General features: G+C 38.4%; 1 protein-coding gene across 1 annotated transcript; it reads right to left on the bottom strand.

Moving 5' to 3' along the window:
• Window positions 1-37532: 37532 nt before the first annotated feature.
• Window positions 37533-49844, bottom strand: NECAP1 (NECAP endocytosis associated 1). The gene is made up of 8 exons (XM_044227053.1): window positions 49726-49844; window positions 44152-44252; window positions 43892-43996; window positions 43150-43231; window positions 42230-42338; window positions 41969-42149; window positions 39566-39668; window positions 37533-39249 (listed from the first exon to the last, which is right to left on the bottom strand). The coding sequence occupies exons 1-8, from the start codon at window positions 49818-49820 to the stop codon at window positions 39201-39203; spliced, it is 825 nt and encodes a 274-aa protein (XP_044082988.1). The 5' UTR covers window positions 49821-49844; the 3' UTR covers window positions 37533-39200.
• Between the last annotated feature and the right edge of the window lie 22245 nt (window positions 49845-72089).

Raw genomic sequence — 72089 nt, 5'->3', positions numbered from 1 at the left:
AAAAGCCTATAATAGGTACACAAGTGATGAAGATGAAAAATCAAAGTATACCGTTATAAAAATTATTCCACTTACAAAGAAAAATAGCAAGAGAGGAAGAAACAAAAGAACTACAAAATAATCAGTAAACAATTAACAAAATGGTAATAGTAAGTCCTTACTTATCAATAATTATTCTAAATGTAAGGGGTTATGGGTACCTGGGTGGCTCAGTTGGTTAAGTGTCTGCCTTTGGCTCAGGTCATGATCCTAGGGTCCTGGGATCAAGCCTCACATCAGGCTCCAGAAAGCCTGCTTCTCCCTCTATCTCTGCTTCCCAGCTCCTGCTCTCTCTGTATCTTAAATAAATAAATAAATAAAATCTTTTTAAAAATAAAATAAATGTAAGTAGTTTAAGGACACCTACAGCTTGAAAGTAAAGGGATGGAAAAAAAATCATTCCATGCAAATGGTAACCCCAAGAGAACAAAGTAGCTATATTTTTATATAAGACAAAATATGTGTTAAGTAAAAAATGTAACAAGAGACAAAGAAAGCTGTTATAGATGATTAAGGGATCGATTCATTAAAAGGACACCATTATGAATTATATGAACCCAATATTGGACTGCTTAAGTAGATTACACAATTATAAATGTATCTGAAGTCAAAAATAGACAGCAATATGATAATTGTAGGAATTTTAATACTCAACTTCCAAAATTGAATAAATCATCCAGACAAAAACTCAATAAGGAAATAAGTAATTTGAACTACTAAGATTCTGACTGATTACACTTCTGTTCACCAATTTCAATTCTGCACGAAATTCTAAAATAGGGAGGTAAGTCCCACACCAAAAAGCAATTCTCCAACACCAGCAGAGAGTCCTAAAATCAATTCTAATATGATCTAACTGGAGACAGTGTCAGATCTCACTGCCCTTCTCCCCAACCCAAACTTCAAATGCAAGTTTAAAGTCCAAGTTATCGGACGCCTGGGTGGCGCAGTTGGTTAAATGACTGCCTCCGGCTCAGGGCGTGATCCTGGAGTCCCGGGATCGAGTCCCACATCAGGCTCCCAGCTCCATGGGGAGTCTGCTTCTCCCTCTGACCTTCTCCTCGCTCATGCTCTCTCTCACTGTCTCTCTCTCTCAAATAAATAAAATTAAAATCTTAAAAAAAAAAAATTAAAGTCCAAGTTATCACCTGTGATTCCGACTGACTGGCTATAGATCTGAAGTTCCCATGATCCCCTCTTTGGAATTGATTAATTTGCTAGAGATACTCACAGAACTCAGAGAAACATTTTGCTTATTACATTACCAATTTATTATGGAAGTACAGCTCAAGAACAGCCAGATAGAAGAGATGCATGAATAGGGCAAGATATGAGGAAAGGACACAGAGCTTCCATGTTCTTCTCCAAGCACACCACTCTCCCAAACCTCCATGTTTTCATCAAGCCAAAAGCTCTCTGAGGCCAGTCCTTTTAGGTTTTTATTGAGATGTCATTGATTAAAGTGATTAAATCACTGGCTATTGGTGATTAATTCAAACTCTAGGTCATCTCCACTCCTTCAAGGTCAGGGGATGGTGGGCACCAAAAGTTTCAACCTTCCAATCACATGGCTGGTTTTCCTTGTATCCAATCTCCATCCTTAGGTGCTTTCCAAAAATCACCTCTTAAATATACCAAAAGACACCTATCTCATTTTCATCACTTAGGAAATTTCAAGAATTTTAGGAGAAAGAGACCAATATGTATTTCTTATTGTAAATCACATCACCATTACACTGTAGATGAAACGGACCTAAAGACATATACAGAACATTTCATTCAAAATCATCAGAAAACACATTTTTTTCAAGTGCACATGGAATAATCTCCATGTTAGAACAAAAAACAAGTTTTAACAAATTTGAGAAAACTGAAATCATATCAAGTATCTTTTCCAACCACAATGGTATGAAACTAGAAATAAATAACAGGAAGAAAGCAAGAATATTTATAAATATGTGGAAATTAAACAACATACTCTGGAACAATTGATGGGTCAAAGAAGAGATCAAAAGGGAAATAAAAAACTATCTGTGGACAAAGAAAAATGAAAACACAATAAACCAAAACTTATAGAATGCAGCAAAAGCAGTTTCAAGAGGAAAGTTTATCATGAAAAATGCTTACATTAAGAAAAAAAGAAAGATCTTGGGATGCTTGGATGGCTCATTCCGTTAAGTGTCTGCCTTCAGCTCAGGTGATGATCACAGGGTCCTGGGATCGAGTGCCACATCAGGCTCCCTGCTCAGTGGGGGACCTGCTTCTCCCTCTGCCTTCCACTCCCCCTGCTTATGCTCTCTCACTCATGAATAAACAAAAAATATTTTTTTAAAAAAACTCAAATAAACAACCTAACCTTATACCTAAGGAACTAGAAAGAAACTAAGCCAAAGTTAGCAGAAGTAAGAAAGATTATAGCAGAAATAAACTAAATAGAGACTAGAAAGACAACAGGAAAAATAAATAAAACTAAGAGCTGTTTTTTGAGAAGATAAATAAAATTGACATTACCCACAAAAAAAGACAGATGGCTAAAATTATGATCAAAAGAAGATACATTACAACTGATACCACAGAAATACAAAGGATCATATGAAACTATTCAGAATAATTATACACCAGAAGTTAGATAACTTAGAAGAAATTTATAAATTCCTAAAACACACAACTCATAAGACTGAATCATGAAGTGAGAGAAAATTTTAACAGACCAATTTTTTTTAAGCTCTCAAAGTGCTATCTTCCTGTGGAGTTAGCACATAAATCTTTATTCAGTGTATTAAGGGGCAGGGAGCTGGCATGTACATTAAGGAACTCACCCATGTTCTGTCACTTAGGGACTTTGGCTCATTATACAAGTTAACAGACCAATATTAAGCAAGGAGATTTTATCTTTAATTTAAAATCTCCCAACAAAGAAAAGGCTAGAACCAGATGGCTTCATAGGTGAAATCTACCAAATATTTGAAAAGCTAATACTAATCCTTTTCAACTCTTCCAAAAAATTAAAGCCAAAGGAACACTTCCAAACTCATGTTATAAGGGCAGCATTACCCTAATACCAAAGCTAGACAAGGACACTGAAAAAAAAAAAAACCAACCAAAATTATAGGCTAATATCCTTGTTAAACATAGATGTAAATATCATCAAAATACTATCAAACTATACTATCAAAAAATTCAAAAGCACATTAAAAGGAATTAATTTGGAATGGATCAAAGACTTACCTGTAAGCCTGAACCCACATAACACCTAAAACAGGGGAAAAGATCCTTGACATTGGTCTTGGCAATGATTTTTTTGGATAAGACAGCAAAACAGAGGCAACAAAAGTCCAATAAAGAAGTGGGACTACATCAAACTAAAGAGATTTGAACAGCAAAGGCAACCTACAGAATGAGAGAAAATATTTGCAAAACATCTATCTGAAAAGGGGATAATATCCAAAATACATAAAGAATGGATACAACTCTGAATCGAAAAAGCAAATTTTAAATGGGCAAAGGATCTGAATAGACACTTTTTCAAAGAACACATACATATGGCCAATAGGTAGGGAAAGGTGTTCAACATTATTAGTTATCAGGGAAATGCAAATCAAAACTACAGTGAGATATCACCTGATACCTGTGAGGACGGCTATTCTTGAAAAGACAAGGGATAACAAGAATTGGCAAGGGTGTGGAGGAAAGGGGATCCTTGTACACTCTTGGTGGGGATGTTAAGTTGGTATAATGTTTATGGAAAACAGTATGGCAAAATATTAGATATTGAACTACTCTATGATCCACTAATCCTACTCCTAAATATATATTTGTAAGAACTAAAATTAGTGTCTCAAGGAGATATCTGCACACCCACATTTATTGAAGCATTACTCATAAATGCCAAGATATGAAAACAACCTAAATGTCCTTTATTGTATAAAAGGATAAAGAAAACGTGGTATATATACAATGAAATATTATTCAACCATGAAAAAGTAACACCTGTCCATTGCAACACATAAATAAATCTGGAGGACATTAGTGAACTAAGTGAAAGAGATCAGACAGAGAAAGATAGATACTGTATGGCATTACTATTATCACTTATATGTGGAATTCTTTTTAAAAGCAATTTTATAGAAACAGAGAATAGGGCACATGGGTGGCTCAGTCAGTTAAACATCTGCCTTCATCTCAGGTCATAATCTCAGGGTCCTAGGATCGAACCCCATGTTGGGCTCCCTGCTTGGTGTGGAGGCTGCTCCTCCCTCTCCCTCTGCCATCCCCCCTGTTTGTGTGGTCTCTCTCTTCCCCTCTCTCTGTCAAATAAATAATAAAATATTTTTAAAAAGAATAAAAAAGAAACAAAATAGATCGGTGAATGCAGAGGCTGGAGGGAAGGCAAATTGGGTGATATAGTTCAAGGATACAAATTCTCAGTTATAAGTTAATGTACAGTTGGTGACTATAGTTAATAATTCAGTATTTCTTACTAGAAGGTTGCTAAGAGTAGCTCTTAAACATTCTTACCATGCACCCTTTAAAGGGTTTACTATGTGTGGTGATGGATGTATTAATTATCTTATCCTTAGTAATCATTCCACAATGTATATGCATATCAAAATATCACACTGTAGTCTTTAAATATACAATTATGTTTGTCAGTTTTTCCTCAATAATTTATTTAATTTCTTTTCAGTGTAACAGATTTCATTGTTTATGCACCACACCCAGTGCTCCATGCAATACGTACCCTCCATAATACCCACCACCAGGCTCACCCAACCTCCCACCCCCCTCCCCGTCAAAACCCTCAGATTGTTTTTCAGAGTCCATAGTCTCTCATGGTTCACCTCCCCCTCCAATTTCCCTCAACCCCCTTTTCCTCTCCATCTCCCCATGTCTTCCATGTGATTCCTTATGCTCCACAAATAAGTGAAACCATAGGATAATTGACTCTCTCTGCTTGACTTATTTCACTCAGCATAATCTCTCCCAGTCCTATCCATGTTGATACAAAAGTTAGGTATCCATCCTTTCTGATGGAGGCATAATACTCCATAGTGTATATGGACCACATCTTCCTTATCCATTCGCCCGATGAGGGGCATCTTGGTTCTTTCCACAGTTTGACGACAGTGGGCATTGCTGCTATGAATATTGGGTTACAGATGGCCCTTCTTTTCACTACATCGGTATCTTTGGGGTAAATACACAGTAGTGCAATTGCAGGGTCATAGGGAAGCTCTATTTTTAATTTCTTAAGGAATCTCCACACTGTTTTCCAAATTGGCTGTACCAACTTGCATTCCCACCAACAGTGTAAGAGGGTCCCCCTTTCTCCACATCCTCTCCAACACACGTTGTTTTCCTGTCTTGCTAATTTTGGCCATTCTAACTGGTGTAAGGTGGTATCTCAATGTGGTTTTGATTTAAATCTCTTTGATGGCTAGTGATGATGAACATTTTTTCATGTGTCCTCAATAAGTTTTTTAAGAAAAGAATCCAAATTGGGAAAATAGAACAAGGCAAAGTTACTAAAAATGGTAGCCAATTAATTTTTAAAAGGCTTGTTTTAGCATTTTAAGAGCCATCATAAGGTCAAGAAAGAAAATAAAACATGTAATCTATATTTTGAATTCTATTTGGTCAAAGAGGACAAAATTACAGTAGAAAATAGAAAAGCTATTTTGAAGGACGTTTGTTTAAAAAGCTGCATCGGAAGCATTGCAGAGATTTCTCCATTTCTTTTTTTTATAGATTTTTTTGAAAGATTTTATTTCTTTATTTGACAGAAAAAGACACAGTGAGAGAGGGAACACAAGCAGGGGGAATGGGAGAGGGAGACACAGGCTTGCTGCTGAGCAGGGAGCCCGATGTAGGGCTTGATCCCAGAACCCTGGGATCATGACCTAAGCTGAAGGCCAATGCTTAACAACTGAGGCACCCAGGAGCCCCACAGATTTTTTTTAAAGATTTTATTTATTTGAGAGAGAGAGAGGAAAAGAGAAAACATGAATGGGGGAAGGGGAGAAAGGAGTAGCAGAGGGAGAGGGAGAAGTAGACTCCCTACTGAGCAGGGAGCCCAACCTGGGACTCAATCCCACGATCCCAAGATCACGAACTGAGCCAAAGACAGATGCTTAACCAACTGAACTACCCAAGCACCCAAGATGTCTCCATTTCAAGCAAGAATTTACACAATAAACTACAATGAAACAGCCTGTGAAGGGTGGGATGGAAATGAGAAACACTCAGGCTTCTCCTAGGACTATCAGCTCTTCCTTCTATCAGGTCTGCAAAATAAAAACAGTCACAATCCCCTCCATCTAACCATTCAGGAAACCAGTTTCCTATGAGTCTGGAGCATGGAAAGTTTGCAAACTTTGGCAGTACTGAGAAGTCCATACTGCCTATTTTCCCATTCTTTTTCTTCTTGAATGGCATTCTTCCTTTACTGCCATATCTTCCCCCAAACTTTACTACTTTTTTCAATTTTTCTTCTCCCAGAATTGTTTTTTTAATCTTCCTAATTTCTCATAAGCTCAGTTATTTCTCTAACTTCATCTTTTTCTAACCAATTATCATGCTCTGATATCTACTACAGTAGTCATATTATCTAATTATATAATTCTTTCCCTTATTTGCTTACTTTATAGAACATCACTCTTGGAATCAACCTCATTTCCTAATCCTCCATTCTTGGTTTCACTTCTACCCTCTTACTGAAGTGAAAAAGAAAGTTCTCACTTCCACTCTGAGGTTATTCTTTAAGAAACATTGTGTTGGTGAGGCAAACCAGGAACCTCTTATATCTGTTTCTCTGATGTTTTTATCCAGGAAACCTGGATTTATTCAGAAAGGCTAGGTCTTAGTCATCATACTCTTAAATGCTGGAGAACTTCAGATATAAAATTCACCTCATAAGAAGTAAGAGGGGTGCCTGGGTGGCTCTCTCATTAAGCGTCTGCCTCTAGCTCAGGTCATGATCCCAGGGTCCTGGGATCAAGACCAGCATCAGGCTCCCTGCTCAGTGGGAAGCCTGCTTCTCCCTCTCCCACTCCCCCTGCTTGTATTCCCTCTCTCACTGTGTCTCTCTCTGCCAAATAAACAAATATTTTTTTTTAAAAAGAAGAGCTAAAGTACCCCCAAATTTAAAAGCTTTTCATTTACAATTAGAAAAATGTAAACAAAAGAACATTCAAAAATAATAAAAATGTTAAGGACTTCTCCAAATATGTTAAAATCATTTACTGGGTGTTTCCCATTAAGTTTCTGTATTTAATTACCATGTTAGATCTTTCAAAAGACAAGCATGTATATGACATGAAGGTAATTCATTCATATGTCTTCAATGTATGAACAAACATTCACATCTATTGCTATTCTTATAACTTTCTTCATGGTAAATTTTCAGTGAGGTTGTACCCATGAAGTAAATGTCTTAGAAGGAAACACAAGTCATTTTAATATAGAAAGATAAGCAACAGCTCAATTTTATAGGTATGAATTTAAAAGGAAAGAATAGCATGGGACCCATGGATATTTTATATATTTTTTTCCATGGATATTTTATAGTGTGGGATATGTTTATAAGACTAGAATTCTTGAAGTTTCAAGAACCTGAGAAGATTGTTAATCAGTATTCATGAGTCACAGTTAAGATTTCACAGTTAAGGGCGCCTGGGTGGCTCAGTGGGTTAAGCCGCTGCCTTCGGCTCAGGTCATGATCTCAGGGTCCTGGGATTGAGTCCCGCATCGGGCTCTCTGCTCAGCGGGGAGCCTGCTTCCTCCTCTCTCTCTCTGCCTGCCTCTCTGCCTACTTGTGATCTCTCTCTGTCAAATAAATAAATAAAATCCTTTAAAAAAAAAAAAGATTTCACAGTTAAGATTTCACAGTTAAGGCGCACACATTGGAAAAACATACCACAATTTTCTTGGCTAAATAACAGTAGAATTTCCAAAACAAGAAAGGGTGACACAAGAGTTTGGAATGTGAGAAGCAGGTTCCCTGTCTTCAATATTAGTAACTCAGTGAGGCTCTCTAAATCATCCTTATCCCAAATCACTGATCAAAGCATATTCTTTTTTTATAATTCTTTTATTTAAATTCAATTAACATATAATGTATTATTGGTTTCAGAGGTACAGGTCTGTGATTCATTAGTCTTATATAACACCAGTGCTCATTACAACACATGCCCTCCTAAATGTCCATCACTCAGTTACCCTATCCCTCTACCCTCCTCCCCTCCAGCAACCCTCAACTTGTTTCCTATGATTAAGAGTCTCTTATGGTTTGTTTACCTCTCTGATTCCATCTTGTTTCATTTTTTTCCCTCTCTTCTCCTAGGATCCTGTTTTTTTTCTTAAATTCCATGTATCAGTGAGATCATATGATAATTGTCTTTCTCTGACTCATTTCACTTAGCATAATACCCTCTAGTTCCATCCATGTCACTGCAAATGGCAAGATTTCAGGTATTTATAGCTGCATAATATCTCATTGTATATATATACACCACATCTTGATACATCCATCTGTCAATGGACATCTGGGCTCTTTTCATAGTTTGGCTATTGTGGACATTGTTCCTATAAAGACCGGGGTGCAGGTGCCCCTTAAGATCACTACCTTTGATTCTTTGGGGTAAATATCCTGTAGTGCAATTGCTGAGTCATAGTGTAGCTCTATTTTCAACTTTTTGAGGAACCTCTATGCTGTTTTCCATAGTGGCTGCGCCAGTTTGCATTCCCATCAAAGCACATTCTCAAGGAAGTAATATTAAATAGAGACTTGAATAATGTGAGATTTTGTTTTCTTGATGGAACTTTTAAAATGGAAGAAGAGTTCATGATAAAATGAAAACTCAGGAACAAGATAGAAATAGTACAAATTCCTTCAAGTTTCAGTGAGAGCAATAGTTTATTCACGAAAGAGGAAGAGCAGATTCTGCAATGTCACTTTCAGTTTTCAGGTCCTCTTGGTAATGGAAGATACAATAAACCAAGGCTTGAGAATAATTTAAGGTCTGAACAAAAGAACAAAGACATCTACTACATCAAGTCATGTAAGTAACAGACCAACTAATAGTCCCAATTTACAACTTGCTCACCTATTCTTCATGCTCTTTTATTTTCTATTTTCTATTTTCAAGTGCAGTTGACACAAAATGTTACATTACTTTCAGGTATAGATTTGCCCTCTGGGTGCTGAGGGGAGGGGAAAAACTAAAAACAGGGGGGATGCTAAAAGAAAAATAAATTAAAATAAATAACAACATAAAAACATGGGCAAGGTGCCAAATTAATATAAAGCAAGAGCAGACCTGGATGTTGCCTCAAGTCACAAATGGAGACATCAGAGAATCTTTTGACTCTGACCAGGTACAAGTACAAAAACAAAAAATCACAAGAGAAAATCCTAGATAGACTGGCAGATATGGAGGGAAAATGTATACATTGTTCAAACATTGAATTGTGTTCCTTGTTACTTGACCCCCTTTGGGTAATTTCTTTCCTGGTGTATAACCCTGTTGCTCCTAAAGTTTAATCTATGAATCAATAAATTAAATTACCCAGAGTTTCTGTCCTCAGAAAACCTCTCTGGATTCCTCAATAAAGATGTGTACCTGCTAATTAGAGGAAAGATCAAATTTTCTTGCTCAACAGTTTGAATTGACAATAGCAAGTGGAGTCTAAAACCGCACCTAGAAAATCTTCTTGTAACATAAATTAGACATGTAAGAAATACACAGAAAGTATGAATTTCTGTTCACTCAGTTGTACAATAAACATTAAATCTTCTTTTTCCTGAATCAATTTATTTTTAGTGTTTAACCACATGCCATTGGATGAGATTTGAAGAAATGTGGCCTTGGTTATGTCAAGATTCTTCTCTGCCACAAAAGACAAATCAAGTCTCCTCTAGTGGGTCAGTGCCAAGATACTGAGAGTTCAAACAAGTCTCCCCACATGTAAACTATTTTGAGCTTAAAGCAATCAAGACCCATCAGATTCAAGAAAAAATTTTACCTCTCCCTTAACTGCCCAGATTTTAGAAAGAGGGCCTGTCCAGAAAGAGAAATATCACCAGTGATAGCTACAAAGAATATGGGTTAGGTATGATAAACTGGGGTTGTGGGGGGGCTTGCTGAGGCCTGGAGATCAAATTCCTCTGTGTCCCATTGTCTCTGCATGGCACGGCAAACATTTCTTTACCACATATTTGCTCTTCCCATTCTGTGAGTTGTCTTCTTCCCTTTTGAGGTACCAGACCCTTACCACCTTCCCCTTAGCTCAGAATAACATATAAGCCTCAACTGCCTGACTGCTGGTGGGTTTTCTATTTTTGTGGGGTTGCCATATATACATAATTAAATGTTTTCCTCCTGTTAAACTGCCCTATATTAATTTTATTATTAGACCAAAGAACTAAGAAGGGTCAAAAAAATTTTTTTCTCCCCAACAATATTCAGAGGCAAAAAGCTAAGGGGAGCCAGGCGCATGCTCTTCGTCCATTTCTCTACTAGTTATCATTGGGAGAGTCTACCCACATGACCCTCTGAAGCCCATTGGTTCTCAACTCCTTTTGTTATGTGATTTACATCTTTAGTTATGTCCTTTTAACGCACTCCCTCTTTTCTCAGAAAGTCTATTTTAATTTCTACTTTCCAAAATCCCTATAATTTTCTTAAAGGTTATGATTTGGAAAACCAATGCTAGGAAGTCTAGTAAGCTACTGCTTCTTCAGCTCTGGCACTTACTTCCCTTGCTGCAATGCATTATAAAATTAGCTTGCTGCCAGAATGAGAACGAAGCAAAAATTCCTACAAATAGGAATGCATATTTTGACCTCTGGTCAGGTATTTTTTGCTATTCTCCCACTATGAACATTCTTTTAATCAGCAATATTTGTCCATAATTAAGAGCTCACTATAACTCAAGATAACCACCATAATTTGGGTTCCTGGGTGGCGCAGCTGGTTGAGTGTGTGACTCTTGATTTCAGCTCAGGACATGGTGTCAGGTCATGGGATCGAGCCCCATGTAAAGCTCTGTGCTGGGCATGGAGCCTCCTTGAGATTCTCCCTCTGCCCCTCCTCCTGCTTTTGCACAACTGGACTCCCTCTTTCTCTCTTAAAAAAATAAAAGGGGTAACCACCAGGAGTCTGGTCCCCGGCCAAAAATAATCTATGTGTAAGCTGGCAGCTTAGCTCTTTTGTCAGCTCTGCTGAGCCCTTGATAACACTCAACTAAAATTCAAAGGAAGTATATTAGTTCCCTAATGCTACTATAAAGAATTAACACAAACTCTGCGACTTAAAACAACATAAGTTTATTATCTTATAGCACTAAAGATCAGAAGTTTAGAATGAGTTGGCAGGGCTGTATTCCTTTTGTAGCTCTAGAGGTAAATCCATTTCCTTGCCTCTTCCAGCTTCTAGAAACCATGTACATTCTTTGATTCATGGTCCCTACTTCCATCTTCAAAGCAAGTTGTATAGTATTTTCAAATCTCTCTAACTCTGACCACTATTTTTGTCATCATATCTCCTTCCCTGACTCTGATCCCTCTACTTTTCTCTTGTAAGTTTTCTTTAGTCCATTAAGCCCACCCAGATAGTCTAGGATAATCTATCTCAAAATCCTTAATTTATTAGTATCTGTAAAACCTCTTATCCTATTGAATGTAACATATTCACAGGTTTCTGGGCTTAGAGTGCGAACGTCTTTGGGGGCCCGTTATTCAGTCCACTATATGAAGGTTCAAAATATCTTCTTGTTCCAGTAAAATATTAGATGTCTAAACTTCCATATCCAGTCATTTGCAGGCTTAATAAATTAGACCAGCCCTTTTGAGGAAGACAACTACAAAAACCTAAATGAAATGTATTTTTTAATATCTTTAAAACATCAATGGCTTCATCACAGATTAATTGCCCATATAGTTGTGGGTTTATTTATATGTTTTCTATGGCTGTCCCATTGATCTATGTGTCTATTTTTGTGCCAGCACCATACTGTCTTGATCACTACAGCTTTGTAACATAACTTGAAATCCAGAATTGTGATGCCTCCAGCTTTGCTCTTCTTTTTTCAAGGCTTCTTTGACTAGTCAGCATCCTCTGTGATTTCATACAAATTTTAGGGTTGTTTGTTTTAGCTCTGTGAAAAATGCTGTTGGTATTTTAATAGGGATTGTATAAATCTATAGATTGCTTTGGGTAGTTTGGGCATTTTAATAATATTTATTCTCCCAATTCATGAGCTTGGAATACCTTTGCATTTCTTTGTGTCATCCTCAATTTCTTTCATCAATGTGGGTTTGTTTGTTTGTTTACAATTTATTTATTTTAGAGAGAAAGCATATACAAGCAGGGGGGAGGGGCAAAGGGTAAGAGAGATAGAGAATCTCAAGCAGATTCCCAACAGAGCCCAACATGGAGTTTGATCCCACAACCCTGAGATTATGACCTGAGCCAAAATTAAGTGTCAGATGCTTGACTGACTGAACCACCCAGGTGCCCCTTATCAATGTTTTCTAGTTTTCAGAGTATAGATCTTTCACTCTTTAGTTAGATTTATTCCTAAATATCTTTTTGTTTTTGGTGCAATTGTAAATAGGATTGGTCCCTTAATTTCTCTTTCTGCTGCCTCATTTTTAGTGTTTAGAAATGCAATAGATTTCTGTATGTTGATTTTGTACCCTGAGATTTTACTGAATTTGTGCATCAGTTCTAGCAATTTTCTGATGGAGTCTTTCAGGTTTTCCATATAGTGTCATGGCATCTGCAAATAGTGAAAGTTTTATTTCTTCCTTGCCAATTTGCATGTCTTTTATTTCTTCTTTTTGTCCAATTGCTGTGACTAGGTCTCCCAGTGCTCTGTTAAATAACAGTGGTGAAAGTGGATGTCCTTGTCTTTTCCTGATCTTAGGGAAAAAGCTTAGTTTTTCCCCATTGAGTATGATATTTGCTGTGGGCTTTTCATATATGGCCTGTATTAAGTTGAGGTATGTTCTCTCTAAACCTACTTTGTTGAGGGCTTTTATCATGAATGATGCTGTACTTTGTCAAATGCTTTTTCTGTATCCTTTGAAAGGATCATATGATTCTTCTCCTTTCTTTCATTAATGTGGCATATCATATTGATTGATTTGTGAATATTGAGCCACCCTTGCAATCCAGGAATAAGTCCTACTTAATCATGGTGACTTATTTTTTTTATTATATTGTTGAATTCAATTTGTTAGTGGTTTTTTTTTTTGAGAATTTTTGCATCTGTATTCATCAGAGACATTGGCCTATAGTTCTCTTTTTTAGTGGAGTCTTTAGCTAGTTTTGGTATTGGGGTAATGCTGGCCTCTTAGGATAAGTTTGGAACTTTTCATTCCTTTTCTATTTTTTGGAATAGTTTGAGAGGAATAGGTATTAACTATTCTTTAAATGTTTGGTCGAATTCACCTGTGAAGCCATCTGGTCCTGGACTTTTGTTTTTTGAGAGCTTTGTGATTAGTGATTCAATTTCTTGGCAGACTATTGGACTGCTCAAATTTTCTATTTCTTCCTGTTTCAACTTTGGTAGTTTCTGTTTCTAGAAATTTATCTATTTCTTCCAGGTTGTCCAATTTGCTGGCATATGGTTTTTCATATTTTCTTATAATTGTTTGTATTTCTGTGGTGTTGGTTGTTATTTCTCCTCTCTCATTTGTGATTTTATTTATTTGGGTCCTTTCTCTTTTCTTTTTAATATAATAGAGGAAAGACTGTGCAATGAGAAATAGCCTCTTCAACAAATGGTGTGGGGGAAACTGAACAGTAACATGCAAAAGAATTAAAATGGACCACTTTCTTATACCGTACACAGAAATAAATTCAAAGTGGATTAAAGACCTAAACATGAGACAGGAAACCACAAAAATCCTAGAGAGTAGAGTAACCCCCTTGATATCAGCCACAGCAATTTCTTTCTAGATATGTCTCCTGAGACAAGGGAAACAAAAGCAAAAATAAGCTATTGGGACTTCAAGGTTAAAAGCTTCTGCACAATAAAGGAAACAATCAACAAAACTAAAAGGCAACTTACAAAATGGGAGAAGATATTTGCAAATGACATACCTGATATTCAAAATGCATAAAGAACTTATAAAACTCAACACCCAAAAAATGAATAATCCAATTTCAAAATTGGTAGAATATATGAATAGACACTTTTCCAAAGAAGACATACAGAGGCCAACAGACACATGAAACGATACTCAATATCACTCATCATCAGGGAAATACAAATCAAAACTACAGTAAGATACTACCTTACACCTGTCAGGGAATGGCTAAAATAAAAAACACAAGAAGCAACAGGGGTTGGTAAGGATGTGGAGAAAGGGGAACCCACTTAAACTATTGGTGGGAATGCAAACTGGTGCAGCCACTCTGGAAAACAGTATGGAGCTTCCTCAGAAAGCTAAAAACAGTACTACCCTATTCTCCAGCAACTGCACTACTAGGTATTACCTAAAGAACACAAAAATACTAATTCAAAGGGAAACCTCTACCCCAATAATTATAGTAGTATTATCTATAATAGCCAAATCATGGAAACAGCCCAAATGTCCATCAACTGGTGAGTAAAGATACACACACATGAATATTAGCCATAAAAAAATGAAATCTTGCCATTTGCAACAACATTAAGGAGCTAATATAATGCTAAGTAAAATAAGTCAGAAAAATCATACCATATGATTTCACTCACATGTGGAATTTAAGAAACAAAACAAATGAACAAAAGGAAAAAAGAGAGAGAAAGGCAAACCCAGAAACAGATTCTGAACTATAGAGAACAAAATGATGGTTACCAGAGGGGAGGTGGATGGGGGATGGGTTAAACAGGTGATGGGGAGTAAAGAGTACACTTGTTATTATACGCAACAGGTATTGCACAAAAGTGTTGAATCACTATATTGTACATCTGAAACTAATATTACACTGTATGTTAACTAACTAGAATTTAAAGAGAAACTAAAAAAAAAATCAGTGGCTAACAAGCACATGAACAGATGCAATCATTAGGAAAATGGAAATAGAAAATAAAAAAAGAAAGGAAGAAGGGAAGGAAGATGAAGGAAGAAAGGAAGAATGAAGGAAGGAAAGAAAAATAAAAGACACCCAAATTAAAAAGGAAGAAGTAAAATTGTCCATTTGCTGATGTTATAATCTTATATATAGAAAATCTTAAAGATTCCACCAAGACATTGTTAGAATTAATGAATTCAGTAAGTTGCAGAATACAAAAATAAATTGTGTTTTTAATAATAAACTACTTGGAAAATAAATTTTTAAAAAATTCCATTACAATGTCATAATAAATACTATATATAATAGCAATAATAAAACATTTAGGAATAAATTTATCCAAGGAGATGAAAAATCTGTACATTGAAAACTATATATATTGATGAAAGAAATTGGGAAAGACACCAATAAATGGAAACATATCCCATGTTCATAGATTGGAAGACTTAATAATGTTAATACGTCCATACTACCCAAAGCCATCTGCAGAGTCAATGTAATCTCTATCTATTAAATACCTATAGCATTTTTCACAGAAATAGAAAAAACAATCCTAAAATTTGTATGGAACTATAAAATACTCCAAATAGCTAAAGCAATCCTGAGAAAGAACAAAGCTGAATCATCACACATCTTGATTTCAAACTGTATTACAAATCTATAGTAATCAAAACAATATATTGGCATAAAAACAGAAATAATACAGTAAGTATTTGGCAAGGGAGCCAAGAATATTAAACGGGTAGTCTCTTTAATAAGTGGTAAAACTGGATAACCACATGCAAAAGAATAAAATGGACCACTATGCTATTCCACCTACAAAAAATTAACTCAAAATGGATTAAAAACTTTTATGTAAGTCTGCAACAAACTTCTAGAAAAAAACATAGAGGAAAATCTCCTTGACATTGGTCATGGCAATAATTTTTTTTGGATATGACACCAAAGACATAGGCAACAAAAGCAAACATTTAAGTGAGACTACATCAAATTTATAAGTTCTGCACAGTATAAAAACAATGAACAAAATGAAAAGGCAACCTATGGAATGGGAAAAAATATTGACAAAAAACCAGCTACATATAAGGAGTTAATATCCAAACTACATAAGGAACTTATATAAATCAATAACAAAATTAAATAATTTAAATGCAATTAAAAATAGGCAAAGGACCCGAACAGACATTTTTCCAAAGACATAAAAATGGCCAGTAGGGGGCGCCTGGGTGGCTCAGTGGGTTAAGCCGCTGCCTTTGGCTCAGGTCATGATCTCAGGGTCCTAGGATCGAGTCCCGCATCGGGCTCTTTGCTTAGCAGGGAGCCTGCTTCCCTCTACCTCTCTCTCTCTGCCTGCCTCTCTGTCTACTTGTGATCTCTCTCTGTCAAATTAAAAAAAAAAAAAAAATGGCCAGTAGGTATGGGAAGATGCTCAATATTACTGATCATTAAGAAAATGCAAATCAAAGCCACAATGAGATACCTCTTTACTTCTGTTAGGATTACTACTCTCAAAAGACACCAAAAGAAAATAAATGCTAATATCAAAAGATAATAAATGCTGTCAAGAATGTGGAGAGAAAGGGCTATTGACAAGAATATAAATTTGTACAGCCACTATGGAAAACAATATGGAGATTCCTCAAAAGATTGAAAATAAAATCACACATGATCCAGCAATCCCCCTTTTGAGCATATATCTGAAGGAAATGAACACTATTTTGAAGAGATATCTGCAACCCCATGTTTATTGCAGCATTATTTACAATAACCAGGACAAGACAATAACCTGTCTATAAATGGATGAATGAATAAAGTATGGGATATAAACAATGTAATATTCAGCCAAAAAAAATGAAGGAAATGATCAATTTGTGAAAACATGAATGGACATTAAGGACATTAAGCTAACTGAAATAAGTTAGAGAAAAACAATTACTATATGATCTCACAGAGAGAATCTAAAAAAGCCAAACTTATAGAATGAATAAGTCACAGGAAAAAAGACCCAGCATAAGGAATATAGTCAATAGTATTACAACAGTACTGTATGGTGATAGATGGTAGCTAAACTTGTGCTGAGAATCACATAATATATAAACCTGTCAAATTGCTATGTTGCATACCTGAAACTAATGTAATATTACAGGTCAACTGTACTCAAAAATTAAAAATTAATTAAATTATACTTATTTAATTTAAATTAAAAAGCCACCATATAATAGACTATAATAGTGGTTCAGGTGCTGGGGTAGGGGGGAAATGGGAAAATGTTAATCAAAAAGTATCAACTTCTAGTTATAAGATGAATCTAAATCCTGGGATGTAATGTACAGCATAGTGACTATAGTTAAAAACACTGTACTGTTTATTTCAAGTTGGTAAGGAGTAGAACTTAAATATTCTGGCCACAAGAAAAACAAAAAGGGAACTATGAGAGTTTATGGATGTGTTAACTAACCTTTTGAGGTAATCATTTTGCAATACATACATATATTAGGTTATCACATTGCACACCTAAAGCTCATACAATATTATATGGAAATTATAAATCTTTAAAACTGGAAAAATACTGTTGGAACTAATACACAGAGTCAGGAAAGTAGGACATAAAATCGACCTCAATAGTCATAGTCAGTTACATGTCTATACGCTAACAATAAACAGTATAAAAAGAAAATTAAGAAAACAATTTGATTTACAGCAGCATCAAAAGAATAAAATACTTAAGAATAAACTTAACCAGGGGAAGAGCAAGATCGCAGAGGAGTAGGAGACATAATTTCATCGGGTCCCAGGAGTTCAGCCAGATATCATCAAACCATTCTGAACACCTACAAACTCAACAGGAGATGGAAGAGGAGAGCAGCAATTCTAGGAACAGAAAAGCAACGACATTCTGGAAAGTAGGATGTAGGGAGAAGTGAGTCCAAGGTGATATATGGGAAGAGAGACCGTGGGGGAAGGGGCCAGCTGCCAGTAAACTACAGAGCAGTGGAGCACAAAATTGGAACTTTTAGAAGTCTCCACTGAGGGACATCGCTCCAGAGGCTAAGGGGGAATGAACCCCTGCTGGGACAGTGTGGTCTCAGGATCCACGCAGTCACAAAAAGACCAAGGGTATCTGAGTGTGGCAGAGCTCCCAGGTATCAGAGCAGGGAAGCCGAATGCAGAGATGGAGCCTAGGAGGGGGCTCTCAGCTTGGGATTACCTGAAACCATGATCCGAGGCACAGTAGGGGCCACTGCTCTTTGAAAAGGGACCCCACAGGTGGCAGATCTGGGGAACCCCCCCTCCTTCCTCCTCCAGGAGGAGCAGCATGGGAACATGCTACAAGAATCCGCTGGGTTTGGAGACTCCAAACAGGGCCGTGCACCCGAGATAGAAACGCTCAGCCACAGGCTGCAATGAGCTCCATGTTCGGCTAGAGACCAGGGAGATGGGAGTGACTGACTGCTTTTCTCTCATGGTGCACTGAGGAGTGGGGCCTGAGCTCTTGGCTCCTATGGGCCAGAGACTGTCAGGCTGCCGTATTCAGTCCCATCCTCCAAAGCTGTTTGGAAAGTGTTCAAGGAACAAAAGCTACCAAAAGCAAAACCGAGCAGATTACTTAGCCTGGCCCCTGGCAAGTGTAGTGCAATTCCGCCTTGGGCAAAGACATTTGAAAATCACTGCACGAGGCCCCTCCCACAGAAGATCACCAAGAACATCCAGCCAAGACCAAGTTCACCAGTGAGAACTACAAAACTCCAGAGCTAGGGAAATGGAACACATAGAATTCATGGCTTTTCTCCCATGATTTTTAGTCTTTCAAAGTTAATGTTTTTTTATTTTATCTTTTTCTTATTCTATTTTTAAAATTTTTCCCCTTTCTTATTTTAACCTTTTAAACTATTTTATCTTATAAACACCTTTCTAAAAATCTTTTTTAAAGATTTTAATTTATTTGACAGAGAGAGAGAGCACAAGCAGGGGGAGGGGCAGGCCAAACAACAACAAGAAGCAACTCCCCACAGAGCAAGAGCCCGAAATGGGACTTGATCCTGGGACCCTGGGATCATGACCCCAAACCAAAGGCACTCACTCAACCGAGACACCCAGTCACCCTCTAAAAATCTTTTTTAGTTTTCATTGTTATAATCATATTCTATCCCTGTAAGTTTTTCTTTCCTTAAAATTTTGGGGTACAGTTTCTTCTAACAGATCAAAATATACCCTAAATCTAGCCTAGGGCTTTGTTCTAGTCTCCACTCTAATCACATTCTCTCCTTCTGTTGTTTTTTTTTTTTTTCTTTTTCCCACCAAGTTTTTTTTTTTTAAGATTTTTATTTATTTATTTGACAGAGAGAGATCACAAGTAGGCAGAGAGGCAGGCAGAGAGAGAGAGAGAGGAGGAAGCAGGCTCCCCGTTGAGCAGAGAGCCTGATGTGGGGCTTGATCCTAGGACCCTGGGATCAGGACCTGAGCCAAAGACAGAGGCTTTAACCCACTGAACCATCCAGGGGCCCCTCAACCAAATTCTTATCAATTCCTTTTTTAAATTTTCATCTTTACAGTCATATTCCATCCCTTGTGTTCATCCTTATTTGTCTGTATGTGTGTGTGTTTATCTGTGTGTATATATGCTTTTCTTTCTTTAAAATTTTCGGAGATAGTTTCTTCTAACAGACCAAAATACACCCAAAATCAAGTGTGTGGCTCTGTTCTATTCTAAATTTATGCAAACAAACATATTTCCCCCACCTTTTTTCTCTCTCTCCCAGTTTCTGATCTTTTCTTATTTGGTTAGTGCATATTTTTTCTGCGGTCATTGCTACCTTTAGTATTTTGTTCTCTCATTCATCTATTCTTCTCTGAATAAAATGACAAGGCAGAAAAAACTCACCTAAAAAAGAAAAAAAAAAAGAAGAAGACACAATACCAGTGGCTAGGGACCTAATCAATACAGACATTAGTAAAAAATCAGAACTAAAATTTAGAATGATGATAATAAATATGCTAGCTGGGTTTGCAAAAAAGCATAGAAAATACTAGAGAATCACTTTCTGGAGAAATAACCCCTTTCTGGAGAACTAAAAGAACTAAAATCTAACCAAGTTGAAATTAGAAAAGCTATTAATGAGGTGCAATAAAAAATGGAGACTGTTGGGGCACCTGGGTGGTTCAGTGGGTTAAGCCTCAGCCTTCAGCTCAGGTCACGATCACAGGGTCCTGGGATCAAGCCCCATATTGGGCTCTCTGCTCAGCAGGGAGCCTGCTTCCCCTCTCTCTGCTTGCCTCTCTGCCTACTTGTGATATCTCTCTCTGTGTCAAATAAATAAATAAAATCTTTTTTAAAAAATGGAAGCTCTTAGGGGCACCTGGGTGGCTCAGTTGGTTAGGCGACTGCCTTCAGCTCAGGTCATGATCCCAGAGTCCTGGGATTGAGTCCCACATCGGGCTCTCTGCTCCATGGGGAGTCTGCTTCTCCCTCTGACCTTCTCCTCTCTCATGCTCTTTCTCACTGTCTGTCAAATAAATAAATAAAATCTTTTAAAAAAGAAAAATGGAAGCTCTTACTCCTAGGATAAATGAGGCAGAAGAGAGAATTAGTGATATAGAGGACCAAACAATGGAGAATAAAGAAGCTGAGCAAAAGAGAGACAAACAACTACTGGACCATAACGGGAGAATTCAAGAGATAAGTGATACCGTAAGATGAAACAATATTAGAATAATTGGGATCCAAGAAGAAGAAGAAGGGGGGTAGGGGGGCAGAAGGTATATTGGAGCAAATTATAGCAGAGAATTTCCCTAATCTGGGGAAGGGAACAAACATCAAAATTCAGAAGGCACAGAGAATCCCCCTCAAAATCAATAAAAATGGGTCAATACCCCATCATCTAATAGTAAAACCTACAAGTCTCAGTGACAAAGAGAAAATCCTGAAAGCAGCTTGACATAAGAGGTCTGTAACATACAATGGTAGAAATATTAGATTGGCAGCATACCTATCCACAGAGACCTAACAGGCCAGAAAGAACTGGCATGATATATTTAGAGCACTAAATGAGAAAAATATGCAGCCCAGAATACTATATCCAGCTAGGATGTCATTGAAAATAAAAGGAGAGATAAAAAGCTTCCAGGACGAACAAAAACTAAAAGAATTTGCAAACACCAAACCAGCCCTACAGGAAATATTAAAAGGGGTCCTCTAAGCAAAGAGAGAGCCTAATAGTAACAGACCAGAGAGGAACAGAGATAATATACAGTAAAGTCACATTGCAGCCAATACAATGGCACTAAATTCATATCTTTCAATAGTTACCTTGAATGTAAATGGGCTAAATGCCCCAATCAAAAGACACAGAGTATCAGAATGGATAAAAAATAAAACAAAAAAAGACCCATTGATAGGCTGTCTGCAAGAGACTCATTTTAGACCCAAAGACACTCTAGGTTTAAAGTGAGGAGGTGGAAAACAATTTACCATGCTAATGAACATCAAAAGAAAGCTTGGGTGGCAATCCTTATAGCAGATAAATTAGATTTTAAGCCAAAGACTATAAGAAGAGATGAGGAAAGACACTGTATCATACTTAAAGGGTCTGTCCAACAAGAAGATCTAACAATTTTAAATATCTATGCCCCTAACATGGGAGCACCTAATTATATAAACCAATTAATAACAAAATCAAAGAAATACATCAACAATAATACAATAATAGTAGGGGACCTTAACATCCCCCTCACTGAAATGGACAGATCAACAAAGAAGTAAAGGGTTTAAATGACACACTGGACCAGATGAACATCACAGATATATTCAGAACATTCCATCCCAATGCAACAGAATACACATTCTTCTCTAGTGCACATGGAACAGTCTCCAGAATAGATTACACCCTGGGTCACAAATCAGGTTTCAACTGGTACCAAAAGACTGGGATCATTCCCTGCATATTTCCAGAAAGCAATGCTTTGAAACTGAACTCAACCACAAGAAGGAAGTTGGAAGGAACTCAAATACAGGCCAAGGAGGCTAAAGAATATCCAACTAAAGAATGAATGGGTCAACCAGGAAATTAAAGAAGATTCTTCTTTTTAAAGATTTTATTTATTTGACAGAGAGAGAGAGATCACAAGTAGGCAGAGCGGCAGGCAAAGAGAGAAGGGAAAGCAGGCTCCCCGCTGAGCAGAGAGCCAGTTGCGGGGCTCGATCCCAGGACCCCGAGATCATGACCCGAGCTGAAGGCAGAGGCCCAACCCACTGAGCCACCCAGGTACCCCTTAAAGAACAATTTTTTTTAAAAATGGAAACAAATGAAAATGAAAACAACTATTCATAATCTTTGGGATACAGCAAAGGTGATCCTGAGAGAAAAGTATATAGTAATAAAAGTCTTTCTCAAGAAACAAAGAAGGTCTCAGGGCACCTGGGTGGCTCAATGGGTTAAGCCTCTGCCTTTGGCTCAGGGTATGATCTCAGGATCAAGCCCTGTATCAGTCTCCCTGCTCAGCAGTGAGCCTGCTTCCCCCCTCTCTTTCGGCTTACTTGTGATCGATCTCTCTGTTAAATAAATAAATAAAATCTTTAAAAAAAAAAAAAGAAACAAGGAAGTTCTTAAATACACAATCTAACCCTACACCAACAGAAGTTAGAGAAAGAACAAGAAATAAAGCTTAAACCCAGTAGGAGAAAAAAAGTAATAAGGATCAGAATGGAAATCAATGAAGGAAACCAAAAGAACAGTAGAACAGAGCAATGAAACTAGGAGCTGGTTCTTTGAAAGAATTAATAAGATAGATAAACCCCTGGCCAGACTTACCAAAAGGAAAAGAGAAAGGACCCAAATAAATAAAATCATGAATGAAAGAGGAGAGATCACAACTAACACCAAAGAAATACAAACAATTATAAGAACATATTTATGAAGAACTATATGCCAGCAAATTTGAAAATCTGGAAGAGATGAATGCATTCCTAGAAACATATAAAATACCAAAAATGAACCAGGAAGAAAGAGAAAACCTGAACAGACCCATAACCAGTAAGGAGATTGAAGCAGTCATCAAAAATCTCCCAATAAACAAGAGCCCTGGGCCAGACGGCTTCCCAGAGGAATTGTACCAAACATCTAAAAAAGAATCAATACCTAGTCTCCTGAAACTGTTCCAAAGAATAGAAGTGGAAGGAAAACATCCAAATGCATTTTATGACGACAGCATTACCTTGATCCTAAAATCAGACAAAGTTAAAGAGCCTATCAGAAAGGAGAATTACAGACCAATATCCCTGATGAACATGGATGCAAAAATTCTTACCAAAAGAGTAGCCAATAGGGTCCAACAGTACATTAAAAGGATTATTCACCATCACCAAGTAGGATTTATTCCTGGGCTCCAAGGTTGGTTCAACATCCACAAATCAATCAGTGTAATACAATACATTAATTAAAAAAAAAAAAAAAGAACAAGAACCATATGACACTCCCAATAGAATAGAATAGAAGTTCTCCCAAAGTAGAACTTCCTTTCTTGATCAAAACTCTTCACAGTATAGGGATAGAGGTACATACCTCAATATCATAAAAGCCATCTATGAAAAACCCACAGCGAATATCATTCTCAACGGGGAAAAACTGAAAGCTTTTCCCCTAAGGTTAGGAACACAGCAGGGATGTCTACTATCACCACTGCTATTTGACATAGTACTAGAAGTCCTAGCCTCAGGAATCAGACAAAAGAAGAAATAAAAGACATCCAAATCAGCAAGGAAGAAGTCAAACTCTCACTCTCTGCCGATGATATGATACTTTATGTGGAAAACCCAAAAGACTCCACTCCAAAACTGCTAGAACTCATACAGAGAATTCAGTCAAGTGTCAGGATATAAAATCAATGCACAGAAATCAGTTGCATTTTTATACACCAACAGCAAGACAGAATAAAGAGAAATTAAGGAGTCAATCCCATTTACAATTGCACCCAAAACCGTAAGATACTTAGGAATAAACGTAACCAAAGAGGCAAAGAATCTTTACTCAGAAAACTATAAAGTACTCATGAAAGAAATTGAGGAAGACAAAACGAAATGGAAGAACGTTCCATGCTCATGGATTGGAAGAACAAATATTGTGAAAATGTCTATGCTACCTAGAGCAATCTACACATTTAATGCAATCCCTATCAAAATACATCCACTTTTTTCAAAGAAATGGAACAAATAATCCTAAAATTTATATGGAACCAGAAAAGACCCCGAATAGCCAGAGGAATATTGAAAAAGAAAACCAAAGGTGGCAGCATCACCATTCCAGACTTCAAGCTCTATGACAAAGCTATCATCATCAAGACAGTACAGTACTGGCACAAAAACAGACACATAGATCAATGGAACAGAATAGAGAGCCCAGAAATGGACCCTCGACTCTATGGTCAACTAATCTTTGATAAAGCAGGAAAGAATGTCCAGTGGAGGGGCGCCTGGGGCGCTCAGTGGGTTAAAGCCTCTGCCTTCGGCTCAGGTCATGATCCCAGGGTTCTGGGATTGAGCCCCACCTCAGGCTCTCTGCTCAGCAGGGAGCCTGCTTCCTCCTCTCTCTGACTGCCTCTCTGCCTACTTGTAATCTCTGTCTGTCAAATAAATAAATAAAATCTTTAAAAAAAAGAATGTCCAATGGAAAAGAAGACAGTCTCTTCAACAAATGTTGTTGGGAAAATTGGACAGCCACATGCAGAAAAATGAAACTGGACCATTTCCTTACACCACACACAAAAATAGACTCAAAACAGATGAAAAACCTCAATGTGAGAGAGAAATCCACCAAAATCCTTGAGAACACAGGCAGCAAGCTCTTCAACCTCAGCCTCAGCAACTTCTTCCTAGAAACATCACCAAAGGCAAGGGGAGCAAGGGTAAAAATGAACCATTGGGATTTCATCAAGACTAAAAGCTTTTGCACAGCAAAGAAAACAGTCAACAAAACCAAAAGACAAGCGACAGAATGGGAGAAGATATCTGCAAATGACACATCAGATAAAGAACTAGTATCCAGGGGCACCTGGGTGGCTCAGTGGGTTAAGCCGCTGCCTTCGGCTCAGGTCATGATCTCAGGGTCCTGGGATCGAGTCCCGCATCGGGCTCTCTGCTCAGCAGGGAGCCTGCTTCCTCTTCTCTCTCTCTCTCTGCCTGCCTCTCTGCCTACTTGTGATCTCTCTCTGTCAAATAAATAAATAAAATCTTTAAAAAAAAAAAAAGAACTAGTATCCAAAATCTATAAAGAACTTATCAAATTCAACACCCAAAGAACAAACAATCCAATCAAGAAATGGGCAAAGGACATGAACAGACATTTCTCCCAAGAAGACATCCAGAGGGCCAACAGACACATGAAAAAGTGCTGAACATCACTCGGCATCAGGGAAATACCAATCAAAACCACAGTGAGATACCACCTCACACCAGTCAGATTGGCTAAAATTAACATGTCAGGAAACAAGAGAAGTTGGCGAGGATGTGGAGAAAGGGAACCCTCCTACACTGTTGGTAGGAATGCAAGGTGGTATGGACCCTCTGGAAAACAGCATGGAGGTTCCTCAAAAAGTTGAAAATAGAACTAGCCTATAATACAGGAATCACAATACTGGGTATTTACCCCCAAAATACAAAAACACTAATCCAAAGGGATGCATGCACCCTTTCTCTTGGCTCCCACTCCTCAGCAACCAACTTCTTTAGATTCTACTATAATTGAGATCATACAGCATTTGTCATTTTTTCCAGTTTTATTGAGACATCAACATATAAAATACATAAGCTTGAAGTGTATAAAGTGATGATTTGATACACATATAGACTGAAAAATGAGTACTACTGTAGGATTAGTTAACACATCCATCCCTTCACATGACTAATCTACATTCTCAACAAGGTTTAAGTATATAATATAGTATTGTTATCTGACACAAAAGCAAAGGCAACAAAAGCAAAAATAAACAAGTGTGGCTATATCAAACTAAAAAGCTTTGTCACAGCAAAGCACAGACCACCCATCAGTAATACCTCTCCCTGGGTTTTAGATTAAAACGAAAAACCAGTAGGAAAATACAAGGTGAATCTGAAATATCTTGTTCCATCAGATATAAAGGAACTGGATAATTATTTTTCAATATCACCAAAATGGTGATATATGAGAACCCAGCCTCTGTCTCCCCTCAAAGATCAACAGACTGCTATCCATGAACAAAAACAGCTCTGAAGAGCTCTGGAGTCTATTTCAGAAACTTTAGCAATACAATAGAACAAAAAAACAGAGAATAAGAACACAGAAAGAGAAGAAAAAGTTTTATTTTGCCTATCTTTTCCCACCACACCCTACCCCTTCACCCAAGGCAACACTGCTCAGCACCAAGAAGGTTCTTCCCAGCTCTAAAGGGCTCCCTTTACCAGAAAAGGAAAAAAGGGATTAGTGATCAGCTTCCCTACCCTTTCAGAGCACTTCATGGTCTCACTTCAATTTCATCCCACCCAGACGGCAGAGCTGAAATGCACAGAGACAGCTAGGAACAAGGAAAAACAGCAGAGGCCACCAAAAGCAGCTATACGAGTCACAGGTCACATGTCATAGTTCAGTAACATGCTCTACAGACAAACCCCACAGATTCTGCCACTTCAGAAAGTAGTGATCACAGCAGAGTCCCTGACAATTTATTCACATTTGCTCACATTAGCCCCCTCTCCACACACACTCCCTGCCACCCTTTCCAGAGCCCTTGAATCATACCAGCAGCCAACCAAGGTTCCTGTTCAAATACAAGATGCTAGTATAGACCCCAAAAGATTACCCTAAACATCATGTGCACATGAGTCTAGCTTCTCCAGCTATGCACTTGCATACTACCAACCTGATGCCCATCAGTAACCACCACTATGGTGCACACAGCCGGAAAGGGAGACCATGCAACCAGAGGAGAATACACCAACAGCAAGAGCCCCTGTAGCTGCCAGTGAGCCCAAAGCTGGCTCCAGCCCTTGCTCCCTGCCCTGCCCCGCCCCAACTACTACATGTGTCTACAGCTGGCCTCCATCACTTAACAGCGCTTACGACTGGTCCCCACAGCCAAGTATGTGCATACCAAAAGCTCCAGTCACCACCTCTGTCTGTCCTGGTCCCTAGCCGGGCCCCACCTGTTGGGGTGCTGGAGGCACCACTGAGGACTCCAAGAGCCCTCACAGCCTCTGTACACCTTGCAGTGCTTGCCAAAAACAACTGTCAGTGCTGTAGACCCCAATGGTCTGAGCCAAAGGCCCACCATGCCCCACCCAATAGATAGTGCAACTACACATCCCAGCAGTTAGCACCGTGCACCACTAGAACTGGGGTTACAGCATGCTCCAATATGTGCCCACCCACAGGTAAAAGTCTTCCCTCATCGAAGTTAAGCCAAAAGAGGGACTGTTTCTTCAAATATTCGGGAAACCATACTAGGCTAAAGGAATAATGAAGAATTGGGGAAACATGCAGAGAAATACAGTAAACCTCTAGTAACTAATCCCAAAGAATGAGAGATCCAGGAATTACCTGACAAAGAAACTCAAAATAATTGTTCTAAAGATGCTCGGAGAGCTATAAGAAAACAGAAAAAACAATTTAATGATCGTGAAAAACAATACAAGAAAAAATGAGAAGTTCAATAGATAGCATAAGGAAAAAAAATCAAATTCCCTGCTCAGTAGGGAGCCTGTCTCTCTCACTGTCCCTCACCCTGCTCATGCTCTCTCTAAGTAAAATCTTAAAAAAAAACAAAATAAAAACAGAAATTGTATAGCTGAAGAATATAATGATTGGAGAATTCAACAGAAAGCTTCAACAGCAGACTTAACCAAGAAGAATAATCAGTGATCTAAAAGACATATCAATTGAAATTATCCAGTTAGAGATAGAGAGCAAAAAGAAAAAAAGGAATGAAAAGAAAAGACAAAAGTCTACAAAAGACAAACAATCATTTCATTAGAGTTCCTGAAGGATAAAAGATGGAGAAAGATTCCCCCTCTCTTTCTGCCTGCCTCTCTGCCTACTAGTGCTCTCCGTCAAATAAATTTTTAAAAAATCTTAAAAAAAGGGCGGGGGGGCAATTGGGTGGCTCAGTGTGTTAAGCCAATGCCTTCGGCTGAGGTCGTGATCCTGGGGTCCTGGGATCAAGTCCCGCATCAGGCTCTCTGCTTCGGCAGGGAGCCTGCTTCCCCAGTTCTCTCTCTGCCTGCCTCTCTGACTACTTGTGCTCTCTGTCTGAAAAAAAATTTTTTAAATCTTTAAAAAAAAAAAAAAACAAGATGGAGAAAGGGACAGAAAGCTATTTAAAGAAATAACAGCTAAAAATAGTCCAAACCTGGGGAGAGACTTGGACAGTCAAATTCATGAGGGTAGAGATCACCACAAAACCTTAATCCAAAATGATCTTCTCCAAAGAAAAACAAAGCTGGAGGTATCACAATTCCAGATTTTACGATTTACTACAAAACTGAAATAATCAAAACAGTACAGTACTGGCACAAAAGACACATCTGGGACAGAACAGAGAGCCCAGAAATAAACTCACACCTGAATGGTCAATTACTTACATGAAAGGAAGGAATAACAAACAATGGGGAAAAGACCATCTCTTCAACAAGTGGTACTGAGAAAACTGAACAACTACATGCAAAAGAATGAAACTAGACCACTTTCTTACACCATACACAAAAATAAACTTGAAATGTTAAAGACCTAATTATGACACCTAAAACCATAAAATTCCCAGAAAAAAAACAAAGGCAACTCCTCAAACAAGGAAAACAAAAGCAAAAATAAATTACCACAACTACATCAAAATGAAAAACTTTTACACAGTGAAAGAAACAATCAACAAAAAGGCAACCGACTCAACAGGGAAATATATCTGCAAACGATATATCCAATAAGGGGTGAATATCCAAAATATTTAGAGGATTTATACAATGCAACACTCCAAAAAAACCAAATAATCCTACTAAAAATGGGCAGAGGAACTGAACATTTTCTAAAGACATACATATAGCCAAAACACATGAAAAGATGCTCAAGATCATTAATCATCAGGGAAATGCAAATCAAAACCACAAGGAGTGATCACCTCACACTTGTCGGAATGGTTAAAATAAAAAAGACAAGAAATAAGTGTTGGCAAGAATATGAAGAAAAACCCTCATGCACCATTGGTTGGGATGCAAATTGGTGCAGCTACTGTGGAAAACAGTATGGAGATTCCTCAAAAAATTAAAAATAGGGCGCCTGGGTGGCCCAGTGGGTTAAGCCGCTGCCTTCGGCTCAGGTCATGATCTCAGGGTCCTGGGATCGAGTTCCACATCAGGCTCTCTGCTCAGCAGGGGACCTGATTCCCCTCCTCTCTCTCTGCCTGCTTCTATGCCTACTTGTAATCTCTGTCTGTCAAATAAATAAATAAAATCTTTTTAAAATTTTTTTTCCCAATTTATTTATTTTCAGAAAAACAGTATTCATTATTTTTTCACCACACCCAGTGCTCCATGCAAGCTGTGCCCTCTATAATACCCACCACCTGGTACCCCAACCTCCCACCCCCCCCGCCACTTCATAAAAATATATTAAAAATAGAAATATCATCCAGTAATTCCACCACTGAATACTTACCTTAAAAAAAAAAAAAAAAAAAAAAGAACACTTGTTCAAAAAGTTACGGGTACCTCTTATGTTTATTGCAGCATTATTTACAATAGCCAAGAAATGGAAGCAACCCAAGTGTCCATCAATAGATAAATGGATAAAGATGTGGTGCTATATACAAGGGATATTACACAGCCATAAAAAAGAATGAGATCTTGCCATTTGCAACATGAATTGCCCTAGAGGGTATAATGCTAAGTGAAATAAGTCAGATAGAGAAAAACAAGTATCATGTGATTTCATTCACATGTGGAATTTAAGAAAGAAAACAAGAGACAAAAAAAACAGACTCTTGGGCGCCTGGGTGCTCAGTGGGTTAAAGCCTCTGCCTTCGGCTCAGGTCATGATCCCAGGATCCTGGGATCAAGCCCCACATCGGGCTCTCTGCTCAGCAGGGAGCCTGCTTCCTCCTCTCTATCTGCCTGCCTGCTTGTGATCTCTCTCTGTCAAATAAGTAAATAAAATCTTAAAAAAAAAAAAATCTTGGGAAATTTAAGACTGAAATCATACCAAGTATCTTCTTCAGTCACAATGGTATGAAATAGAAATCAGTAATAGGAGGAAAGCTAGAAAATTCACAAATATATGAAGATTAACACATTCCTGAGCAACTAATATGTCAAAGAAATCAAACAGGAAATAAAAAAAAGATTTAAACAAACAAAAACGCAACATACCAAAACTTATGCAAGGCTACAAAAGTAATTCTAAAAGGTAAGTTTATAGTGATACAAGCTTACACCAAGAAAAAAGAAAGATCTCAAACAAATAACCTCACTTTGCACCTTAAGGAACTAGAGAAAGAAACACAAAGCCCAAATTTAGTGCAAGGAATGAAATTACAAAGGTCAGAGTGAAGATAAATAAAACAGAAACCAGAAAAATGATAGAAAAGATCAACAAAACTAAGAGCTGGTGTTTTGAAAAGATAAAATTAACAAGGCTTTAGCAAGACTAAGAAAAAAAGACTACTCAAATTTTAAGTAAAATCAAAAATGAAAGAGGAGACATTACATCTGGTACTACAGAAATACAGAGAATAATAAGAGATTACTATGAACAATTATATGCCAATAAACTGGATAACCTAGAAAAATGAACATTCCTGAGGAACATAGGGCCTATGAACACTGAATCAGTAAGAAACAAAAAATGTGAACAGATCAATAACAAGTATGGATTTTAAATCAGAAATCCAAAACCTACCAACAAAGAAAAGTCCAAAACCAGATGATTTTATGGACAATTCCACCAAATGTGTAAAAAAAAAAATTAACACCAATCCTTCTCAAACTCTTTCAAAAAATTCAAGAGGAGAAAATACTCCCAAACTCATTTTACAAGGCTAACATTACCTTGATACCAATGCCAGATAAAGATACAATAAGAAAATTACAGGCCAATATTCCTGATGAACACAGATACAAAAATTCTCAACAGAATATTACCAAACTAAATTCAACAGCATCTTAAAATCATCTTACACCATGATCAGGTGGGATTCAGCCCTAGGATGCAACAAGAGTTCAATGTATGCAAATCATGAACCATCATATATCATATTAATAAAATGAAAGACAAAAAAATTACAGATCATCTCAATAGATTTAGAAAAAACATTTGATAAAATACAACATCCTTTCATTATAAAAACTCTCAATAAATTGGTTACAGAAGAACTATACCTCACCATGATATAGGCCATATATGTATGATAAGCCCACAGATAAAATTCACAATAATGCAAAGTTGAAACCTTTTCCTCTAAGACCAGGAACAAGAAAAGAAATCCCACTCACCATTCCTATTAAACATAGTCCTGGAAGTCCAAGCTAAAGCAATCAGGCAAGAAAAAGAAATAAAAGTCATCCAAATCAAAGAAATAGTAAAATTGTCTCTGCAGATGATATGATTTTATATATAAAAAATCCCAGACTGCACCAAAAAAACTGTTAGAATTAATAAACTGATTCAGTATAGTGGCAAGTTACAAAATAAACATACAAAAATCAGTTGTATTTCTATATTAACAATGAAACAATTAAAAAAGTTATAAAGAAAACAATCCCATTCACAATAGCATCAAAAACAACAAAATGCTTTAGGAATAAATTCAAGGAAGAAGGTGAATTTCTACACACCAAACACTGCAACTTTGACGAAAGAAACTGAAAAGAAAAAAACGGAAAGATATACCCAGTGTTCATCGATTGAAAGAATAAATATTGTTAAAATGTCCACATTACCCAACCATCTAAGGAGTCAATGCAATCTCTATCAAAATTCCAATAGCATCTTTCACAGAAATAGAAAAAACAATCCTAAAATTTGCATGGAACGACAAAAGTACACTCCAAAGTAATGGCCGAAGCAATCTGGAGGAAAAAGACAAAGCCAATGGCATTATAGTTCCTGATTTTAAAGTACTCTACAAAGCTATAGTATTTAAAACAGTATATAGAGGAGTAGGGAATTTGGGTAAATTGGAAGGGGAGGTGAACCATGAGAGACTATGGACTCTGAAAAACAATCTGAGGGGTTTGAAGTGGCGGGGGGGTGGGAGGTTGGGGTACCAGGTGGTGGGTATTATAGAGGGCACGGCTTGCATGGAGCACTGGGTGTGGTGAAAAAATAATGAATACTGTTTTTCTGAAAATAAATAAATTGAAAAAAAAAAGTATAATAATGGCATAAAAACAGACATAAAAACCAATGGAACAAAAAAAAAAAAAAAAAAAAACAATGGAACATAACAGAGAGCCCAGAAATAAACCCCTGCATTTATCTGACCAGGGCGCCAAGAACACTCATTGAGAAAAGAACAGTGACTTTAACAAATGCTGTTCAGAAAACTGGATTACCACATGCAGAAAAATGAAATTGGACCCCAGATCTTACAGCACTCTTAAAAATTAACTCAAAATAGGTTAAAGACTTAACTGTAAGATCTGATACAGTAAAACTCCTGTAAGAAAACAGGGAGGAAACTCCCTGGCATTGGTCTTGGCAATGATTTTTTAGATACGACCTCAAGTGTAGAAGCAACAACAGTAAAAATCGTTCAGTGGAACTTCGTCAAACTAAAAAGCTTCTGCACAAGGGAAACATTTTAAAAAATGAAGATGGGGCACCTGGGTGGCTCAATTGGTCACACATCTGCCTTTGGCTCAGATCATGATCTTGGGATCCTAGGATGGAGCCCCACATCAGGCTCCCTGCTCAGCCAGAAGTCTGCTTCTCCCTCACCCTCTGCCCCTCACCCCCGTCCAACTCCTGTTCTCTCTCTCTCTCAATAAAGAAAATCTTTTTTAAAAAATGAAGACAACCTATGGAATGGGAAAAAAATATTTACAAACTATATTTGAGAAACTATATTTGAGAAACTATATTACCCAAAATATATCAAAACTCCTACAACTCAGTAACAAACAATGAAATTAAAATTGGGCAGAGAAACTAGATATATTTTTCCAAGAAAGACATAAAATGGCTGGCAGCTCTTTTTTCTTTCATTTACAAAAGGTAGGTTATGTTTATTTAGAACCATAAGCAGTCAACTGTTTCAGTGTAACTCAAGACCACAAAGATACCATTTCTACTTTACTCCATTCCAAGCCCTATGGTGGGCCCAGACTGGCAGAAGTGATGCTTGGGACCCAGTCACATAAAAACATATTCAACATCAGTCGTCATCAGGGAAATGCAAAGAAAAACCACAATGAAATATCAACTCACACCTTTTAGAATGGCTGTTGTCAAGACGACAAGAGATAACATGTGTTGGCAAGGATGTGGAGAAAAGGGAACCCTTCTACACTATTGACAGAAAGACAAATTAGTACAGCACTACTGAAAACAGTAGAGGTCCCTCAAAACACTAAAAGTAAAACTTCCAAATGATCCACTTCTAGGTATACACACAAAAGTAATGAAAATAGGGAATCAAAGACCTATAAGCACTCCCAAGTTTACTGCAGCATTGCTCATAAAGGCCAAAATATAGAAACAACCTGTGTTCATTTATGATTAAAAAAGATATGCGTGTTTATATATATGTATGCAACAATGTAGAATGACCTTGTAGGGCAATGCTAAATGAGATAAGTCAGACAGAGAAAGACAAATATTATATGTTATTACTTATATATGAAATTGAAAAAAGCCAAACTCATGAAACAAAGAGTAGATTGGTGGTTACCAGGCACTAGGTGGTGGGGGGTTGGTGAGATGAGGTTTAAGGGTACAAACCTGAAACCAGTAGATAAGTCGGTCCTGGAGGCCTAACCCACAGCATGGTGATTATACACAATACTGCATTATAAACTTCAAAGAGGTAAGAGACTAGATCTTAATTGTTCTCACCAGAAAGAGAAATAAGTATCAAATAAATATGATAAATTTGTGATGTCAACTAGAAGTGTTAGCTTCTAGTGGCACCTGGGTGCCTCAGTTTATTAAGCAACTGACTCTTGGTTTCAGCTCAAGTCATGATCTCAGGGTCCTGAGGTCAAGCCCTGCACCAGGCTCCACGCTCAGCAGAGTCTGCTCAAAATGCCACCTCCCCCAGAGGCCATAAGCTTTCTCTTTCTAAAATAAGTAAAATCTTAAAAAAAAAAAAAAAAAAAAAGTGTTAGCAACACAACAGTGGTACTCCTATTAAAATAGATAAATGTATCAAATGAATGTTGTATTCCCAAATTTTCTTTTAAAAAAGAAAGGAAGTCACATCACTTTACCCTTATACTTACCATTTCATTGCATACCCTGATACTGAGAATTAGAAAAGCCACCAAGCAGCAGTAGTAGTAGTACCACGTGCCAGACCCTGTCCTGAGCACTTTAAAATTTTAATTTTGTTGTCACAATAACCTAGTAAGGTAGGAACTATTATCCTCATACTGCACATGAGGAAACTAAGGCAAAAAAAGTTAAGTAACTTGTCCAAAGTTAAAAAGCCAGTAAGTGGCAAAGCAAAATTTTGTACCACGGCAATTTGTTCCCTCCCAAATCCGTGCTATAACCATTACTACACTTTATAAACATTACTACACTTTACTACCTATTAAACATCTATTTTGATGGGGGGTTATTAAAATTAAGTATATTCCCCATTCAAGTATTTATTTAAGTATTAAAGTCTAAAGAAATTCTAATTCTCTACTTCATTTTCTGCCTACCTAAACAGCAATTTTTCTACATTCCCAACAAACTTTACATCAAATGCATGTTTAGACTCCATGAATATGTCTCTTGAGTCTTTTATGTCATTCTTTTTAAATTTACTTTCTCAGTCACCAGGACATTTGTGCAGTATTTCCTACAGTTGGGCTAGAGTTGCTAGAGGGAGCTCGCCCTCTAGTGGTCCCATACTGATATGCAGTCAGATAAAGCATTTCACAGAAAGTGCTCCAACGCCTTTTTTCCTATTACAGGTTCTGTGGCAGAGCACATATAAGAAAAAGGAAAGTATTAAAAAGCAAGTAATCCACAATGGGTTTTAATGCATTATTGTATTTAATTGAGGGGATGACACTGTCCACAGACTGGTAAGGCAGAACGAGGTCACCACGGACAATTATTTAACTCCCGGCTCCAAAATAGGCAATTCAAATACAGCAGAGCCTTTTTTTTTTTTTTTAATTTGACAGAAAGAAACACAGCAAAAGAGGGAACACAAGCTGGCGGAGCGGGAGAGTGAGAAGCAGGCTCCCCACTGATCAAGGAGCTCCACGTGGGGCTCGATCTCACATGAGATCATGACCTGAACCAAAGGCAGACACTTAACAACTGAGACACCCAGGCATCCCTATAGCAGAGCTTTTTAAAAAACCTACTACCCCTGTACCTTATCTTTCAAAAGGGGCCTGAAAATAACTATTGCAAAATCTGAAATAAATGTCAAGCCATAAAATTTCTGTGAAAACAATCATAAGGCTACATATATCCTCCAGGCTTAAGGGACCTGGCAGTAAAGATAAAGCTCTTCATTTGCCCTTTCCTTCTCTAAAGAATATGTGATTGATTGGGGGAGCTCCTGAATAGGAGTCCCCTAGTCACAAACCATATGTATTCCCTTCATGTACAGTTAAGAGGCAGTAACAGAAATGAATTTTTTAGAAGCTAGAAAATAACTAAAACATAGCCAAAGTGCAATGTATCTTAGACGGTTATAATAATCAAAATGAGACAGTAAGCTACCAAACCTACCCACAGCTGTGCTTTACAGTATTGTTTTTCTTCTCTCAGGTCATAGGCAAAGTACCAAAGTAAAATTTTTCTTCATCACTGTTTTCCGATTCCTAATACTGGCGGACTCTGGAGCACATAAATGAGATTTTCTCCAACTATGACAAAGCGGTAAGAAATACTTATGTCATGTAGCACGGAACAACCCTGAGAATAAGTAAAAGAAGTAAAACACCCAATTTACGGATTTCTAGTCCGTTCTTCACTGAAACCACTGTTAATTTAACAAGTATTTAATGAGTATCAACTACATAAAAAGGTATATGGGAAGTATGGTAAAGCATATAAAAATGAAGACATGGTCATTGTATTCAAAGAGTTTACAAACCAGTAAGAATTTCAACAGCAACCCAAACAAAGCAGGGGAGATCATTTTTCAGACTGGGAGGATAGGTGACATTTCATGAAGTAGCATTTACATGAGCTTTATGAAATGCAAAGGATTTCAACAGACAGAAAGGTATTCTAGGCAGAGGGAATATTAGCAAGCATTCAGTGCTCATGGTGCTAATGGCATCTGAAGAATGACCAGTCCCCTAGTTCCAGGAGCATACTGGGGGTGGAAGGGAAAACAGAGTTGAGGATGAAATGGTACTATGGACTTTATTCCATACACAAAGGAAAATCATTAAAGACAATGAGCTGGGGAAGAAAGGGCATCAGCCCGGCTCAGGGAGGAAGATGATTCTGGTGGTAACAGGTAAGTTGAACTGGAGCTGGAGGAAAAGAAAGCTAGAGGCAACAGCCTAGAAGGTCATCAGAATGGAGGTAGTGGAGTAATAAAAGTTCATACAACTGTGAAGGTAGATACAAATGTGTAACTGAAGGGAATGAGCTAAAAAAAAAAAAAAAAAAAAAAAACCACTGATTGTCCACATTTTTCCCCAAATAAAACCTGAGGTTTAGGATACACTTCTATCCATGACAGTGCCTCACCACCTCAGTAATGATAAGAAAGGCCATGGTTAGGAGAGCCATCCAGGACCTACTCTAGGAAAGCAAATGGAGGAGCTGCAGCAGAACCTCTGGAGGGAGAAGCATGTTTAGTTTATTTTAAAAAAAAAAAAAAAAAGCAAACACGTATGTCATTTTGATTCACCTTCTGTGAAAATCACTGAATGAGAACTCCCAAGATCCTTCTGACTTCCATTCCATCTCATACACTGATTCCCCTCATTTATGCTGCTTATGGTTCTGCGATGTGAGAGGTGGCCTAGACCATGATGATAATCTGAAGCAAAGGAAATGAACTATTCCAGCAAATAATTCATATGATCTCTACAAGGAGTGCCCTGTGGGTTTTGAACCATGAGGGCAGAAGTCTAACCTGAATTTAAAAAGGCAGAACTTAACCTGAATCTACCTCTTGAAAAGAGTAATAGATATAAAATATCTGTTTATTACCTACTGGCCCATTTATACTGGGTCAGTTAAATTAAAAAAACTGAAATAGACAAATTAAAAGATAAAGGAGACACTACCTTTTTCCACACTTTTAATTACCATTATTGCACCAATACAGCATATGCTTTATATACATATATTTTAAATTTCATTTTTCAATTTTTCAGCAATTGAAATACATAATATATTATCATCTTGAGAATACAAAGAACACAACATGGAGGAAGATTGAGAAAATAGGTTCCCAGTAGTTAGTCACTAGTGATTCTATATAACTTCCCATTTAGTGTTTTCTATTGGAATTTTAAAATGTCCTGCCATGGCTCTGTAAGAATAGAGCTGCCTGGAACAGGAGACAATGAAAAAAAATGGACCCAAAGCTAAAAAGAGTCAGGAAGGAAATGCAGGAGAGAGAATATATTTTGAAACTAAATGTAAGACTCCCTTCGGCCAGAGTGTACACATCCAAAGAAGTGCTAAGGGAAGAAATGACATCCTCCCATTTCATCCTCAAAACTGCCGGTTAACAAAATAGATAGTGCCCGTTCATCCAAGAAAGGGAACTCTCTTCACAGCATCATAAAAGGAATGGTGGGGTAGAGGGAAGGGAAAGTGGAGGGAGAGTAACTCGCTTCTGAGATAACCCAGGTGACGGTTTATCAAAGCCATCACTCGGGCAAACCTATCACAGCCTACACCGTGGACTCTCTGACTTCCTTCATAGATGATGATGTAGGTAATAGCAGCTTTCTACGGAAGAGCTAGATGGACTGAAAAATAAATGTTTATGGGAAGGGGCCAGATACCCAGGCAGCAAGGCAATATGGGTCCTGAAAGAGAGCTACATGCTTTCAACCCCTCTGCTCTACATATCCGGTTAAAAACTCTAAACCCTTCAACTTCAGGTCAAATAATGGGGCAAATACAAAGTAATGCCACACTTCAAATGCAGCAACTAGATGGAGCTGCAAGAAAGTAAACGCTTCTCTACAACGTAACTTGGGAAACGTGGCCCCTTGAACCTCCTTCATCCAAGAGACACCCACTGATCAAAGATGTTGCACTATTCAGCAAACAAAGAACAGTAAAAGTGCCACCAGCGAGACCCTCTGAGCATAGAAGAAACATGTAAACACATGAGAGGGTGACGGAGCTGCACCTGGCACTGGGTGTTCACTGAACAGAATAAGCCTGAAGGAGCATATATAACACTGACTCACAAACAGGTCTTTCTTCACACCTATCCCTAACAAAAATCAATTTGTAAACACTGAGGTCAGTCAGTCCACTGTTAGGGTCTTAGGTTAATGGAAAAGGAAATTTCAAAGTTTCTGTCTCTCCTGAAATTGCTAAATAGGGCACACAGGGTCATGAGAGGATTCGGAAAGAAGGAAGAATTGAAAGATGGGAGAAAAATTTTACAGATGGTAGATTTTGTCCCCCCTCCGCAAAGAGACCTGGCCTTCTGAGCCCTGCATAGTCAGCCACAAGTATGGTAAGACCCATTATTCCCCTGCCTTAATAGTGAACAGGAGATAAGGGATACTTTCTTGGCTGTACAGTAAGTAACAACATAGGGGAGTGACATAAACCAGCTTGAATGCAATGGAGAAGCTATGAAAAAGATTGTCCAGTAATTTTGATTCTGGGGACAGGAGGAGTTCCTAGCTTCCCTCACAGATTGGTGCCCTCAAGTTCATTTTTTTTTTCTTCAAGTCTGTCCTTAATGTCCTGCCAATGCTATTCAGAACTGGACCCAGTTGGATGGCTGTGGTGCCTGGTTTGGAACAGAGCTGCAAGACAGGAGAAGAGAGAGAAAGCCAAAGGAATTAGGATAGCTACTCCATTCTTCATGTAATAGCTTCCAAGAAACTGCTGCCCAGACTTTCTGAAACTATACCTCGCAGAAATTCTACTTATCAAGTCTTGAGATATCCCACATCAAACATCATCCTACAACTCTCTTACCCCACCAACCCCCACACTTCCCTACTACTTTACCTAGAATTCCTGCTGAAGACTCTATGACCTCCAAATGCCCTGCTTTCCCAGATCAAGACTTCGTTTACTCTCTGACTGAGAGTATCGTGGTTTCATGAGGTTCATTACCTGGATGCAGTGCTGAAGTCTCCCCACAGGTCATTGTTTGCAGAAACTGGAGCTGATGCTGGTGTCGTGACAGGAGCAGGAGAATCCAAATCTAAAAGGATATCTGAATACACAGTAAAGAGAAGAGAAAGAAAAGGGAAAACATAATAAAAATCTTAGTAATAAAAACTTATGCTCACACAAATCTACACATAAATGTTCACTGCAGCTTAATCTGTAATAGTCAAAAACAGAAGACAACCCAGATGTCTTTCCACGGGTGAAGGTTAAACATACTGTAGTACTTCCATACCATGAACTACTACCCAACAACAGAGAAACTACTGACAGACACAACTTGGATGAATCTCAAGGGAAGTATACTGAGTGGAAAAAGCCAATCCCCAAAAGTTATGTCCTCTATGACTCCACTTACATAATATTCACAGAAGTGACAAAATTATAGAGAGAGAAAAGAAATTAGTGATTGCCTAGGTTAGTGAGGGGGTGTGAGGCAGGACATAGTCAGCCACAAGTATGGTAAGACCCATTATTGCCTAGGGTTAGTGAGGGGGTGTGAGGCTGTTATAAATGGAGGTAGATGCAGTTATAAACGGATGACATGAGGGATCCTTGTACTGATGGAGCTTGTCTGTATCCTGACCATGGTGATGGATCCAGGAACCTACCCACAATAAAAGTGCATAGAACTAAAAACACACATATACACACAAATCAGAACACGTAAATCTGATGAAATCTAAGTAAGATCAGTAGATGGTATCAATGTCAACTTCCTGGTGGTATCTGACTTTGGTTTTGCAAATGTTACCATTTAGGGGAACTGAGTAAAGGGTACACAGGATTTCTTTGTGTTATTTTTTATAATTGCATGTGAACCTATGATTATCTTAAAATAAATAGCATAATTCAAAAAAATTTAAAGTAAACCTTAGACATTATACCCAGTGCCTTCTGGAGACACTTATGAAAAGATGTAGGTTATAACCATTTTTACGTCAAAATTTCAAAAGGAGCTTACTCTTAGCATTCAATGATATGAATGCTCTACATCCTGTAATTCAATAAGTTAAAACTACAGATTCTAATACCCACTATCTCTAATCTTTGGAAAATTGCTTCCCGAGTTCTAATGTTCCTATTCTTTTTTGTGGAGAAGAGTTGACATTTACATATTTATTTATTTATTTTAAAAGATTTTATTTATTTATTTGATAGAGAGAGATCACAAGTAGGCAGAGAGGTAGGCAGAGAGAGAGGGGGAAGCAGGCTCCCCCACTGAGCAGAGAGCCTGATGTGGGGCTCGATCCCAGGACCCTGAGATCATGACCTGAGCCGAAGGCAGAGGCTTAACCCACTGAGCTACCCAGGTGCCCCTAATGTTCCCATTCTTGAAATGGAAAAACTCCAACTACTCTTTTTCCCCTCAGATAATATGGAAGAGTGAAAATGTATTCATACACCCAGATGCTGTCTAATTTTCTCCCAAATGCCTTTGGGAAGAAACAAAAGATAAAAAAAAATAACATTTACTGAATGGCTGCAATGTTCAAAGGACTATGCTAGGTGGTGTCACATCATTTCTCCTTTATAATCCTGGGGTAATTCTAAGTCTCCATATTGCAGTTAAGGATATTGAGACGGGATGCCTGGGTAGCTCAGTCAGTTAAGCATCTGGCTTCAGCTCATGTCATGATCCCGGGGTGCTGGGATTGAGCCCTATGTTGGGCTCCCTGCTCAACAGGAAGTCTGCTTCTCCCTCTTACTCTGCCCCCTCCCCCCGTGTACACTTTCTCTCTCAAATAAGATCTTTTTTTTTTTTTTTTCTAAGATTTATTTATTTGACACAGAGAGAGAAGAGAGCACATAAGCACCAAGTCAGGGGAGCGGGAAGCAAAGGGAGAGGGAGACACAGGCTCCCCGCTGAGCAGAGAGCCAGATGCAGGGCTCGATCCCAGTACCTGGGATCATGACCCAAGCTGAAGGCAGATGCTTAACCAACTGAGCCACCCAAGCACCCCTCAAATAAAATCTTTAAGAAGCAAAAAAGAATACCGAGACTCAAAAATGTAAATAATGTTACTAAACACATTCAGATATAAAATAGCAGAGCTATGAACAAAATCTTACTCCATCTGACTCTCAGACCTACTAGCATCTCACCAAGGTATAATGAAGAAAATAGTCATTAAATCTACTCATTTTCCAACAAAGAACCTGCCAAATATCATGACTCTCGGTTCACTGGAAAAGCTTTAATTCCTTATTAGAGGCTGCCAGAATCACCATGTCAGTACCAAGTGCCATTTAACAGCAAAAACATCAAGATACTCCTTGACAAACAGATGCTACCCAATCAAAACCTAAGATATGATGATTTCTCAAAGTTATGAAGAGATTTACCTGCATCACTACCTCCATGGTTAGATTTTGGAATGGGTGGTGGAGTGACATGATTGCTGATGGCAACGGAGGACGGTGGGGGAATAGTGACTTTGCCTCCAGGTGGGGGTGGGAGCAAGCTTAGGCCCCCAGCCCCTGTAGTCTTGGGCTTAGAAGCACCTCCTTTCTTAGTTGTAATGTTCTACATAGAGAAAACAGAGAAGAAAAAGTCACAAGCTTATTACAGAAATACAGGGAGTAGGGGAAAGAAAGCATACTCACCCCAATACTCAATTTGATGGTCTGTCCTTCCTTGAAGCCCAGATCCAACTTGGGACGATTATCCATGTCCTGAGATTCTTTGGAAATCTCAGATTCCTGCTTTACCCACCTAAAAGAGTAAATTATGTTAATCTGAGATTACCTGAGAGTCTGGCACACAAACCTAAGTGTAACTAACTTATGGGAAACAGGATTCTAGAAAGCAGAGTGAGGGAATATGAAGAATGAGGAAGGAAAGGAAGAAAAGCCATGAAAGAGGGCAACAGCGTTCAGTGGCACTGAGGAGCCACACAGAATACATGTTTAACTTGCCCCCCAAGGACAGCATTTAGCTGCCAATTCCCATCCTCCATGGTTGAGCGCTGCCCCTGAGGGAGTGTTAATTCCTCAGTCCTTCCAGGCTGCATTCCTGGGCCAAGTGAGTGGACTTCCACAGTTTCAGAGTTCTGAGGCAGAAAAGCAGAGTTGTGCCTATGCCTGCCCTTGAAGTAGGGAGGAGATGGTGTGCATGATGCTACCCACCACAGCTGTGCCAAAACCAGGCAGGCGGAAGAAATATTGAAACAGATATAAAACATGTCAGCTACACAAGGTAACAAAACTGCCCCACAACTCCCCACTATCTCCCATACAGTCCTGCTATTATTAAATGCCTCCCTTAGCCACTTAAAAGGACAAGTCCCCAGAGACATAAGCAAAAGCATCTCAAAATACCGTACAAGGGACCAAAAATATGTTCCAAGTTTTAAGAAAAGGATAGAGCAAATACAAAGATAATGTAAGCAAATGGAAAGATTCAAATTCATAATGCACTAGTTTACCAAATACAGAAACCAGAAGGTAAAAGAGTGTCCATTCAACTGAAAAGGAGCACATCCAAAACCTTTTAACCAGGTAACTAAAGGTCAAATTTCACTCACTTGAAGTGATCTTGCAAGGAGACATTAAAGTCAAAGGCATCACCCCGATCTGTGAAGCCAATGCCAATGAAAGCACTACGCCCTGTGAAAAAGACAGGAATATTCTCAATAGGAAGTACCCCTTGGGGAAAATTCCACCCAGTGAAAAGTCCAGAACATGAAACATTTTCTCACAGCCCAGGGGACCACAATCTACACATAGCCCAAGGGCCAAATGCTGCCATCACTTGTCTTTATAAGTAACATTTTACTTGAACACAGCTACACCAATTTGTTTACACATTATACGGCTGCTTTCACACTACATCAGCAGAATTAAGTAGCCACATTTGAGAACAAAATCTAACTGCATCCTAACAAAAAGTTAGGACAAACTCTGATAGAGACTACAGAGAAAAGATAGAGAATGACTGCCCTAACATAGATGATTTAAGACAGTCCCACCAAAACCCACCACAAACAATGAGTGAATGGGCAATATGTGTTAATTCTTTGGTTAGTTAGACACTTTGATTGATTTACGTCTACCTATTAATCACAGTGTCTTGAACTTGTGTTCATATCTATTACTAATAACATGTTAATCCTTGTCCTTGCTTTTAACAACTAGAGTTATCTATGAAGAAAGGAGAGGACAAATTTAGTAAACTAAAGAAAGATAAATGCAATTAGGACACACTTTCATTGAAGTGCATTACCTATTTTCCTACTGTCATCCCATTCAAAATCCCAGATTCCTTACCAGTACCATCCTGGATCCGGATTACAAAGTAGCGGCTGGAATCTGTCACTGTCTCCACAGCAATACCAGGATATTGTTCTACTGGTGCCTGAGCAAAGAGCTCCCCTGACAGGTAAGAAAAAGACTTCTTTGGGCAAAGGAAGCAAAAATCTAAAACTCCAGTTAACAAATATTTCCATTCCAGTCCCCAACTTAAATGTACTTATAAATGCACCAAACCAATACTATTAATACGTCAGAGAGTCACCAGCACAGATTACCTGAAACTTTATCCTCAAGTTTGATGTAAGCGATTTTCCCTTTTGAAGTGATTCGGAGGCGACCAGTCCAATCAGGCTGGTCTAATTTCCAGTCAGATGCCCTAGAATAGGAAAATAGGAAGTCTCAGGTCCATGTCTTTAATTACTAAAAACCTACACAAATCATTTGTCACCGCTCTATTTTGCTGTCCTGGGCTTATTCTTTCTACCTATTAAATAATCAATAAGAATAACTCATGACCCCTCTACATAGATGTCTCATTATACATATAGCCCACAGCAAACAAGTCCTTACTATGTAAGGATTATCCAATAAGCATCAATAAAAACATATAAAGTACAAATACAAGCAATTTTTTTAAATTCTCATAATAATACCATTTATCTACTGCAGATAATAATTTATATAACAGTATTTTACCAATCAGGTAACAACAAAGTCTACTAAATAAATCATATTGGTAATAGAACCCTTCCCAAATCCCTAAATGTATCATCATCTTTCACTGAATTCAACCAATATTTGCAGAGTGTGTATTAAGTCACAGGCACTATTCTGAGCACTTGGGATACAACAGTGAATGAACAAAACAAGGACTTCTACCCTCATGAGGTTTACAATATAATAGAAAACAAGTAATAAAAGAAAACATTAAAAATAAGCAATATAAATAGTATCTCAGAAGATGGTAAGTGCTACAGTAAAAAAGAAAATGCAGAGGCAGAAAAGGGAAACTGGGAGGGTAGTGGGAGAATAAATAGGTTGTAACATTCAAGAAGGTGGTTGGGGAGCGAAAAGTGAGCAAAAATGTGAAGGAAGCAAGAAAGTTACCCATGCAGATATTGGAGGAAGGGGGCAATTCCTGGACTAGAACAATTAGTCAACAGGTGCTGAGATGGGAGTGTGTCTGGAATGTCTGCCCTCAAAAAAAGGAAGCTGCTACAGTGAGAATAAAATAAATTAAGAGATGAAGTGGGAGAGGTAACAGAGGGCTAAATTTTATAGGCCTTGTAAGAACTTTGGCATTCACTCTGAGTGAAGAAGCCATTACAGGTTTTAAGCAGAGGTGATACGTGATCATGATCTTCCTTTTATTTGTTTTAAGACAGTAGCTGTTTTTTTAAAAGACTTAACTTATTTGAGAGAGAGGTAAAGGGAAGAAGAAAAATCTCAAGCAGAGGCTTCCCGCTGAAATGTGGAGCCAGACACAGGGCGCAATCTCATGACCCTGAGATGACCACAACCGGAGCCAAAATCAAGAGTTAGATGCTTAACCTACTGAGCCACCTAGGCACCCCAATCTTCCTTTTATTTTAAAAGGATTACTTTGTCTGTTGTGTGTAGAAGCAATGTAAGTGATGAAGCATGGGGATTAGTTAAGAGACTACTGCAGTAATCTAGGAGTCATAATGGTGACTAAGAAGATGGGGCAGCAGAAGTGGCTACATTTTGGATATATTTAAAGCAAAGAAGGATTTTCTAATGAATTTAATGTGAGGTAGAAGGCAAGAGAAAAGTCAAGGATGACTAAAGATTTTAGCCTGAGCAACGGAGCTGCCAATAACGGAGATAGACTACAGGTAGAGCAACGTCTGGGAAGAAAGATCAGGAGTTCACTTTTGAATATGTAGAGTTTAAGATAGCAAACAGATTTGCAAGCAAAGATACAGAGAAGGCATTTGAATATGAGTCTGGAGTTTAGGAAAGACATGTGGGCTAAACATACCGATGTCCATGGAAACATTACAAATACTGAATACTTATAATCTGTATGATGATAAATAAATTTGAATGAAATCTAAGACATTTAAATATGACTAATTTTACAAAGCAGTGCCTTGTGATTTTGTCAGCATGTGGAAAAGAGAGGGCAAAGTAAAAGTTATTAATAACTTATCCTGGGGCAGCTGGCTGGCTCAGTCAGTAGAGCACATGACTCTCGATCTCGAGGCTGTGAGTTCAAGGCCCATATTGGTGCAGAGATTACTTAAAAATATTATCTTAAAAACAAAACAAACAAACTCATCCCTTAGGAACCCGAAGACAAACACTCACAAGTTAGAAAGGTAACAATAAGTATATCTAAACAATAATAAGTTTAACAAGATGGCAAGCAAAAGATGGAAAAAAGAAAGCACAGGTTTTGAACAGGATTTGTAAAACAAATCTTTGTCATGTCCACCTCTCTTGATGCCCTGCCTCAAAGACGCTCAAGTACTTCAATCTGATCCAGAATACAATGCTCTAAAGGTCCCTGTATTTTAATTTTTTTTAATATGGTCATTACTTCTTCTATTATGCCTCTATGAGCTAAACACAGTATACTGAATATATCAGAACAGGCCTACCAGATGTGTTTCTTGGGACAAGTTCCTTGTCTTATTTATCTTGCGTGTCTAGTGGCCAATATTCAACAAATTCTCAGTAAGTGAATGGATATCCCCAGCAGCAGTCTCCTTCAGCCCTGAGCCTTAGTTCCTTTCCCACTCGCAAGACCTAGCCTGAGGAACTCTTGGTCTCACTGGTCTTCTGAACTGACTTCAAATACTTTCATTCGCCTCGGTAATAAATCCTTACAGCAATCATATGGAACAGGCATGAAAAGCCTATTATCTCTGTCTCTCTAGGTGAAGAACAGTAACACAGTAAGTATATAATGCCTAACTTCAAAGTCCAGCGTTCTTCTTATTACCTTAAAACAGACTATTAAGCTTACTATTGATTTAGCTGAGGAGGAGGGTAGTGATAAATATAAAAATTTTTATAAGTTGGGATACTATTTCTTCATCATTTATAAGTTTCTCATAGACCTAAACTATCAGTGAAAGCCTGAGAAGCAACAGCTCACTCTAGGTAATCTTAGTCACACAAACCAAGTGACTCCTGCCTCCTAAAAAGCCCAGTTTTTCCTTTAATGGCAGCCTAAAGAAGTCATGCTTATAATGGAAAATGTGTTCTGTAAACAAGATTAGGCAGAGAAAAAGACAGAAAAGTAATGTTTATCAAGCATCTATTACATGCCAGGCATTATGCTCACTCTTACGAAAATTAAGTGAGAGGATACTGCAAGGTATAAGTAGTATATCCCTTTTTACAAATGAGGAAACCACGTTCAAAAGAGTTAAGTGTCGGGCGCCTGGGTTGGCTCAGTCAGTTAAGCGTCTGCCTTTGGCTCAGGTCAGGATCCCAGAATCTTAGGATCAAGCCCCATGTCAGGCTCCCTGCTCAGTGGGGAGTCTGCCTCTGCCTCTCCCTCTGCTGCTCCCCATGCTTGTACACTCTTTTTTATTTTAAAGATTTTATTTATTTATTCAACAGAGAGAGAGACAGCTACAGAGGGAACATGAGGGAGAGGGAGAAGCCGGCCTCCCACTGAGCAGGGAGCCTGATGTACTGCAATGCGGGGCTCAATCCTAGGACCCTGGGATCATGACCTGAGTGGAAGGCAGATACTCAACGACTGAGCCAACCAGGCACTCCTTGTGTGCTCTCTTGTTCTCTCTCTCTAAAACAAGTAAAATTTAAAAAAAAAAAAAAAAAAGAGAGAGAGAGAGAATTAAGTGTCTTGCCAAAAGCAAATAAATGGGAATCTCGATGCAAACTTAGTGCAGCTCCTTCATTCATTATAGTAAGAGTGGATAATGATAAAATACCTTTTGGAGAATTACAAATATCAGTAATAAGCAGGAAAACATAGATAACAAGTAAAAGAGGAAAATTAAGAAACTGTTTTGATGCCTCACTTCTGTTAATGGACATAAGGATAAAAGGCTCTGGATAAACTAGGAAGTGAAGGTAGAGAATGCAGATGGGTGAGAGAAGGAAGGTCTTGAAAAAGTCTTAAAGCAGAAGAAAAAGAAGAGAAGCCCACTTTATGGTATATCCTCTCCTCCAGGAAGTCTTAACTATTAAGTTGGGCTATTCCACCTTATTTAGCAGTTCAATCAATGCCAACTTATGCGATTAAGTATAACCTACTAATTTCTTCCACATTTAGAGTGCCCACTATGTGCCAGACACTATAGTAGACCCTGGTACTATAAAATTAGAAAAGAAACAAGTTAGAAAAGAAAAAAGTTGTTCATAGCTAGTCTGGCAAAACAGATCGAGCAATCAATGACAACACAGAAGTAAGAGCACTCACTATGACAAAGATAAGCACAGGTGTTGTGGAAGCATGCAGAAAACATACTAAAGCCAGAATGAAAAGGTAAAGGGGAGCTTCCCAAAGAAGATATCTCAGCTGAGTCACACATATTACTACCTGTAACTACCATCAGAAAGCATGTAGATTCCTATTATGGTCAATTTGGAGTCTGATTGAAAGACTGGAATTAGGACTACCTCTTTCCCAAAAGGTACAACCCACAGGGTCTAATGCACAGGTCAGCAAGCACAAAGATACTGAGCGATGATGAACTGATGATGAATGCCTCTCCGGTAAAGAGGCAAAATAAAGGACAGAGGAGGAGCACAACAGTCCAAGTAATAATAAATGCCAAGAGGAAAATCATGATGGTGATGTGGATCAGAGAACAGTCAGAACAGCATCCTATCTATTTACATGCTGCTTTACTGTTTCCTAAATTCTTTCACATTGTATTATTTCATTTAACCCTCCAAAAACTTCTGTGAGGTACATAAGCAGAGCAGATTTTATTATCATTAACTTTTTTTCCCTATTTCACAGATGAGAAAACTAAAGCTTGGAAAAGCTAAGAGATTTGTCTCAAATCTCAAATCATACAGCTGTTAAGTTGTCAGAGGTCATACTCATATTTCTTAGCATGTAATCCAGTTAACATGTTAACGCTTTCCACTACATGACCTCATGACTTCCTACAGCATCCTCAGAACCTGTTATCGGATTACAAGGTGGTTAGTTAGCACTACAGAGAAAATGCTCCATTAACTCTGGAGAGAAAAAGCTATGGCAGAGGTAAAGGGGGGGGTGTAGGAAAATAGAAAATACTATGTAATCATCAGGAAAACGTACTGAAAAGAAACAGAATGGACAACCAATGGAAAACCTATAATCCTAACCTTTGCCCACTAGCCAAAGAACTGAAAAGGAAAACCAAATGGTGGATGGTATTTGGTAGCAAGACTGACAACAGCACAGAAGATAAACACTATCACCTACAGAATGGACAACAATGACTATCCACAAAAGCGTACCGGGTACTGGTAATGGGTATGAGGGAGGACGGGAGGGGGTTTCGACAAGGGTGACAAACTGAAGGACGCAGGAAAGAACGAAAGGTGACTGGCAATGGAGCAGGGACAATTGGATGTGGATGATGTGGAGCAGATGGGTAACTCAGAGGGGCCCAAGGGAGGGAGGAGGGGTGTGAAGATGCAGACGGTAATTTTTCTAAAAGCGGAGGAAACCAGGATGGCATTCCACAGTGGGGAAAGAACAGGAGGGCTGGGCCATAACAACCCAGGTGGGCAGGCTAACAAGGTGACAACCCGGAGGTGGCAGTGGCAAGGGACGTGCAGCGTGCTACCTGAGGAAGACACTGTCATCCCCGACCCGGTATGCGTGTGCTGCAGTGCCTCGGGGTTAGTACCTGTAACCGCGGTTGGAGGCCCGGGGAGGAATCCGGTAGACGCTAACGTCGGGCTTCACACACAGAACAGACTCGTACTCCAACTCGGCCGCCATCTTGGCTCTGCACTCCGCGCCACCGGGGGCGGGGCGTATGGAATGGGGGCGGACTGTTGGGGGCGGGGGAGGTGGGCTGTGCGCAACTTCCGCTTACGCTACTTCCGCGCGATTTTACTTGGGTTCCTGAGATAAACCTCCGGAGGTACCGGCTGGGGAGGCCATATTGAAACCTGGAAACCGTGAAGCTGCGCAGTTCGCCATCTTGGGTAATGGCAAAACGGCCCTTCCAGTGCGTGACCCACGTTACAGAAATCTCGATTCCCAAAGGTGATTAGGGAAAGCGCCATCTTGGGGCTGGCAGGGTCCTGTAGTACTTGGGGAGGAAGAGGACCATCTTGAAAACTGGGAGAATTTTTTTCTGACGAGAACCACTTTTTAACCAGTTTCCCGGCAGAAAAAGGGTAATTACCTGTTGGTAATCCCAAACCGGGTACCTACATGACTCACAGTCATGGTGGATTTTTAATCCTCCGGCGTCTAAATGTTAAAAATGCCCGGCCTGATTAGTTGCCTAACAGCACCGTTTAATCTCGGATTTCACGGAACAACACCTGTTGAAATAGTTTGCCACACTTTCAGTGTACATTCTGGTTATCTTTTTGGAAAATAACCTCAAACTCTTAAATGGGACCAACTCAATTACTGATAAATTAGCAAAAACTAATGAGCTATTACTTAATGCTCACTATTTGCTCCAAATCCTATTGTAATGATAAATTCTATTGAACTCTTTCCATAAATATGTTCTTTGTACACTTCACATGTAAACTTGCCACAACACTATCACTCTGAACCGATTTAATTAGCAGGGATAGCAGGTGTCAAAACCAAGTTATGAACTGAAGTCTGCCTAAAATAGTAGCGGTTCTGGTCCCCAGGAGCCCAATGTGGGACTCCATCCCAGAACCGGGATCATGACCCAAGCCGAAGACAGTCCTTTAACCGACTGAGCCACCCAGGCACCCTCAAAAGGACTTATGATATATATATACCTGGCAAGGATGTGAGAAACCAGCTACTCTCATACACTAGTACCGTGAATGTACACTGATATAACATTTTGAAGGGAAATTTAGCAGAGTGGATCAAAATATCGTATATAACTTTACATTTAGTAAAACCACTAATAGGTATGAGACTTTTTTTTTTTTTAGTTTTTATTTATTTATTTTGAGAGAGGAAGAAAGAGAGAGAGCACAGGCAAGCATGGGAAAGGAGGGACAGAGAAAGAGGGAAAGAGAACCTCAAGCAAATTTCACCCTGAGAAGGGAGCCAGACATCTGGCTCCAGCTCACCATCTGAGATCCTGACCTGAGCAGAAATCAAGAGTCAAACTCTAAACCAACTAAACCACCTAGGTGCCCCTAGATGTATTCTTATGTGCACAATAAAGTAGGTACAGTATTTATTACAGCATTGTTTATAATAGTGAGTAATGCAAAACAACATGAACACCTATCAGGAGAAAATATATATTAATATATACATATATAACATGGGATGCCTGGGTGGCTCAGTGGGTTAAGTGTCTGCCTTTGGCCCAGGTCATGATCCCATTGTCCTGGGATCCAGTGGCGTGGGGTGCCCCACTTAGGGGGAAGCTTGCTTCTCCCTCTCCCTCTCCTACTGTCCCTACTACTGTCCCTGCTTGTGTTTTGTTCCCTGTCCTGCTTTCTCTCTCTTTCTGTCAAATAAATAAATAAATAAAATCTTTAATAGATAATATATAATACATATTATGTTATACATAATATATAATACATATATAATATATAACACATATATTATTTATATAATACATATTATATATCTATTATTTATGTAATTTATGTTTATATCTAATTTATTATATATTATTTACATAAAATCTAAAATATATGATAAAATTATATATAAATATATAGTATATATTTATATATTATATGTAATTTATATTTAAACTTATATATAATATAGTAATATGTATTATTTATATTGATATATTATATATTATCTATAATATAAATGTTATATAAGATTTTTTTTTTAAAGATTTATTTATTTATTTATTTATTTGACAGACAGATCACAAATAGTAGGCAGAGAGGCAGACAAGAGAGAGAGGAGGAAGCAGGCTACCCAGGGAGCAGAGAGCCTGATGCAGGGCTTGATCCCAGGACCCTGGGATCATGACCTGAGCCGAAGGCTCGACCTAACCCTCTGAGCCACCCAGGTGCCCCAAGATTTATATGTTTTATATAAACATATATAAATATATGTTGGTACCTAAATATATATTTATATATTATATATTTACATTTAAAATATAAAAAATATATGACCATGAGAAGGCCATAGGAAAAGATCCATGATTTAAAAAAAAGTCAATAAACTTTCACTTAAAATTTCAGTAATCCTAAACTACTTCTGGTTCCAAAATTGTCCGTGTTCATCATATTCTTCACACCTTTACATGCATTAAACCTTTTATCTTGAACATTTTCCTCTAGCTTGTCAATTTGAAGCATTCACATATGTGCTCAAATAATACCTCCTCTTTGACTACACCGGGTACTTTTTTCTAATTCCAGTGTAGTTAACATACCGTGTAATATTAGTTTCAGGTGTATGTTATAGTGATTCAACATCTCCATACCTCACCTGGTGCTCATCACAGCAGGTGTACTCTTTACTCCCCATCAGCTACTTCACCCATGCGCGTGCGTGCACACACACACACACACACACACACACCCCTTAGTAACCATCAGTTCATTCTCTATTGTTCAGATTCTGTTTCTGGGTTTGCCTCTCTCTCTCTTTTTTCCCCTTGTTCATTTGTTTTGTTTCTTAAATTTCACATGTGAGTGAAATTTACCCACAGTAGAAACACATTTTATATTAGAACCCAATGCACACATATGTACTTGAAACAAAGTTTTCCTAAAATGATAATTCTATTAAGCATGATGGCAGTTTATAATTTTTATTGTGTTCTCTTCTGTTCTATTTTATATTATTGTTCTCAATCCACAAAACTGACTTCAATACTAGTAGTACATCTTGACCTACTTGACCCACAGGTTAAGAAAAAGTAATGAAGAAAGACCAAGAATGTTTCTGATAATTAGATCATATACTAAAATTATTGTGTATATTTTACTCTGCTTTTTCAGAGTCATCTTACTACCACCTCACACCAGTCAGAATGGCTAAAATGAGGAAGTCAGGAAATGACAGGTGTTGGCAATGATGCAGAGAAAGGGGAACCCTCCTACATTGTTGGTGGGAATGTAAGCTGGTGCAGCCAATCTGGAAAATAGTATGAAGGTTCCTCAAAAAGTTGAAAATAGAACTGCCCTACAACCCAACAATTGCACTACTGGGTATTTACCCTAAAGATACAAATGTAGTGATCTGAAAGGACATGTGCGCCTGAGTGCTTATAGCAACAATGGCCACAACAGCCAAACTATGGAAAGAACCTAGATGCCCATCAACAGATGAATGGATAAAGAAGAATTTTCAGTGTATTCCTGTGTGTGTGTGTGTGTGTGTGTGTAGTGGAATGTATGGAATACTATGCAGCCATCAAAAAAACCAAAATCTTGCCATTTGCAATGACATGGATGGAACTAGAGGGTATTATGCTAAGTGAAATAAGTCAATCAGAGAAAGACAATTATCATTTGATCTCTCTGATAATGAGAAATGTGAGAGACAGGGCAGGGGGTCATGGGGGGGAAAAATGAAACAATCTAAGATCGGGAGGGAGACAAACCAGAAGAGACTCTTAAACTCAGGAAACAAACTAAGGGTTGCTGGGTGGGTGTGGAGGGAGAGGGTGGCTGGTTATGGACATTGGGGAGGGTATGTGCTGTGAATTATGTAAGACTGATGATTCATAGACCTGTACCCCTGAAGTAAAATAAGACATTATATGTTAATAGAAAAAAAGAAAAAGAAAAAAATAATAAATTCAATTAGCCAACAACAAAAGAAAGAAAGAAAGTCATCTTACAAACTTTCCACCGGCTGTACAATAAAGTCTAATTTTCTTAGCTAGATGATTCTTAATAATCTTGCCCCAACCTTCTTTTCAGGCTCACATAGAGCCACTTTTTTCACACCATCTTCTTCTTGCTCCCAGTGTCTTCTCTAGCTTAATCACATTGCTGTAATTTTCCTAACACACCATCTTTGTTCATGTTGAACATATTTGCACAGACTGAAATGCTCTTCCCATACATTCCCTGGTAAAATGTCTTCAGATGTAATTTATATATCAGTTTATCTGAGAAGTCTTTCTCGACTTACCCAAACCCAGCTCTACACTCCCACAGCATTATTTATACTTAGTTTTTAATTCTTATCACATTGCATTCATCTGTTAATAGGTACAAAGGCAAGAAACATGTTTGTATTTACACAGTATCCATCACAGTTTTGGAATGTAGTAAGAACACCATATCTTTTTTCTATTAAATGAATGATTGTTTCTGTCCATCTTTAATGCTATAATTTGTTCTTTATGAATCCAAAAAAATGCTAAATATCTTGGCTGGAATTCACCTCTGCCCACCAGCAGGGGGTAGCAGCTACACAATTCAAAAGTCCTGGACTGGAGATTAGATTAACTGTCCCAGAAATCAAGCTGATTTTCTCCTATGTGTGATTCTCCAAGTATATGTGATTTAACCGAGTTCAACAAAAGCACCTTTGTTAGAAATGTCAGGGGCCTCATACAACTCAAATTTTGATTATTTTTAGATATATTTTAAACATGAAAATAAAGGCCAAGTTTTCTTGACTTTTTCCACCAGTAAAGTATTTTTCAGCTCTTTATTCTTTGCACACATACAAAAAACTATTTATCACAGGGTTTTCAATTCTGATTTACCTTTGTTCAGGGTACTATAATCTATCATGAAATTGTACTTGTTAAAGTATAACTGTCCTAAGCTTAGGGTTGCTACAAATGCAGTGATAAGAATTGTAATGAGATTTCAATCATAGTTTATAAATATTCCTTACTTAGAATGGACCCTAGTGACCTTGTGGGTGAAATCTTGCACTTTTAATATGACAGACTTGAATCCGAGACTTATTAAATCATTTGTCCAAAGACACAGTTGGTTATGAAGTCAGGATTGGAAACTCATGTTTCATGATTTACAAATTAACATTTTCTTCACCCCACCACACTATTTAAATACAAGAAGCACCCAAGATACTGGTACAAAAATAGAACACTTGTGTAGTTTTGTATCCACATCATTTTTTTCATTTAATATAAGCCATAAAGTACACAGAAGTACACAGAAATATATGGGCTATTTACTGAAGAATTTTTGTAATTAGAAAACAGAAATAATCTAAATGTTCATCAAATATGGAATTGATCCATTCCATAAATAAATAAGTTATGGTACATCTATCAGTGAAGTACTATGCACCTATTAAACATTGAAATTTGTCTATATGCTCAGATATGAAAAGGTAAGTTAATAAGTGAAAAACTGTAAGGTACAAAAAGGTATAATATTAGGTCATCTATAAAAAATAAATATAAGGGCTGCCTGGCTGTTTCAGTCAGTAGAGCATATAACTCTTGATCTTGAGATCATGAGTTCAAGATCCATGTTGGGTCTAGAGCTTACTTTTAAAAATAATAAACAAATAAATAAATAAAATCTAGACTTGATAGGCATAAAATAATTATGAAACTATAGCAAAGATGCTTAACAGGGGCTGTTATTTCTAGTAAGTGGAAAGGGTAAAGAAAGGGGAACTCTTTTTCATTTTATATACTTCTTTATGCTACTGTTGTGATAATTAACTTATAACAGTAAATCAAGAACCATGCATATAAAATTTCAATACATGAAAATGAAACTACGTGTTATTTATGAAGTCATACATATGTAATAAAAATATAAAAGCCATTAGGGGAAAAGTGGTTATCTCTGGAGAAAGAAAGAGCTATAAGATTTGGGGAAGAAGGAGTATTTATCTTTTAAAAGTATCTGAAGTAGGGGCACCTGGGTGGCTCAGTGGGTTAAAACCTCTGCCTTCGGCTCAGGTCATGATCCCAGGGTCCTGGGATCGAGCCCCGCATTGGGCTATCTGGTCAGCAAGGAGCCTGCTTCCCTTCCTGCCTCTCTGCCTACTTGTGATCTCTCTCTCTCTCTCTCTTTCTGTTAAATAAATAAATAAAATCTTTTTTTTAAAAAAGTGTCTGAAGTAAACAGCATAATATTAAAACCTTAGTAAAGGTGCATAGTCACAAGTTGATAGAGCTGATGCAAATACTATTTTTTATATACTTATTCACCTATCTTAAATATGTCATCATAATAAAATAGAGTATGGGAGTCCAAGAGGTAAAAATTGTGAAGTAAATTATGAAGAAACAACCTGGTAAATTACTGAGTGATGTAAGTGAGCTGCAGAATTATATGTATGATTTAAAATGAGCATGCCCAATGCGCTCTCTCTCTCTCTCACTCACACACACACACACACTTCACATATACTTATATGTACATAGAAAAAATCTCTGAAAAGAATACATTTAAGAGCAGTCACCTCTTGAGAAATGCACTTTGGAAAAGGAAAGGTAGAGAAAGAATTTTCACTTTTGCTTTAAACATGTCTGCATTTAGTTAATTGAATTACTGTTAAAAAAAATGTCTGCCTTTGATTTTTGCAACGAGCACATATTTAGTTGTATAAATCAAAAATGAACATTTTTAAAAGTTAGAAACACTGTACTGGTTTTACAATGATTTCATGATGTTTTAGTTACATAGTAAATAAAGTCAGTCATTGCCCTAATTCTGTCTCTACCTACTCCTTGCTTCCCATTGTGGTCCGGCAGCTGCTGGGTCAGGTTAAACTGGTCCAGTATGTGAATTTGACAATCTCTAATTCTGAGAGGTCAGGAATTCTGACTTTGTCCAATTGATTTACTCTGTATCCCCAATACATAAGACACGCCTGGCACATGGTGTGTTCAATCAAGAGCTACAGTTAGAATGATGGTGACCTAGAGGCCTAAGCGGGGGAAAAAAACAAGCAAGTCCTAGAATTACAGAATTTAAGATCAAAGCCACCTTAGCATTTGTGGAGAAAACTACCAGGTCCTGCAACCCTGAGAAACAAAGGATATGTCTCACTTGATGATGCTGACCTGAAGTTCCAGATGAGAACTCTTGATAGGATTCTTTTTTCTGATTAAGAAAATATACCTGCTTCCTCCTAGGTGTTCAAGCTTTAAGAGCTACAAAACATGGGTAATAATTTGGTCCCAGGGAGGTTTGCAGCAATAACTCATCCTTTGAGAATCTCCACACCATCTCAAGAACATGAGGCATGTGGCAGGTGTGGGATGTAATTAAGAAAAGATCAGACGCTACAGCTAAATATATCTGATTTTCCTCCCAACTCTGTCCTCTCATACTGCACCAATTACATTTACCAAATGTAAATCCAACAGAAGTAATTTCTAGTCCCTACTATAGTTACTCTGTAGATAATTTTCTAAGGAAATACTTGATTTCCAGAGTAATCTCCTTATTGAGTGAAGAGTTTTGGAAGACATTCCTCATGACACAACTAGTCACAAAATTTTTTTGAATTGGTCCACATCCAAGGATGTGGGGCAATGGAACTGGTGGGAGTTTGGCTGTTTCTAGTAAAGTTGAATGTGGTCATACCAGGAGTACTCCTCCAAAGTAAGCAACGTCTGCATATGTTCACTAGGTACAAACATACAATCAGGGGCTGAATGTTATTAGGGAAAATGCACAAGAATATTATTGCAACATTGTTTACCATTTATGACCATTTATGAAATAAATGTCCACCATTAGAACAAATCAACTTGGGTATATTGGTATAATAAGACAATGTAAAGAGTGAACATGAATGAACTACTCACGATGTGCAGCAAAAAGGATAGATCCCAAAAACACAATGTTGGTTGGGGAAGAAAGAAAAAAGTAAGTTAAAGAAAGAAATAACTAGATTGTCCATTTGGGCAATATGCAAAAATGAACAAATCTAAAGTTGTATGGTTTGGGGAAATATATTTCAGTGGCAAAGCCATTTTCAAAATGAAGGGAAATGATAAATACAAAATTCCCAATTGTGGATACTGGGGGTCGGTAGGGGGTGGGGAGGAAGATTAAGGTGGGCATGGAGTGTGCTTGAATGATAGTGATAGCAATCTACTTTTAAAACAGGATGAAGGGGGGATGCCTGGGTGGCTCAGTGGGTTAAAGCCTCCTGGGTGGCTCAGTGGGTTAAAGCCTCCGCCTTTGGCTCAGGTCATGATCCCAGGGTCCTGGGATCGAGCCCTGCATTGGGCTCTGTGCTCGGCGGGGAACCCACTCTCTCTCTGCCTGCCTCTCTGCCTACTTGTGATCTCTGTCTGTCAAATAATTAAATAAAATCTTTAAAAAACAACAACAACAAAAAAAAACAGGATGAAAAATTTGAAAAAATTGGATGATAAACTCATGATAACATTTCATTATTATTTATAATGTACATATTTGGGGCACCTAGGTGGCTCAGTCATTAATTGGCTGCCTTTGGCTTAGATCATGATTCCAGGGTCCTGGGCTCAAGCCCCCCATCGGGCCCCCTGCTGGCTGGGAAGCCTGCCTCCCCCCTCCCACTCCCTTTGCTTGTGTTCCCTCTCTCACTGTGTCTCTCTCTGTCAATAAATAAATAAAAATCTTTTTTTAAATGTACATATTCAAAAAAATAAATAAATAAAAATTAAAATGTACATATTCATTGCAGAATTTTCCAAATGTATTATATACCTCACATTTAAAATGTGATATGTGGAAGCACCTGGGTGGCTCAGTGGGTTGGGGCCTCTGCCTTTGGCTCGGGTCGAAGTCCCGGAGCCCTGGGATTGAGCCCTGTGTCGGGCTCTCTGCTTGGTGGAGAGCCTGCTTCCTCCTCTCTCTGCCTGCCTCTCTGCCTACTTGTGATCTGTCTTCAAATAAATAAATAAAATCTTAAAATAAAATAAAATGTGATATGTGAAGCAGCTAAGTTGTTAGTTATTGATTCCAACAATAAACATTCTGTATGGCAACAATAATGGTATTAACTGATATTTAGCACCTTGAAAATTACAAAATGCGGGGTACCTCAATGGGTCAGTTAGTTAAGCCTCTGATTCTTAATTTCAAAGTCATGGGATGGAGTCCTGGGTTGGGGGGGGGTCCTTGCTCAGCAGGGAGTCTGCTTGAAGAGTCTCTCCCTCTCCCTCTACTCCTCCCCCTGCTCACATGCTCTCTTCCTCTCTGAAATACATCTTTTTTAAAAACTACAAAATGTGGGGCACCTGAGTGGCTCAGTCAGTTGAGTATCTGCCTTTGGCTCAGGTCATGATCCCAGGCGGGCTCCCTGCTCACTGGGGAGTCTGCTTCTCCCTCTCCCTCTGCCTGCTGTTCCCCTGCTTGTTCTCTTTCTCTGTCAAATAAATACATACAGTCTTAAAAATTAAATAAATATGTACATACATACATAAATACAAACTACAAAATACTTTCACATACACAATCTCATTTATTTCTCACTATTGTCTTCGTGGGTCAGTAGTATCATCCCCATTTTCATCAAAAATACACTGAGATACAGAAAGATCTATTGATTTGGTCATTCAAATATTCAAATATTCAAATATTAATATATTTAATGTTTAATGTCTAATATTTAATGTCAGGAAAAGAACACCTTATATTTCTGGTACTAATGCAATAGCTGCTCATAATTTAAATTTATGTTTGCATGTATTATTAGTAATACTGTGTATATGGTTGAATTATAGTAATGAATAATGATTACTGAATACTATTCTACATGCTTATGTGTGTTATATCATTAATCCTCACAACAGATAGGTACTATTATTATCCTGCTAGTTTTACAGGTGAAGAAACCGACACACTGTGATTAACTAACTTGTCTACTGTCACAACTGGCAAACAGATCTAAATGTTTCCAAGACCAAGTCCTTAACCAGCATGCAACTCTACCTCCATAATCCTTTTTTTTTTTTTTAAGAGGGAATAGAGAGATGGGAGAGGGAGGGGCAGAGAAGGAGGGAGAAAGAGATTCTTTTTTTTTTTTTTTAAGATTTTATTTATTTATTTGACAGACGGAGATCACAAGCAGGCAGAGAGGAGAGGAAGCAGGCTCCCCGCTGAGCAGAGAGCCCGATGTGGGGCTCGATCCCACGACCCTGAGATTATGACCTGAGCCGAAGGCAGCGGTTTAACCCACTGAGCCACCCAGGCGCCCCAAGAAAGAGATTCTTAAGCAGGCTCCATGCTCAGTGTGAGCCCAACTCAGGCCTTGATCTCACAATCCTGAGATCACAGTCTGAGACGAAATCAAGAGTCAAATTCTTAACCAGTTGAGCCACCCAAGCGCCCCTGCCTCCGTAATTTTTTCTTCTCCCTCCAACCTCTCCATCCAGTTAATGGGCAGAATATGCAAGACTTTTAACAATTCCAGGAGATCCTTATTATGAAATTTATATCTGTGAATTTGCCTATTTGCTTAAATTTATTTGTAACCCCAAGATCGATATTCCCCAAACCTTGCACAGTTATTCATGGACACACAAAGTGGCAGAAAACTTGACTCACTGGAAATGCACATATTCAGCTGAGATTGAACAAGGTAATACTGTACCTTCTTGTTTCATCTCTCGTATTTTATTTTTTTAAGGTTTTATTTTTATTTTCAAGAAGAAGAGTGTGGGGTGGAGGTGGCAGGGAGCAGGCAGAAGGAGATAGAGAAGCAGACACCCCACAGAGCAGGGAACCTAATGCAGGGCTCTTATCCCAGGACCCTGAAATCATGACCTGAGACAAAAGCAGACACATAACTGACTGAGCCACCCAGGCGCCCCTCACCTCTCATATTTTAAAGAAGTGCCCTCTGCAGTCTATGTAGTGCCAAGATTTTTGTATATTTATGGTTTTTCTTGGTGTTTTCTGTTTAAAACAGCCCCCCAAGCAGAACGCCTGAGTAGCAGCAGAGAGAGGAGAAGCAGACTTCTGCTGAGCAGGGACCCTGATGACAAAGAGCTCAATCCCAGGACTCCAGGATCATGACCTGAGCCAAAAACAGATGCTTAACAGACTGAGCCACCGAGGTGCCCCATCTTTATGATTTTCTTTTTTTTTTTTTTAATTTTCAGCATAACAGTATTCATTACTTTTGCACCACACCCAGTGCTCCATGCAATCTGTGCCCTATCTAATATCCACCACCCAGTTCCCCCAACCTCCCACCCCCCCACCACTTCAAACCCCTCAGATTGTTTTTCAGAGTCCATAGTCTCTCATGGTTCACCTCCCCTTCCAATTTCCCCCAACTCCCTTCTCCTCTCTAACTCCCCATGTCCTCCATGCTATTTGTTATGCTCCACAAATAAGTGAAACTGTATGATAATTGACTATCTGCTTGACTTATTTCACTCAGCATAATCTCTTCCAGTCCCGTCCATGTTGCTACAAAAGTTGGGTATTCATCCTTTCTGATGGAGGCATAATACTCCATAGTGTATATGGACCACATCTTCCCTATTCATTCGTCCATTGAAGGGCATCTTGGTTCTTTCCGCAGTTTGGCGACCGTGGCCATTGCTGCTATAAACATTTCTTAATAACATTTTCTTTTTGCTAGCTTACTTTATTGTAAGAATACAGCATATAATACATATACAAAATGTGTGTCGATCACTATTATTGGTAAGGCTTCTAGTCAATGGTAGACTGTTCACAGCTACATTAGGGGGAATCAAATATGACATGTGAATTTTCGGCTGTGTGGAGGGTCAGCTCTCCTAACTCCCATGACGTTCAAGGATCAATGTATAGCGATCAGTTGACCAGAATGCTATGAAATCTGGATTTCCTCTAGTAGCAGTGGTTCAGAACTTGCCAATTCAGTGTTCTTGGTGACTTTGCAGAGCATAAACTACCATGAATACTGAGAGAATAGAGCACTCATGCAGGAGCAAGGTGTCTAAGAGGATAGGCTCTGCAGGCCAGCTGTCTGGTTCGAATTCTGCCATTTACATGGTGGCATGCACATGGATAACTCATTAGCCTCTTTGCAACTCAATGTCGGTTTTGACGACGAGATACTAATATTAGTACCTATCTCATCACCGGGCGGTTGGGAGAGCTATATACGTGAAACCAATGAAGAGCTTAGCACAGTGTCTGGTAGATAAACTCTCAGGGTGTAAGTTATTACTACTATTGATATTACTTTACATTTGAAACAAGAGTTACCATGTTCATTTAGGTTAAGATAAGCACTGAAACATTGATTTTCAGTATTTCAGAAGCTACACAACCGAGAACATAATAACTAAAATGGAGTTACTAGGGCTCCTGGGTGGCTCAGTCATTAAGCCTCTGCCTTTGGCTCAGGTCACGATCCCAGGATCCTGGAATGGAACAACACACTGGGCTCCCTGCTCAGAGGGAAGCCTGCTTCTCTCTCTCAATCTCTCTCTCTCTCTCTGTCCCCCTGCTTGTGTTCCCTCTCTTGCTGTCTCTTTCTCTCTCTCTCTGTCAAATAAATAAATAAAATACTTCTTAAAAATTAAAAATAAAGTGGAGTTACCATTCTAACATGATTTTTCCCTCAATGGCTGGCAAATATATAAGGAATATCTCATCTGAAATGGCCACGTGTGATATTGTGATTTATAATAAGAAATATGTATCTTGATCTCTGCCCCTAGTTCTTTATGCAGAGCTCCTAAAACCCTTGTAACTTCCCAAGTGATAAGAGCATTAGGAGCTATATATTTGGTCTTTGAACTGGATTCCTGACACAGGGGTCCTGAAACTCTTGTAACCCATAGGTGATAGGAGTGACTTTTCTTTATGAGGCAGCTCTGGGTAGGCTTCCAGATGGCTCCCAGATGAGGGTTCTGGAGAGACAAAGCCATGATTCGAAGCTTGAAATTTTCCGCCCCATCCCCCACCCTCCTTGAGAAGCTAGAAGAGTGGGAAAAGGAGTTAATAATTGATCACATCTGTGTGAGGAAAATGCCATAAAAACCCCAAAAGTATGAGATTCAAAGAACTTCCAGGTTGGTGAGCACAGCCACACTAGGAAGGTGACATGTTCCACCTCACCAGGGGCAGAAGTTCATAGGGCTATCACCTATGTATCTCTTCATCTAGTTGTACACATGTATTCTTTCTTGCATTCTTTAATAAACTGATAAACATAAGTATGAGTTTCCCTGAGTTGTGTGAACCACTATAGTAAATAAAGCAACCTGAGGTGGAGGAGGTCATGGGAATGTCCAGTTTGTAGCCATGGGGCACAGAAGTCATGAGTAATCGTGGGACCTGCCCCTTGCCATTAGCACCATTAGTGAAGAGCAGTCCTGTGGGACTTGGTCCTCAGTCCGTGGGATGAAACACTATCTCCAGGTAGATAATGTGGAATTGAGTTAAATTGACACCAGCTAGTCTCACAGAATTGTTTGATGTGGCAAGGAAAAAAAAAAAAAAAGCCCACAGGTGTGGTGACCAGAAGTGTCAGAAATGAAATGTCAGCTGTATGAAGGAGATACACAGAAAAGGGAGAAGTGGGGGTTTTTTTCCTACCAGAGGGGAACACTGGGTGGTTTCCCGACACAGTATCACTACCTTCTGTTGCCTTTTACTGAAGATGACATGAGGAAGAAGAAAAGAAATGAAGACATTTTCTTTTTTTATTTTTTATTTTTATGTTCAGCTAGTCAACATGCAGTGCATCATTAGTTTTTGATGTAGTGTTCAACAATTCATCAGTTGCGTATAACACCCAGTGCTCATCGCAACACATGCCCTCCTTAATGCCCATCGCCACTTTCTAAATAACGCACAAGTAGGATAGCTAACATACAAAATCCACCGAAGTTTACTCAACAAGTTATGTAGACTTACACTTAGGAGAGCTATGTGTTCCTCAACAGTCCTGAATCCTGTCCCCATCAAAAAACAGGGGCCATAGGGACTATGGCTTCTCATCAGATTAGATAAAGCACAAACCAAAACCTTGTCCCCTTGTCCACTTTCAGTTTCACCGAATGAAAACCCCAAACGGTGTTCGTGAAAAATGTGGGTGGACTCAGTTTCCTTCCCCTTCAATCTCCCTCCCTTGGCTATCCTAGGTACATACTATAATGGAAAAATAATAACCAATAAATCAATAGAGGAAACATTTACTTTTCTTTAAACCACTCAGATCTGAGTGATTTATCATCCTGAACTTGACTGACTGCTTTCAAGATCTAGGCATACGTGCATCAGATACTTTGGTGGGATGAACAGGTTTTTTTGCTTTGTTTTATTTACTTTTCAACTGAATTGCTTTCTTTTCTGAGTAACTTTCTTCTTCAATTTGTTTCCCTTCTTGGTTCTACTATAGCTATGTGCTAGAGGAAGAAGGGAGTACATCTAATCCACATTCTTGAAGGGCCACGGGCTAGGATTTGATTTGACAGAAAGGACATGACTTAACAATGGGAAAAGAACATTCTGTAAGTTATTTGTTACATGTCCAAGCTGGGAGAATGGTTGTGATATAATAGGCAAGACTGGAAGCCACGTAATGTTTTTGGCATAATTACTAACATTTATTGAGTCCTATGTGCCAACTCTCTTTCAAGAGCTTGACATGCATTTATTAACTCCTAACAATCCTACAGAGTACAGTGAATATTCCCCTAAATCAGTCATTACCCATCCAGGAAAAGAGAAACCATTGTAGGTACATCAAACAGGGTATTTAATATAAGGACCTGGTTACGAAAGCATTGGGAGCGCTACAAGGATAAAAGGGGAGGAGATGATAGAATTGTGGGTGACTGCTCCCCTAGAATTGGAGAAGCATGTCACCTAGAATGGGCAAGTATGCCTTTGGCTTTGAGGCTGAGGGCTCTTGCTGCTGTCCCAGGCATCTAAGAATGCATAGGTCTGAGGAACCAGTAATCCCACTAGAGCCCACAGGAGCCAGCAGCTGCCTCAGCCACGTGTCCTATCCCCTTTGCAGGAGTTACCACAGTTGTATTCTGCTACAGAGCCAGAAGCTAAAGGATTCCCTGTTCAATCAATCTCTTTCTGTATGTGTGTGCATGTGTGTGTGTGTGTGTGTTTGTGTGTGTGTGTATAATATAGTTATACATATAGTTTTAATGTTTAGTCTGTTTTATGGTTTTTGTTCTTTTTTACTTTTAAAACAGATTTGCGGGGCACCTGGTGGCTCTCTGTTAAGTGGCCGACTTGATTTCAGCTCAGGTCATGATCTCAGTGCGTGAGATCAAACCCATGACAGGCTCCGTGCTGGGTGTGGAGTCTGCTTAAAATTCTCTCTTCCTCTCCCTATACCCTACCCCCAACCCACTCACATATGTACACACACTCACTGTCTCTAACATAAATAAACAAATAAGTAAATAAATAAATAATAAACTAAAATAAAGTAAATAAAATAAAGTAATAAAATAAAATAAAGCTCCTGGGCAGCTGTCTGCCTCAGTCAGTGGAGCATGTGGCTCTTGATCTCCTGTTTGTGAGTTTGAGCCCCACATTGGGTTTAGAGATTAGTTAATGCATCGATTAAATTTTTTTTAAAGAGTTCCCTTTTTTTTTTTAAAGATTTTATTTATTTATTTGTCAGAGAGAAATCACAAGTAGGCAGAGAGGCAGGCAGAGAGAGAGAGTCAATTAAATTTTTTAAAAAAGATTTGCAGTCATGGTGAACAAACTAAGTTCCAGAATCAAATGCAATGCTTCCCTTTACCTTTCACTGTCCGATAGCACATGAGCATAGACCTTCTGGTAAAGCCTATTCAGAACTCCACGGGAGAGAAGGTCTAGGAAATGTGGTGCCCAGGCTTCCAATAGAGAGATAGTAAGGAAAGATGGGAATGGGCTTCAGTTCAATAGATAAAATCTGACACAATCCCCGTTTTGCAGGTGAGGAAATGAAAACAGAGTTTAAATAATTTCTGTACAGTCAAACAATGAACTGGCAAAGCTGGGATTCAAACTCAGTTTTCATCAAAGTCCTGAAGGGCAGAAACTTTGTTGTATGTTTATTTTTTAATTCTCTCAGGCAAAAAAGGCTAGAGGTTCTGTGATTCCAAAGTTTTTAATTTGGCCAGGCAAATACAAATTGCCATCACTGAAAATGTAGAATTAATCAGTAGCTCATAAAAGGTTTTAATATGACTGACTTTGTAATATATATTCAAGATTTCATTCTTTCTAGAGCATCTAATCTCTGCTTAGATGTTTATAACTTAGATATTCAAAAGGAGCAAAACATGGGGCTGACTGATGGTTCAGTCAGTTAAGCCTCCAAATCTTGATTTTGGCTCAAGTCATGATCCCAAGGTCCTGAAATCAAACTCCGCATCAATCCCTGTGTTGGGCTCCATACTCACCAGGGAGTCTGCTTGTCCCTCCGTCTCTCTCTGCCCTTTCTCCTGCTCGTGCTCTTTCACTCAATCTCTCAAACAAACAAAATGTTAAAGGAAAAAAAAAATGAAACAAAAGATAACCACATAAGTTTCCCTAATTTTTCAACATTACACCACAAAACAACTAGTACTTTATAAGAAGTAACAAGGAGTACGATTTCAATACCAAGGAGAGCAGCAGAATTCCAGAGGAGGAGAAAGCAAAGCACGGAACTCATGGCTTTCTCCCTGTGATTTTTTAGTCTTGCAGTTAAAGTAATTTTTTTCTTTTTCATCTCTACTTTTGCTAATTTTTTAAATTTTTTTTAATTTTTTTAAAATTTTTTAAAATTTTTTAACTTTTACCATTTTCATTTTTAACGTTTTTTAACTAGTTTATCTAATATGTATATTTTTTCTTTTTCATACTTTCTTTCTTCGTTTTCTTTTTTTAATTCCTTTTTTTTTTCCTTTCTTTTTTTTGAACCTCTTTTTATCCCCTTTCTCTCCCCTCAAAATTTGGGATCTCTTCTGATTCGGTTAAAGCATATTTTCCTGAGGTTGTTGCCACCCTTTTAGTATTTTACTTGCTCCTTCATATACTCTTATCTGGACAAAATGACAAGGCAGAAAAATTCACCACAAAAAAAAAAGAACAAGAGGCAGTACCGAAGGCTAGGGACCTAATCAATACAGACATTGGTAATATGTCAGATCTAGAATTCAGAATGACAATTCTCAAGGTTCTAGCCGGGCTTGAAAAAGGCACGGAAGATATTAGAGAAACCCTCTCGGGAGATATAAAAGTCCTTTCTGGAGAAATAAAAGAACTAAAATTTAACCAAGTTGAAATCAAAAAAGCTATTAATGAGGTGCAATCAAAAATGGAGGCTCTCACTGCTAGGATAAATGAGGCAGAAGAAAGAATTAGCGATATAGAAGACCAAATGACAGAGAATAAAGAAGCTGAGCAAAAGAGAGACAAACAGCTACTGGACCACGAGGGGAGAATTTGAGAGATAAGTGACACCATAAGATGAAACAACATTAGAATAATTGGGATTCCAGAAGAAGAAGAAAGAGAGAGGGGAGCAGAAGGTATACTGGAGAGAATTATTGGGGAGAATTTCCCCAATATGGCAAAGGGAACGAGCATCAAAATTCAGGAGGTTCAGAGAATGCCCCTCAAAATCAATAAGAATAGGCCCACACCACGTCACCTAGTAAAATTTACAAGTCTTAGTGACAAAGAGAAAATCCTGAAAGCAGCCCGGGAAAAGAAGTCTGTAACATGCAATGGTAAAAATATTAGATTGGCAGCTGACTTATCCACAGAGACCTGGCAGCCAGAAAGAGCTGGCATGATATTTTCAGAGCACTAAATGAGAAAAACATGCAGCCAAGAATACTATATCCAGCTAGCCTTCATTGAAAATAGAAGGAGAGATTAAAAGCTTCCAGGACAAACAAAAACTGAAAGAATTTGCAAACACCAAACCAGCTCTACAGGAAATATTGAAAGGGGTCCTCTAAGCAAAGAGAGTGCCTACAAGTGGTAGATCAGAAAGGAACAGAAACAATATACAGTAACAGTCACCTTACAGGCAATACAATGGCACTAAATTCATATCTCTCAATAGTTACCCTGAATGTTAATGGGCTAAATGCCCCAATCAAAAGACACAGGGTATCAGAATGGATAAAAAAACAAAAACCATCTATATGTTGCCTACAAGAAACTCATTTTAAGCCCGAAGACACCTCCAGATTTAAAGTGAGGGGTGGAAAACAATTTATCATGCTAATGGACATCAGAAGAAAGCAGGAGTGGCAATCCTTATATCAGATCGATTAGATTTTAAGCCAAAGACTATAATAAGAGATGAAGAAGGACACTATATCATACTCAAAGGGTCTGTCCAACAAGAAGATCTAACAATTTTAAATATCTATGCCCCCAACGTGGGAGCAGCCAACTATATAAACCAATTAATAACAAAATCAAAGAAACACATCAACAATAATACAATAATAGTAGGGGACTTTAACACTCCCTCACTGAAATGGACAGATCATCCAAGCAAAAGATAAGCAAGGAAATAAGGGCCTTAAACGACACACTGGACCAGATGGACATCACAGATATATTCAGAACATTTCATCCCAAAGCAACAGAATATACATTCTTCTCTAGTGCACATGGAACATTCTCCAGAATAGATCACATCCTCGGTCCTAAATCAGGACTCAACCGGTATCAAAAGATTGGGATCATTCCCTGCATATTTTCAGACCACAATGCTCTGAAGCTAGAACTCAACAAGAGGAAGTTTGGAAAGAACCCAAATACATGGAGACTAAACAGCATCCTTCTAAAGAATGAATGGGTCAACCGGGAAATTAAAGAAGAATTGAAAAAAATCATGGAAACAAATGATAATGAAAACACAATGGTTCAAAATCTGTGGGACACAACAAAGGCAGTCCTGAGAGGAATATATATAGCGGTACAAGCCTTTCTCAAGAAACAAGAAAGGTCTCAGGTACACAACCTAACCCTACACCTAAAGGAGATGGAGAAAGAACAAGAAAGAAACCCTAAGCGCAGCAGGAGAAGAGAAATCATAAAGATCAGAGCAGAAATCAGTGAAATAGAAACCAAAAAAACAATAGAACAAATCAACGAAACTAGGAGCTGGTTCTTTGAAAGAATTAATAAAATTGATAAACCCCTGGCCAGACTTGTCAAAAAGAAAAGAGAAAGGACCCAAATAAATAAAATCATGAATGAAAGAGGAGAGATCACAACTAACACCAAAGAAATACAAACTATTATAAGAACATACTATGAGCAACTCTACGCCAACAAATTTGACAATTTGGAAGAAATGGATGCATTCCTAGAAACATATAAACTACCACAACTGAACCAGGAAGAAATAGAAAGCCTGAACAGACTCATAACCAGTAAGGAGATTGAAACAGTCATTAAAAATCTCCAAACAAACAAAAGCCCAGGGCCAGACGGCTTCCCGGGGGAATTCTACCAAACATTTAAAGAAGAACTAATTCCTATTCTCCTGAAACTGTCTCCTGAAACTGTTCCAAAAAATAGAAATCCAAACTCATTTTATGAGGCCAACATCACCTTGATCCCAAAACCAGACAAGGATCTCATCAAAAAAGAGAGCTATAGACCAATATCCTTGATGAACACAGATGCGAAAATTCTCACCAAAATGCTAGCCAATAGGATCCAACAGTACATTAAAAGGATTATTCACACGACCAAGTGGGATTTATTCCAGGGCTGCAAGGTTGGTTCAACATCTGCAAATCAGTCAATGTGATACAACACATCAATAAAAGAAAGAACAAGAACCATATGATGCTCTCAATAGATGCTGAAAAGGCATTTGACAAAGTCCAGCATCCCTTCCTGATCAAAACCCTTCAAAGTGTAGGGATAGAGGGCACATACCTCAATACCATCAGAGCCATCTATGAAAAACCCACCGCAAATATCATTCTCAATGGAGAAAAACTGAAAGCTTTTCCGCTAAGGTCAGGAACTCGGCAGAGATGTCCATTATCACCACTGCTATTCAACATAGTACTAGAAGTCCTAGCCTCAGCAATCAGACAACAAAAGGAAATTAAAGGCATCCAAATCGGCAAAGAAGAAGTCAAACTATCACTCTTTGCAGATGATATGATACTATATGTGGAAAACCCAAAAGACTCCACTCCAAAACTGCTAGAACTTGTACAGGAATTCAGTAAAGTGTCAGGATATAAAATCAATGCACAGAAATCAGTTGCATTTCTCTACACCAACAACAAGACAGAAGAAAGAGAAATTAAGGAGTCAATCCCATTTACAATTGCACCCAAAACCATAAGATACCTAGGAATAAACCTAACCAAAGAGGCACAGAATCTATACTCAGTAAACTATAAAGTACTCATGAAAGAAATTGAGGAAGACACAAAGAAATGGAAAAATGTTCCATGCTCCTGGATTGGAAGAATAAATATTGTGAAAATGTCTATGCTACCTAAAGCAATCTACACATTTAATGCAATTCCTATCAAAGTACCATCTATCTTTTTCAAAGAAATGGAACAAGTTATCCTAAAATTTATATGGAACCAGAAAAGACCTCGAATAGCCAAAGGGATATTGAAAAAGAAAGCCAAAGTTGGTGGCATCACAATTCCGGACTTCAAGCTCTATTACAAAGCTGTCATCATCAAGACAGCATGGTATTGGCACAAAAACAGACACATAGATCAAAGGAACAGAATAGAGAGCCCAGAAATAGACCCTCAACTCTATGGTCAACTAATCTTCAACAAAGCAGGAAAGAATGTCCAATGGAAAAAAGACAGCCTCTTCAATAAATGGTGTTGGCAAAATTGGACAGCCACATGCAGAAAAATGAAATTGGACCATTTCCTTACACCACACACAAAAATAGACTCAAAATGGATGAAGGACCTCAATGTGAGAAAGGAATCCATCAAAATCCTTAAGGAGAACACAGGCAGCAACCTCTTCGACTTCAGCCGCAGCAACATCTTCCTAGGAACATCGCCAAAGGCAAGGGAAGCAAGGGCAAAAATGAACTATTGGGATTTCATTAAGATCAAAAGCTTTTGCACAGCAAAGGAAACAGTTAACAAAATCAAAAGACAACTGACAGAATGGGAGAAGATATTTGCAAACGACATATCAGATAAAGGACTAGTGTCCAAAATCTATAAAGAACTTAGCAAACTCAACACCCAAAGAACAAATAATCCAATCAAGAAATGGGCAGAGGACATGAACAGACATTTCTGCAAAGAAGACATCCAGATGGCCAACAGACACATGAAAAAGTGCTCCATATCACTCGGCATCAGGGAAATACAAATCAAAACCACAATGAGATATCACCTCACACCAGTCAGAATGGCTAAAATCAACAAGTCAGGAAATGACAGATGCTGGCGAGGATGCGGAGAAAGGGGAACCCTCCTACACTGTTGGTGGGAATGCAAGCTGGTGCAACCACTCTGGAAAACAGCATGGAGGTTCCTCAAAATGTTGAAAATAGAACTGCCCTATGACCCAACAATTGCACTACTGGGTATTTACCCTAAAGATACAAACGTAGTGATCCGAAGGGGCACGTGCACCCGAATGTTTATAGCAGCAATGTCCACAATAGCCAAACTATGGAAAGAACCTAGATGTCCATCAACAGATGAATGGATAAAGAAGATGTGGTATATATACACAATGGAATACTATGCAGCCATCAAAAGAAATGAAATCTTGCCATTTGCGACAACATGGATGGAACTAGAGCGTATCATGCTCAGCGAAATAAGTCAAGCGGAGAAAGACAACTATCATATGATCTCCCTGATATGAGGAAGTGGTGATGTAACATGGGGGCTTAAGTGGGTAGGAGACGAATAAATGAAACAAGATGGGATTGGGAGGGAGACAAACCAAACGTGACTCTTAATCTCACAAAACAAACTGAGGGTTGCTGGGGGGAGAGGGGCTGGGAGAAGGGGGGTGGGGTTATGGACATTGGGGAGGGTATGTGCTTTGGTGAGTGCTGTGAAGTGTGTAAACCTGGCGATTCACAGACCTGTACCCCTGGGGATAAAAATATATGTTTATAAAAAATTTAAAAAAATATTAAATAAATAAATAAAATCTTTAAAATAAAAAAAAAAAATTAAGGAAACCTTGCTCTAGGACAAAGCCCATTGTA

Source organism: Neovison vison, chromosome 12, assembly GCF_020171115.1.
Source record: "Neovison vison isolate M4711 chromosome 12, ASM_NN_V1, whole genome shotgun sequence".
In the NCBI taxonomy this organism is placed as follows: Eukaryota; Metazoa; Chordata; class Mammalia; order Carnivora; family Mustelidae; genus Neogale; species Neogale vison.
The sequence above is the reverse complement of the archived record's forward strand: the minus strand, read 5'-3'. Positions and strand labels throughout refer to the sequence as shown.

What these genes read in the sequence shown, in the direction of transcription:
- NECAP1 (XM_044227053.1), bottom strand. Translation starts at nt 49,820, where the DNA reads ATGGCGGCCGAGTTGGAGTACGAGTCTGTTCTGTGTGTGAAGCCCGAC. An exon ending in CCATCAAATTGAGTATTGGG is followed by an intron (nt 42,150 to 42,229) that starts GTGAGTATGCTT and finishes TTCTCTATGTAG; the next exon opens with AACATTACAACTAAGAAAGG. An exon ending in CCATGGAGGTAGTGATGCAG is followed by an intron (nt 39,669 to 41,968) that starts GTAAATCTCTTC and finishes CTGTGTATTCAG; the next exon opens with ATATCCTTTTAGATTTGGAT.